The 72,089-nt window shown below is 35.5% G+C and overlaps 2 protein-coding genes and 1 pseudogene across 2 annotated transcripts; 2 read left to right on the forward strand and 1 right to left on the reverse strand.

Annotated features, from left to right (window-relative positions):
* Positions 1–19,347: 19,347 nt before the first annotated feature.
* On the forward strand, positions 19,348–20,326 carry LOC120171241 (histidine-containing phosphotransfer protein 1-like). The gene is made up of 5 exons (XM_039178978.1): positions 19,348–19,436; positions 19,657–19,787; positions 19,870–19,938; positions 20,039–20,110; positions 20,212–20,326. The coding sequence occupies exons 1-5, from the start codon at positions 19,368–19,370 to the stop codon at positions 20,324–20,326; spliced, it is 456 nt and encodes a 151-aa protein (XP_039034909.1). The 5' UTR covers positions 19,348–19,367.
* Positions 20,327–43,120: 22,794 nt separating this feature from the next.
* On the forward strand, positions 43,121–43,971 carry LOC120171242 (60S acidic ribosomal protein P2A-like). Its single transcript, XM_039178979.1, has 3 exons — positions 43,121–43,288; positions 43,586–43,796; positions 43,914–43,971. Exons 1-3 carry the CDS (start codon positions 43,121–43,123, stop codon positions 43,937–43,939), a joined length of 405 nt encoding a protein of 134 aa, XP_039034910.1. The 3' UTR covers positions 43,940–43,971.
* Positions 43,972–44,161: 190 nt separating this feature from the next.
* On the reverse strand, positions 44,162–45,337 carry LOC120171243 (annotated as a pseudogene).
* Between the last annotated feature and the right edge of the window lie 26,752 nt (positions 45,338–72,089).

Genomic DNA, 72,089 nt, shown 5'->3' on the forward strand with positions numbered 1-72,089 from the left:
ACTGCTAAGTTAAGCAACCACCATCATTCTTTAAAGGCGCTTGTGAATCGAGTATAATTCATCCTGAAGTTGAAACTTGACTCTATAAACTGCAAAAAATCATGTATGCTAAAATGATGAATGTGATGCACCTAAGTATGTCTAATATGAATGCAACATGAATGAGCTTCGTTTTATATCTTGGACGGAGTCTCGTGCTTTGTCTGCCAATTTGGTCCTTGAAATTGTTCTACAGACCCTTCATATCTAAGACTGTTCTATTTGAAAATGTTTTTTTCTTGTTTTAGGAAGGAAAATGATAAAAATGTTGTAAAATATTGTTCTCAATTGAATCAAATCGTAAACGTGAGTTCAAAGAATATCAAAGGAATCAAGAGCTCTTTTAACGCTTTCAGAGTTACAGCTCTTTGACAATTGTTCAAATGGATTAGTTGACTTTAGGTTGGCCTCCTTTCTAAGGTTTCGGTAACCAAAAATGTCATTTTTTGAAACATCGCAACATGCTTTGGTATTTTAATTGGGTGCGGACAAAATGACGCAACTAGCATGATCAATCATTAGACCCTTTATTTCGGTCCTCTGAAATCTTCCATTTGTTCAAGTTTTGTAAGTTCCTCTAACTAATGTAGTATAAAAAATATCGGCCTAAAAATGAAATTTTTTGAGTGTTCGTGTGTAGTTGACTATAACAGGTGTTCCTTAACTCCCTTAGTCCATCATTACCGAAAATTGCTTGCTTAGATAAATTTGATTTAATTTACCGTTATCTGGCTAGCTGAATCCATAAAGCCGGGGCGTTTAACCAATTGCTTTAGAGGGACAACTTAACATTATAATCAATTTTATCAAATTCACTGAAGGATCACAAAGTCTTCGGTCAGACAATAGCAGTAGAGCAAACACCGAATTGCCAAGTGTTCGAGCAATGTCATGGTTTGAACGTAATCTATTCATAAGGCCAGGGCTTTCAAGTTTCCTCTATAACCAATTGCCTTAGTGGAATAGCTCAGCTTACGGATTTAATTTCTTAAGATTGTCAAGAAGAACCTGTTATAGTCTAGGTGTTGTTGAAAGTTAAAAATTTCATCTTTAGAGTTCAATTTTCAAGCAACTGACCTAAACTAGATTCACTTACTCGACTATTTCATCTGTAAAGATAATCATCATCATTGAACGTCTTAAACGAAAAGCATAGTAATTGTCATATGCAAATGATGCCCCATGGTGTCTGCACCTTATGAAAGGAAAATGTTATATGGTTGATTGCAAGAGCAGGGTACGGTGTTTGAGGGTATATTCTGTGTAAGGTCAAAAGTCCTTATTTTAAATCATGTTACTTTGTCAAAGATTTGTAACTTCGAACCATTTACAGAGTTTCTTAATTCAAATGATATTCAAAGAATTGCAAATTTGCAAATATATTCATTGCTTAACATTTTTAAAGTAACATAAATTGATTCAAATGTTTTTACAAAAAATTGAGAAAAAGTGGAAAAAAAAACAAGTTCAAATAGAATGCCTTAAATAATGAAATGATATTCCTCACTTGGATGCCCCCAAGTTGTTGAAGTCGATCCAGTTCTGGTTACACATCTTCTGTACGACTCTTTTGAATGCGTAACAGTTCTCAATTGTGTGACCTGAGACACCGTCGTGATATTCACAATGTGTATTCTCATCATACCATTTAGGGTATGGGGGCTTCATGGGTTCCACCGGGTATGGTGACACTACATGGGTGTCAAGAAGTTGATGGTAAAGCTCTTTGTAGGTCATGAGAATAGGGTCGAAATGTTCCCTTTCCCTCATTGGTTTTCTGGAATCTTGTTTAGAAGTACCTAACGGTACAGCTGCAGTTGATTTCGGTTTGGAGATCGTAACACCTTTACTAGCATGGTTGATGTTGTTAATCTCTCCATCCCGCTCTCGTATAGGAGGTTTCCTACTGGCCTCCCCATCCTTAATTTTGCCTTGCTTTATGGCCTACTCAATCATTTCTCCGGCCATAACCAAGTTTGACAAACTTCCTGATGTGATCGTAACCAGGTGCCCGAAGTATGGAGCCATCAGGGTCTGTACGAAGAGCTTTCGGGTTTCTTTTACATCCAACGGTGGATGAACTTGCACACCAAATCCCTCCATTTTTGTGCGTATTGCCTGAAACTCTCGTTATGCTTCTTTTCCATGCTTTGTAGCATAACTTGATCTGGCCTTATGTCATTGATATGCTTGTATTATTCCATAAATGACTTGGCCAAGTATTTCCAGGTCTTGATATTTTATCGGCTTAACTGGTTGTACCACCGAATGGCTGAGCCCGACAGACTCTCCTAGAAGAAGTGGATCAGAAGTTGGTCGTTTTCTCCATATCCTGTCATCTTTCGGCAGAACATGATGATGTAAGCGGATGGACAACTGCTCCCGTCAAACTTCTCGAATTCCGGTGTCGCAACCGTCTTTCGGTTGGGCCCCAGAATTGGGTTTTGACTTGAAAAATGTGGATTGGGAGTCGCCACCGATCATTTACTTTACGAAAAGTGGGTTGATCGGATACCTTATTTCTTACCTAATCTGCGTCATACCAGTGATATGTCGGATCCAAGAGTCGATTACGATTAAGGAAGGATTAGCACCCTTGAACTGCCCTTTCGGTACTATGTAATTTCCAGTTGTCTTTAATTAAGAATGTTGAAAGTTTAAATTGAAAGGTAAAATAACGATCCAAAACTTACATTTGATTAATTGAAAATGTACCCTTAAGAAAGTAAAAAAGCCATGTTAGATAAAATGGTAATAAATTAATTAATTAAATTAATTAATTAAATTAAAATGAAAAGAAAACAAATTAAGTGAAATGATAAAATGAAGAAAGCAAAGATAAAATAGTAAGTAAAAAAACAAATAATAAAATATATAAAAAAAAAAGGAAATAAATAAAACAAATAAACAAAATAATAATAACAAAGTACGAATAATATATAAAATAAATAAAAAAGTATATATATAAATTAATAAATTAAATGACGAAAAGAACATATACACATATAATGGTAAAAACCAAATAAAGATAATTACAATATATATATATATATAGTAACAATACTAATAATGATAATAAGTAGTTAAAAAAGACAATCACACCGAAAAGGGAAGAAAAGAAAGTAAGGTTTGGTGAAGTATAATTGACAGGAAGAAAAAATGATGAGGGGGGGGACAAAGTAGGTAGATATAATTAACTTGTGTAGAATATATATATATATATATATATATATATATATATAGTAAATGTATATATAACAACAATAATATCAATAAAAAAATAAAATAAATATAATATAATGATAATAAAAAATATAGAAAATTAATAGAAAAATATATGTATAATATTATAAAATATAGCACTTAAAATAAAAAAATCAAATATTTATTAATAATAGGTATAAAAACTAAAATATTTAAAAAGAACATACGCATATATATATATATATATATATATACAAAATAAATAATATAAAAATAAATAATAATACAAGAATAATAAAAAGAAAGAGAAAGTAAAAAAATATAATAATAATAAAATATAAAAAATATACATATATAATATAAATAAGTAAAATAAAATGAAAATATAATAGTAAAAATAATAATAAATATAATAGTAATAATAAAAATGCAAAGAAAATAAATATATATATATGGGTAATAACGTATATAAATAGAGAAAAATTAAAAAAGTGATAAATTAAAAATAGAATTAGCAAGTATGTATATATATATATATATAAAACTAATTAAGGGATTAAAATGAAAGGAATATAAATTAAGTGGGTAAATGTCAAAGAACATCGAAGATTAAAACCGGCAAAAATAAAAAAGTTTTCATTTTTGATAGATTTTCGTACTCTCATTCCAAAAATGTAATTTGTTTTTGCGAAATAGCCTCTAGGGAGCGTAGATCTGAAATCAAAGTTTCGAAAAAACTCCCTCTGGGTCATCGGCTAAAACATTTGTCTTTGGGGTTCTCCAAAGAAAACACGATTAACAACGCATGCAAGTGAAGAGTAAAGAGAAACAAACGAATGATAAAAAAAGCTTTCACCTTTATTACTTCGAATCGTTTACAATAGCTTTGCCTTTGTATTTTCCATGTTTTCCTTTGTATTTTGTCTGTAAATCGTGTGTTACAATAGTGAGTTACAATGGTTATTTATAGTGCTTGTGGATCCTATCTTTAGGAGTTTAAATAATAGTAGAACTCTATCCTATTTTCAGGAGTTTAAATCCTAGCAAAATTCTATCCTATTTTTAGGAGTTTGAATCCTAGTAGGACGAAAAGGTGTGTTGACAGCTGCCCCTCTTTGCCCATAGTCGTGTAACGGGGATAGGGCAAAGATTAAAAGACACACTTTTCGTTTGGTGGAGTTGAAAATTGACTCTGATGTTTCAATAACTCCCTGTCGAATTGAGTTACAGATGACTCCTACGTCGTGAAGCCGAGTTCATCTTGAAATGATATGAAATTGAAGCCGTAGTTCGGAATTTGAATCAGCACGTGGCTTCTCGTTGCCCTTCGGTCTTCTTCTCGGTTTAAAGACCTTGGATCGGAATCGAACTCAGAAATCTTCATTGACAGATAGCTTTTGCTTGAAAATGGTTGCTTGTCACTAAAGCACAGTTAACCCAGGTCCTCTTCTCGACTTGAAAACCTCGACTGCAACTGGAAAGTAGTGCAATTGATGTGTCATCGAGCTGAATGGAATCGAACTCGACAATTTTGATGGCAGATAACCCTTCTAGCCTTGGGTTATGCTGTAAATGATGTGCCTTGAGCTGAGCGTAGTCGAACTCGAAGGTCTTTGTTGACAGATACTTCTTCTTTGAGTTGGATATCCTTCGTCGTAAGTTGAAATCCAAGTAAAGTAGCATTGTTTTGAGTCCAATTCCTCGTCGTGAAGTTGAAATTGGCTCTGGAACTGGGAAGTTGTGACAACCAACCGTCCTTCGTTGTGAAGTTGAACTTGTGTTGTTTTGAGTCCAATATCCTTGTTGTGAAGTTGAAATTGGCTCCGAAATTGGGAAATTGTTTGTTGACAACCAGCGGTCCCTTCGTCGTGAAGTTGAGCTTGTGTTGTCTTGGTCCAAGATCCTTTGAGAAGTTGAAATTGGCTCTGAAATTGGGAAGTTGTTTTTGACAACCAGCGGTCCCTTCGTCGTGAAGTTGAACTTGCGTTGTCTTGGTCCAATATCCTACGAGAAGTTGAAATTGGCTCTGAAATTGGGAAATTGTTTATTGACAACCAGCGTCCCTTCGTCGTGAAGTTGAACTTGCGTTGTCTGGAGTCCAATATCCTTCGTTGTGAAGTTGAATTTGGCTCTAAATTGAGAAGTTATTGACAACCAGCGGTCCCTTCGTCATGAAGTTGAACTTGCGTTGTCTGGAGTCCAATATCCTTCACTGTGAAGTTGAAATTGGCTCTGAAATTGGAAGTTGTTTATTGACAACCAGCGGTCCCTTCATCGTGAAGTTGAACTTGCGTTGTCTTGAGTCCAATATCCTTCGCTGTGAAGTTGAAATTGGCTCTGAAATTGGGAAATTGTTTGTTGACAACCAGCGGTCCCTTGATCGTGAAGTTGAACTTGCGTTGTCTGGAGTCCAATATCCTTCGTTGTGAAGTTGAAATTGGCTCTAAAATTGAGAAGTTGTTTGTTGACAACCAGCGGTCCCTTCGTCGTGAAGTTGAACTTGCGTTGTCTGGAGTCCAATATCCTTCGCTGTGAAGTTAAAATTGGCTCTGAAATTGGGAAGTTGTTTGTTGACAACCAGCGGTCCCTTCGTCGTGAAGTTGAACTTGCATTGTCTGGAGTCCAATATCCTTCGCTGTGAAGTTGAAATTGGCTCTGAAATTGGGAAGTTATTTATTGACAACCAGCGGTCCCTTCGTCGTGAAGTTGAACTTGTGTTGTCTAGTCCAATATCCTACGTGTGAAGTTGAAATTGGCTCTGAAATTGGAAAATTATTTATTGACAACCAGCGGTCCTTCGTCGTGAAGTTGAACTTGTGTTGTCTGGAGTCCAATATCCTTCGTTGTAAAGTTGAAATTGGCTCTGAAATTGAGATGTTGTTTGACAACCAGCGTCCCTTCGTCGTAAAGTTGAACTTGCGTTGTCTGGAGTCCAATATCCTTCGCTGTGAAGTTGAAATTGGCTCTGAAATTGGGAAGTTGTTTATTGACAACCAGCGGTCCCTTCGTCGTGAAGTTGAACTTGCGTTGTCTTGAGTCCAATATCCTTCGCTGTGAAGTTGAAATTGGCTCTGAAATTGGGAAATAGTTTATTGACAACCAGCGGTCCCTTCGTCGTGAAGTTGAACTTGCGTTGTCTGGAGTCCAATATCCTTCGTTGTGAAGTTGAAATTGGCTCTGAAATTGAGAAGTCGTTTGTTGACAATCAGCGGTCCCTTCGTTGTGAAGTTGAACTTGCGTTGTCTGGAGTCCAATATTCTTCGCTGTAAAGTTGAAATTGGCTCTGAAATTGAGAAATTGTTTATTGACAACCAGTGGTTCCTTCGTCGTGAAGTTAAACTTGCGTTATCTGGAGTCCAATTCTTAGTTGTGAAGTTGAAATTGGCTCTGAAATTGAGAAGTTGTTTGTTGACAACCAGCGGTCCTTCATTGTGAAGTTGAACTTGTGTTGTCTTGAGTTGGCACGATATCCTCCGTCGTGGATTTTAAATCGTGGATGTTTGACTTTGAGCAAGATATCCTTCGTTGTGAAGTTGAAATCTACTCTCGAGCAAATTGTGAGTTCGAGAGAAACTTTCAATCTGTCGAGTTGGTCGAAGTGTAGCTTCTTGTTGCTGAGTTAAGCAACCAACATGAATCTTTAAAGGTGCTTTTGAATCGAGTATCCTTCGTCTTGAAGTCGAAACTTGACTCTAAAAGCTGTAAAAAATTATGTATGTGGAAAATGATAAATATGATGCTCTAAAATGTATGCATAAGATGCATTTAACATGAATTGGTTATATTTTATCTCCTGAAAAAGGTCTGATAATTTGCATTAGGATGTTGAATCCAAAAATACCCCAATATTTGATGTTGAATCTTCAAAGATACCCCAAATGTTCCTCATTTCTTGCTTCAGTATTGATTCTGAGCATGAGTTTTGTGTCTAAAAGTCACATGTCATTTACCAAGATCCACTCTAGAGAGACTGTCTTGTTTGAAAAAAATGTTTTTCTTTCTCTTTTATTTTCAAAGTTATGAAAATATCAATTAAAAGAGTTTTGAAAAATGTTTGATCCAAAGTTTTGAAAATATTATCACTTTCACGGTTTTACAATTGAGACGAATCATAAACTAGAGTTCATCGGATATCAAAGAATTAATTATATTGTTAATCCTTCAATGAATTATAGCTATTTGACAAGTGCCAAGATCAAAGCTATTTTTTGGAAGTGGTTAAGTAAGGAAAGGATAAAAAAAAATCTCAGGTTATTATGTTTGGTCAAAGGTTTGGCATTTGATGCTCAAAGGTTTGGCATTTGATGCTCATAGGTTTGGCATTTGATGCTCAACGGTTTGATGGGGTAGCTTGCATGCTCCTCTACTGGAAGTGTTCTCTGACTCCCAACCTTCGTGGTCACACTCGGGTTGTGTGATGTCATATCAAGGAATTTGTGTGATCGCCTCAGTTGCACAATTTTTATATTCGAGCCGCCTTTTCAGGTTTTCAACTCGAACCCTCCTTTGGTTTCAAGACGTTATTCAGGATTTACGTTTGAACCCCCCTTTGTTATTTTTCTCTACCATGCATTAATTACATTGTTTTTTGCAAACAAATATTAATCCTGATGGGCGGGATGAAATCTGAAGATAATCTCTTATGTTTAGAAATCCATGTATGATTAGAAGGGACTTTTAAGGCACGTAATGTAGGTCAAGGTTCATGGTTATGAAAAAAAGGATAAATAGGCCCAAACAAGTGTTTCAGGGTGTTGAACAAATGATCAATTCATTCTGATGCCTTCAATCATGTCCTGCTCAAAATTTCTCTCTCTTGATGCTCTATTATCTTCGAGTGAAGTGATTCAGTGATTTGGGAATGATTGTGCTTTATCAATCTCATAGTTTGAAGCTTGATGTGCCATTTTTTTTAGGGAATCTTTGCATGTGTTTTTTGTCCCTTTTTCTTTTTGATTTTTGTTCTTGTTTCTCTTCTTTCTTTGTTTTTTTTTTGTTTTTTTGCTTTTTTTCTTTTTTGTTCTTGATTGGATCTTCGCACTTGCCATTTGGTCCACCTTTTGGTATCTCATCTGAATCAATGTCTTCGCTCATGTGAGCATATTTCTTCCACCTTGCCCCCCAGTGTGGAGGGTGATCCTTGGTTAGGGTTGAATCAGAAGAAAAATACTACAGGCTCAAAAGGGGACACAAGGGATATATTTTTTCTCCTGTTGTGAAGGGATAAAGAAAGAAAGCCGTTCATCATTTCATACATGTAAATCTTCATAGAAGAGGTATCCCCAGGGGGATAGATTTTCAAGATTAATTCTATTCACATAAAAACAGTGTAATTAATGCATGATAGAATTATTTCGAATGAATTTTTTCTTTTTTTTTCCAGATGTCTCAATGTTCAGGCTCCCCGCGAGATACCCCAAGTTGGTTCTTTAGAAGAATGCTCATGTTAAAATGAACTCAATGCCTTGGGTTTTAATGGTAAGAAAGGTTATTTTTGAGTCTAAAAAAGATAGTGATGTGATCTTATTGACTCAAAGAAAGGTGTGGGTGTATCAAAAAGATAAAGGTAATGTTCAAGAATTTCAAAGGGAGGTAATGTCAAAATTTGGTCTTTTTGGTAATGACCATTAGTTATTTTGGGTAAAGAATCAAGGTATTTGTTTTGGGGTTTGAGACAGGATAAGAAAAGTCTAACCTTGCCATATGTCAAAAATATATAATTCTTGAAGAATTAAAAGAATCATTAATTCATTTAATATTCGAAGAACTAAAGATTAGAATTTGTTCAGTTGCTCCACCTTAGAAAGTAGCATAAATTCAATCCTTTAAAACATTAAGCAAACGATGAAAGATTAGAGACGTGTTTAAACAAAACAATCCTCTAAGTGCAAATGGTATATGTCATGCCCCCTTCTTCGACCGTTTATGCCCCTGAATCCATCAGGTTTTGGATCTTGCGCTTCAGCGTCTTATAGTTCTTAGAGGAATATTTGGGGCTTCTTATGTGGTAACACCTAACAGCTTCAACATCGTAGTCCTTAGGATATGAGAATTCTTTTCTTAGATCATCCTGGCCGGCTTTGTCCTACCATCAGCTGATTAGGCTCTTTAATGTTACAATCTTGCTTCCATATGGTTAAATCCACTTCATCGAGTCCTTCATGACTTAATTTCATGTTTGTGAAAATGCTTGAAAATGTAGATGAAGATGCAAAAAGGCAAAAATGCAAAATGCATGAAATGTTCGAGGCATTGATCCAGAAAATTGTCCATTATTATAAATAATCTTTACTTAGACAAAAATGTTTTATCTTGTAAGAGACATAAAAACGATCAAAGGTACATTCGGACTAAATCCTCTAAAACTCGAACAGCTTCTAGTAGATTGACAAGTCTTCTGTCTTCATCTATCATTGGTTGTATGCCTTGTCAGACCATTCCAGCTTCCCTTGCCAGGCCGTGTAGATAGATGACGAGCTGCCTTTTGTACTTGATCCAGGAAGTCTCGGATGACTGCGTCTCTGGCCTTCACCCTTTGTTGTGCTTGCTCCCAACGGAAACGCCACTGTAAACCTCCGTCGAAGAGAACTATCTGAAGCTCGCTCACTTTCTTCTTGAACCCATCTATAATAGCTTCTAACTCGGCTATTGTTTTTTCATCTCTCTCATGTTGTTTCTCCAGATTAGCCATCTGGATTCTCAAGCATTGGTTTTGATGCTGACTGTCTGCTAAGCGCCTCTGGGCAGTCTTCATCTGTTCCTTCCAAGCTCTCTCATCAGGCCCTTCGAACTTTCTTTTCACGCTATGAGCTTCGTCTTTCCAGTATTCAGAAGCCACTTTCAACTTGGAGTTATCCTTGACTTTATCTTGATACCCATTTCTCAAGTCTTCGAGCTCAAAACAGACTTTTTTCTGTTCTTTTTCAAGTTTATCTGCTCGATCTTTTTGAGAGTCGACATCTAGCTTCCACTGATAGCGCTCAGCTTCAAGCTCCTTTACCCTATGCTTCAGCTCGTTATTCACAGCTTCAAACTCTATCTTGGCTATCTCAAGTTTAGAAAAGACGGGTCTGAGATGTTCTTCTAGGGTTCAGGTGTCCTCACAGTCTGGTACCGGGATATTGTCATTTTTTCTCAATCTTCGCCACTCCACATAGGCCGGAGTAAGCATGTTTCTGGCAGCTGCAACATCTATCCGGAATACTTTCTTCCAAGAATCAATTGCTTCCTTGATCATCTTCTTATAGTTGTCACCGTGATACTCAAACTCCGATTTAGCTAGTCCGCATGTTGCTGGGACAAACTGACGTGCCCCATAATGTCTAAGTGCTAACAATAGAGCATACCCAACTGCATCCCAAAGTTCAGGTAAGGTCATAGTGTCAGAGTCCCCACATTGGAAAAGAACGACACTGAGGAACAACCAGAGGGCTCTCCAAGTAATATCTCGGTCTTGATAGATGAGTGAAGACTTTCATCCACTTCTCTTTTGAAGTTCCTTCATGCCATTTCATGGTGATGAACTCTCTCAAAGGTGAATACGTAGTGCTAAATCGATGGTAGGCAACCCAATTAGTCTTTCAGAAGTGGTTGTGAATCCAGACTTGAAGGAGCTGAACACATCCAATGAATCTACCTCTGCCAGCTCTTCGGCAATGGTTGAGAGACCGAAAGGTCTCGGCTAAGATGGTTGGTGCTGGGTTGACTTGTTTCGGAAGTTGCTCAAACAGTTCCACCACGGCTACGTCAATGCATCCTAAAATCTTCGGAAAGATGATCAAGCCATACAGACCTAGTGCAAAAAAGGTCTATAGTCCTCCATTCATCATGGTGGTCATTCATTAGTTTCCTTATATGGATCCACTGAATTCCTTACCCGTTACCTTTGTTTCGGAGTTGGTCAGTCACCTACTTTTCATTAACTCTTGCAATCTTAGCCAGTCTGTTCTTGAAAGGCTGACTCTTGATGTGTTTGATGTAGGCTCGCTCCAGTTTAATGCTTTCACAGTGCAATAGTGTAGTATACTCCTCGATGGTAGGTACCATGTCCTCTTGGTTAAAAATGAAGTAATTGTATCATGGGTTCCAGAATTGAACCAAGGCTCTAATTAAGGGCTCACCGGTCTTAACATTAAGCAAAAGTGCAATGTCACCATACCGCTGACTGAACTTCTGTTTTCGATCATTCTTCCAACTGTCCCAGATGTCTTGAAGTTCTTGCACATTATTCTGTTTTAGGCTGATAGAGGCATAGCTAACAAGCTCTGACACATAACTTCCTTGAAGATTGTCTCCCTTTTCTTTCTGAGTCTTCTCGGACCATAGTCGTACCTCGGGGTTTTTAATCTCCTGTATTACAACACCTTTGTCCATTAATGCAGATTATTTATGGTTAACGAACACGTTTTTTTGGTGGATCAACACATCTTTTAAATGATGCAAATGATGGAAATAAAATAAAAGAGAGGGAAAAAATGAAAAGAGTTAGTAAGGTAAAGATAATAATCAAAGCAATCATGAAAATAAAAGTCCTACCCCACATGATATCTACCCCACATGCTTATTATTCATACCCGTACATGATCTCTATCCCGCAAGTTGATTTTGAACAAGTCCTAACCACATAAATTTCTAGTTCACATGTTTTGAACAGAAAGTAAAGCAGAAAATAATTTTGGCATCCTAGGGTTTAAAACGAGGTTTTTGGGTGGGCCCTAACTTCTTGTAGTCTCCGGGTTTAGGTTCTAAAAAAAGGTACTCGAGTTCTCCTTGCCGGTGCCCTATTAGGCTTACCAGACCCTTAGTCCTAAACCCATCACAGGCTTGTGTGGACTAAGTTAAACTCGAGAGGAAACATTCCCTTATGCCCATACGGAGAATAAATTCACACGAAGGCATAAGGTATATGAATCCCGAAGGTTACTTGCTAGGCCCATACGATGAATAAATTCACACGAAGGCGTCGCTTTCACCCCCACTTAAAAAGGGTTCGAAGCTCGGGTATAGAGCCTTTGGATGAAAAATATTTAAGGGCTGAAATCATTAAAAACGGTCAGTACAACTATTTACTCGAAAATATAATCAAAAGTAAGTAATAAGGATCGAAATGTTACCTTAAAATTTAAACTTACCCTTTTCATTAAAAAGACAACTGGAAATTACCTTAGCCTGACTCACTTACCTGTGTCCCCAGCGGAGTCGCCAAGCTGTCGCAACCGTCTTTCGGTTGGGCCCCGAAATTAGGTTTCGACTTGAAAAATGTGGATTGGGAGTCGCCATCGATCATTTACTTTACGAAAAGTGGGTTGATCGGATACCTTATTTCTTACCTGATCTGCGTCTTACCAGTGATACGTCGGATCCGGGAGTCGATTACGGTCAAAGAAGAATTAGCACCCTTGAACCGCCCTTTCGGTACTATGTAATTTCCAGTTGTCTTAATTAAGAATGTTGAAAGTTTAAATTGAAAGGTAAAATAACGATCCAAAACTTACATTTGATTGATTGAAAATGTACCCTTAAGAAAGTAAAAAAGCCATGTTAGATAAAATGTTAATAAATTAATTAATTAAATTAAAATGAAAAGAAAAGAAAAAAATTAAGTAAAATGATAAAATGAAGAAAGCAAAGATAAAATAGTAGTAAAAAAAATAAATAATAAAATATATAAAAAAAAAAGAAAAAGGAAATAAATAAAACAAATAAACAAAATAATAATAACAAAATACGAATAATATATATAAAATAAATAAAAAAGTAAATATATAAATTAATAAATTAAATGACGAAAAGAACATATACACATATAATGGTAAAAAAACCAAATAAAGATAATTACAATATATATATATATATATAGTAACAATACTAAATGATAATAAGTAGTTAAAAAGACAATCACACCGAAAAGGAAGAAAAGAAAGTAAGGTTTGGTGAAGTATAATTGACAGGAAGAAAAAATGATGAGGGATGGGGACAAAGTAGGTAGATATAATTAACTTGTGTAGAATATATATAGATGATAATAGTAAAATGTATATATAACAACAACAATATCAATAAAAAAATAAAATAATATAATATAATGATAATAAAAAATAGAAAATTAATAGAAAAATATATGTATAATATTATAAAATAGCACTTAAAATAAAAAAATCAAATATTTATTAATAATAGGTATAAAAACTAAAATATTTAAAAAGAACACACACATATATATATATATATATAACAAAATAAATAATATAAAAATAATACAAGTAATAATACAAGAATAATAAAAAGAAAGAGAAAGTAAAAAAATATAATAATAATAAAATATAAAAAATACACATATATATATAAATAAGTAGAATAAAAGGAAATATAATAGTAAAAATATAATAAATATAATAGTAATAATAAAAATGCAAAGAAAATAAATATATATATATATATGGGAAATAACGTATATAAATAGAGAAAAATTAAAAAAGTGATAAATTAAAAAAAAATTAGCAAGTATGTATATATATAAAAAAACTAATTAAGGGATTAAAATGAAAGGAATGTAAATTAAGTGGGTAAATGTCAAAGAACATCGAAGATTAAAACCGGCAAAAATAAAAAAGTTTTCATTTTTTGATAGATTTTCGTACTCTCATTCCAAAAATGTAATTTGTTTTTGCGAAATAGCCTCTAGGGAGCGTAGATCTGAAATCAAAGTTTCGAAAAAACTCCCTCTGGGTCATCGGCTAAAACATTTGTCTTTGGGGTTCTCCAAAGAAAACACGATTAACAACGCATGCAAGTGAAGAGTAAAGAGAAACAAACGAATGATAAAAAAAGCTTTCACCTTTATTACTTCGAATCGTTTACAATAGCTTTGCCTTTGTATTTTCGTCTTTTCCTCTGTATTTGTCTGTAAATCGTGTGTTACAATAGTGAGTTACAATGGCTATTTATAGTGCTTGCGGATCCTATCTTTAGGAGTTTAAATAATAGTAAAACTCTATCTTATTTTTAGGAGTTTAAATCCTAGCAAAATTCTATCCTATTTTTAGGAGTTTGAATCCTAGTAGGACGAAAAGGTGTGTTGACACCGGGGACTTAAATTTCGGAGGAAGAACTAAGTCCGGGACTAGACTGAGTTCTGCGACATCGATTTCATGGTAGTCATGGTCTCCTTTAACTACTTTCATTTGGTCCTCCAATTGTTTGATTTTTTCCTCCATCTTCTTCGCTTTGTCCTCTTCATCCAAATCCGGTACATGGTAATAACCCAGATTGTTCTTAGGGTTAAATACAGAGGACGAGGGCTTCTCTTTTCAGCAGTTGAGATCCCTCGAAGTTCTGGTAAGATTTCAGGTGAGATAACCACTTGCGAGGTAGGTTGTATAGTTACCCCTTCCGGTGAACCTGCCCCAGGCGCACTGGTCTGTTGTAGGCCAACTAACTTGGCAACGATCTGATCAACCAAGGACTCTTGGTTCTTTATGATTATTTCCAGAGTATTTCGACTGCTCTGGTTTATCTTGTCTTCTAACTCTTTCTGTAGTTTCAACATATTCTCCTCGATTTGTGTAATTCTGGCTTCCATCATCTTCTTCTTCAAACGGGTGTTATGCGGATGGGGTGTGTCCAATGCTTGAGGAGGTGTATCCAGTATTTGCTCCTTCTGATGAGACATATATATATTAGTTAATGCGAATGTAAAAAAATAACAAAATGCAAAATGTCTAGATGCATAATGCATGCAATGTTCGAGGCATTAATCCAAAAATGTGTATGTTATTAGAAATAATCCTTATTGGGGACAAAAGTGTTTTATCTTTTAAGAGACAAAAATATTCTGGCAGCTTCTGACATTGACTAGTCTTCCGCCTTCGTCCGTCACCGATTGAATAACCTGTCGAACCGCTCTAGCTTCTCTAGAAGGACCGTGCAAATGATGAGTTGTTTGCCCCAAAAAAGTCTCGAAGGACTGCACCTCCGGCTTCCACTCCCTGCTGAATCTGTTCCTAACGAAAGCGGCATTGGAGCCCTCCATCTGAAGTTTATCGGCTTGTTTCTTGAATCCGTCAATAATGGTCTCCAACTTAGCTAAAGTTTCGCCATCTTATTCTCATAGTTTTTGAAAGGAGCGTCCGAGTCTGTAACCTTATCCTCATTTTGCTTTGCAACTTTTGCCAGTCAGTTCTTTTAAAGATAGACTTTCATTGTGCTTGATGTAGACTCGGTTCATCCTGAGTCCTTTATAATGCTACAGAGTGATATACTCTTCAATTGTGGGCACCACGTCTTCTGGATTGAATGTGACACATAGTCGCCTTGTAGATTGTCCCCTGCATCTTCATCTCTTGTATTACAACCCCTTTGTCCATTAATGTAAATTATTCATGTTTAACAAACACGTTTTTGGTGGATCAACACCTCGTTTTAAATGATGCGAATGATGAAAACAAAATAAAGGAAAATAAAAAGAGTTAGTGAGGTAAATCAAAACAATAATAAAAATGAAAAATCCTACCCCACATGATATCTACCTTACATGCTTTAATTCCTACCCGGACATGATCTCTATCGCGCATGCTAATTTCAAACAAATCCTAACCGCATATTTGTCTAGTTCGCATGCTTTGAACAGAAAGTAAAGCAGGAAATAAAATCAAAGCAGCCTAGGGTTTGGAATGAGATTTTAGGGTGGGCTCTAATTCCCTGTACTCTCCCGGTTTAGATTCTAAAAAGGTACATGAGTTCTCCTTAGTGGTGCCCCCTTGGGTTTGCCAGACCCTTAGTCTTAAACCCATCACAGGCTTGTGTGGACTAAGTTAAACTCGAGAGGATACATTCCCTTATGTCCATACGGAGAATAAATTCACACGAAGATATAAGGTATATGAACCCCTAAGGTTACTTGCTAGGCCCATACGGAGAATAAATTCCCACGAAGGCGTCGCTTTCGCCCCCACTTAAAAGGGTTCAGAGCTCGGGTATAGAGCTAGAGATGATAATTTTGAAAAATATGAAATCATTAAAAAACTTTAGTACAACTATTTATTTGAAAAAAATAATCAAAGATAAATAATAAGAATCATAAAATAAATTAAAATTAAACTTGTAATTTTCACTAAAAAGACAATCGGAAATTAATTTCGGCCTGACTTACTTACCTGTCCCCAGCAGAGTCGCCAAGCTGTCGGAACCGTCTTTCGGTTGGGCCCGGAATTGGGCTTCGACTTGAATAAATGGGTTAGAGTCGCCACCGACCACTTTAAAACAAATTAGGTGGGTCGGACACCATTTTGCCTGATCTGTGTTGTACCAAAAACATGTCGGGTTCGGTGTCGGTTACGTCAAGGAAGGATTAGCACCCTTGAACCGCCCTTCGGTACCAATTAATTTGCCGGTTGCCTTTATTTGCAAAAATTAAAATTAAAATTTAAAAGTATTCGATTCGAATTGTTTACCTTCGATTGGTTGAAAATCTAAAAAAATCGAAAATGTTAAAATATAATAACAATAAATGAAAATTAAATACATCCAAAATAATATAATAATAATAATAATAATAATAATAATAATAATATAATAATATAATAATAATAGTGAGTAAATAAATAAGATACCAAGAGATAAATCAAAAAGAAAGAGGGAATAAAATAAAAAAGGAAAAAGGAAAAAGGAAAAAGGAAAAAAATAAAATAAAAGAAATAATAATATAATAATAAAATAACTAAATAGATATAAAATGATAATGAAAATACGATAAAACAAACCAAGTGAAATTGAAATAAAAAATAAAATGAAATAAAACATTAAATATTGTAAATCGAAAAAAAAATTAACCAAAAAGAAACCAAAAAGTATATACATATATATATAAATGAATAAATAATTAAATAAATAAATAAATAAAAAGGACCAAAATGAAAAAAATAATAAATCCGAAATCCAAATTAAAACATTAAATTCAATGGCCGAAATGAAGAAGATACAGCTTATAGGGACCGCGGCTATAGTTTACCCGCATGAAAAATACGGAAATACCCCCCAACTGAAACTACGTCGTTTCACCAGTCGTATAAAAGACCCGTATGAGAGGGAGATAACACCCAACCCTCTCATTTTTTCCCTTTTCACTCTCTCTACTAAAGAGAGAAAAGCTTTCTCTCTGGCTTCTCTCTAGAGCCCGACTGTCGGCCAAGATCGACCACCGCTCCGTGGCCCTTCCGTCATGCCAGCCATCGCCGGCTGTGGTTGAGAAAAACCACTTAGCCCGAAACACTCGCCTTGTCACTCTAAACCCGATCGAAGGACCCCAAACGACATAGATCTACACCTAAAGTTCGGGTCTTTTTACCTTAAAATCGACGCCCTTTGGTTTTCCGATAATTCTCTAAGGCCTTTGGTTGATGCTTCGATTTTGTGTGTTTGGTTGTGTTCGACATTTGTTGTTGGCGATTTGTTTACTGTTTTGTGGGTTCTCGGTTGTTGGTATTTTAGTGGTTTTGTGTTGATGATGGTCTTTGTGATGTTATGGGTTCTCGGTTTCCCGTGGCCGATGTTCTCTCGGTTCTGTTAGATGGCTTATGTGTTTCTGTTGGTTCTTCCTGCGTTCCCCTGATATGTGTTGGCGTGGGTTCTTATAACCCCACCGACCGTTGTGAATCCCAAAAAGGTTGGGATTTGTTGGCCGTTCGTGCATTTGTGGCCGGTTATCCGGGATGGGTCAGTCCCGGGATGTTGGCCTGTCGTTTCGCGTTTGGCTCCTGATTTCCCGGTCGTGCGACGCCTTGACTGAAAATCACATGAGAACCTAACTCTCCCTTGGGCTGGGTCAGGCCCAACTGTTGGACTCCTGTTAGACCAAAACGATGGACCCTAAAAAATAAAACAAAAACAATAATAAATAAAACGGGTGAATTAATAATAAATAAAAATAAATCATAAATAAAAACTATATAATATATATATAAATATTTTAAAAATATTGTTTTAAAACTATATATATATATTTCAAAAAAAATTTCCAAAACAATATTATATAATTTTAAAAAATATTTTCGAACTGTGTTATATAGTTTTCAAAAACGTTTTAAAACTATATTATAGTTTTTAAAAATATTTTTTCAAAAATTATATATTATATATATTTTCAAAATTATTTTCAAAATTATATATATTTTCTAAAATGTTTTAAAAATCTATATTATATAATTTTTAAAAATATTTTAAAAACTATATAATATACATTTTCAAAACTATTTTAAAAACTATATATTATACCCATATTTTTAAAAACTATTTACAAACTATATAATATAGATATATATAAAAAATGACGAAAATTAATGTCAATATAAGAACACTAAAACACTAAACGTTAAAGGTCAACTGGTGTACATGATGTTAGTTAAATGGGAATGAAAAGTGATTTGACAAATTGCCAGTTGACAAAAGTGAGGAGAAAAGCAATGATGAAGCACGAGAGAGGGAAGGTGGGCAACTGCACTCACCAAATCTTTCTGGAGAAACTAAATAATAGAAAAATGCTTAATAAAAAATAAGTGGTCGGACTATACACTTTTCGAATTTGGGTGCTTGAATTATTTTTTTGTCAATCTAGATGTCTAATGTTTCTAACGTTATAATTTTAGGTGTCTAGATCGTCACCGTTGTTAAAATCTACCGTTAAATGACACATGTCGTTTTATAAAATTTTATATTTTATAATTTTTTAAAAATAATTTTTTTAAAACTATTTGAGTTTGACACGTTACTTAACGGCGGAATTTAACGTTTGATAGGTCGAGACACCTAAAAGTGTAACATTGAAAACGTTAGACACCTAGATTGACCGAAAAAATAGTTTAGACACCTAAACGGGGAAATCATATAGTTTGAGCACCTATTTTTATATTAAGCCTAAAAAAGCCAAAGTCACTGAAAAAGAGAGAAAAACAGATTAATCTAATTCCACCCTTCTTTCTAGGCTTGGAAACAGGCATGTTTGTTTTCCTGTTTTCCTGCATTATTTAAACCAACTAGTTTCTGTTGTCTTGCACTCCTTCATTATATAAATCAAAGTAGTTTCAGTTTTTGAGTCATTTCAAGTAGGGGTTTGGTGTTAAATCTTCATAATGAATCAAATGGCTATAGCCGCTCTCAAAAATCAATACAAGAGTTTTGTTCAATCTATGTTCGATGAGGTACCATGCTAATTCTTTCTTATGTTCCTTCCGCTGTCACAAAGCATTATTTTAATGGTTCTTTCATGGAAGGTTTAAGATTCCAGTTGTAACAAAGAAAAAAAGTAATTATTGATCTCATTTCTTGGAAAAGGACCTTGTGCTCCTGAAAGGTTTAAAACTTGTGAGGGTTTTGCCAATTTTCTGAAGATGGGTTGGAAATTTTCATTTCTTTTTGCAGGGAGTTCTTGACAACCAATTTAGTCAACTTCAAGATTTACAGGATTCCAGTAATCCCAACTTTGTGGATGAAGTGATCACTTTGTTTTGCAATGATGCAGAGAGGATCATAACTGAAATGAACAGATATTTGTAGTCTCTCTGATGTTATCATTTTAACTTTATGTTAGAAAGTTGATCTTTGTAATCCTAAAACTAATTCATATTGCTGCAGGAATTATCAGAACGTTGATTTTAGCAAACTGGATTCTAATGTTCATCAACTTAAAGGAAGCAGCTCAAGGTAATATAGATGTTCACCTATTTGCTTAAATGTTCTGTTTTATGCTATTTTCAAAACTTGGTCTTTTTTTTAAATGATTTTTCTGTGTTCGGTCTCTCAGCATCGGTGCGCATCGCATGAAACTCGCTTGTGTTAACCTCCAGCAAGCTTCGTATGACCGGAACAAGGAAGAGTGAGAGTTTGTGAATTCGGAACCATGCGTTCACTTTAATTTTATTAGGCCATATAGTTGATAAATATGTATATGTATATGTATATGTATATGTATGGCAGGTGTGTTGAAGCGTTCAATTCGATCAGACATGAATACTGCCTTTTGCGCAGCAAATTTCAATTCCTGATGCAGATACAGAGGCGCATTGTGGCCCTTGAGAACAACCAACAATGAATAGAAGATAGCAGCAACAATGGAGGAACAGTTTGCCTTGAATAGGATCACTTTGTTGATCTGCATTTTACAATAAGCCATTAGGAAATCAGTCACTGCCTTGTATTATAAGAATGTTTGCATGACAATGAAAATCTGGTCCTTTTTTTTAACTTTATTGGATCATTTTCTGCATAATTTGGTTCTTCCTTCTTATCTTTAATCCCATCAAGAGTAAAAGGCAAAGATTTATTCTGAAAGTTGAGTAACACAATCTCATCTCTATCCAAAAGATGGATATACAAATAATTGTTTTTTCAAACAATCAACTTGTAAATGAGGCATCTTTGGACTTAATTGTGCTAAACTACTTGCACTAACCCATTAACATCATTTTTTGGGTAAACTACATACTTAGTACTTAAACTATTACTTTTGTTTTATTTGGGTACCCAAACTTTATTTTCTTTCAAAATCATATTTAACGTTTATTTTAGGTTTTGTTACGATACCCACTGTTAAAATTTAACGATGAAATTGACATGTCATCATAATATAATGTCATGAAGTTTGGGTACTAAAACAAATCAAAAATAATAGTTTAAGTACTAAATATGTAATAATTAATTGGACTGAAAAAAAACTATTTGAATTTGATATGATGTTATTATAATAAAATTTAATACTATTTGATTTTTGTTTAAAATATCTTTATTTATTTTTAATTTGATCTGAAATTTGATTTTGATCCTATCAGACTTGTTTAAATATAAATTGTAAAATTTTTATATTATCTTTTATTAAAATAAAAAATAATTAAATAAATATCATTGAGAATGAGAAACTGCCGAAGAAAGATGACAGACTCAAATTTTTGAAAACTGTGAAGAAAAGATGATAGACTTAAACTGTTGAGAAACTATCTAATGAAGATATTTGAAAATTTTGAATTTTTTTACTTTTTATAACATTTAATATTTTTTTAAACTTTTATAATTTTAAAATAACAATTATTTAAAATATCCTAAAAACTTCTAAATAATATAATTTTATATATTATTATTAAATAATATTTAATTGATAATATAATAATTTTTGTTAGAATTCATGAAAAGTACTTGTTCTTTTTACTTTGAATTTATTTAAATGAAAATTTAACAAAATTCTAGTAAGAAAATTTAAATTATTAATTAAGTATTATTTAATGATATAAGAAAAATATGTTATGTAAAATGTTAATTTTAAATTTTGCTAAATTATTTAAAGATGTTAGTATAAGTGAATTGTTTTATTAATAATATTTTTTGCTAAAATAATTTGATTAAATAACAAGTTTGTGACCTAAGTGAAAATTGAAGTTAAATTCAGTGATCTAGAACGTAAATTACCCTAGAATTCTACCAGCAAAATTAATAGCTTATTGGTTCATATCATACAGTAAAACTAATTTAACATTGGGCTTGAAAGCCCAAACACTTGTGATATTAAAAAAAGAAAAGACTCCCATTTATCCAATTAAAACCCTAATTTTGCATAAACATATAACAGTTGGCTTAAGGTTCAGGTCATCTCACATTTCTGTATCCATTTTGGTGCAAGCAAATGAAGGTTGTTGGTGCATATTGTTAGATCTCTTTGGAGGAAAACACCTCTCCTTCAGCTGATGATATCAACGACATTCTTGCCTCCGGTAACTTCATATTTCTGTTACAGTGGAGGAGATGAGCGGGGAGAGCGTAGAAAAGAAGAAGAAAGTGGGAAACAATTGGGGAAAATAATGGTCAAGGGTTAGGGATTACAGAAGGAGAATTGGGAATGGGGTAAGAGAGGAAGAATTGGGAATCGGGGTAAGAGAGGGGATGGAATTTGGGAAATTAGGGATTAAAACAAATGGAGAGAGGAGAGATGTTTACCTGGTGAGCAGATAGAGCACGTGGGTCAAGAGGAGGTGGACCAGCAAGCATTTCCAGCCCAGGAAGAGATGCCTTAGCCCAGTTCGTGGCCCAATACCTGAGAAGAAGATAACATCGGTTTGTTATATCTGTATGCAGTACAACAGCTGGCATATTTAATTTACTATTTTAACCCTATAACTAAATAAAACATTGGCTGAGAGGTTTTGATTCCTCAAGTAATGAATGAAGCATTTATTCTAAATTCTCTATTTCATTCTCGATTCTATTTTTATTTCTAAATTCTACTTCTATTTCTCTTGACTATAACAATTGGTATCGAGAGCCTCAGTTTCTGGCAAGTTGGTGGCATGCCCAAGAAAAATCAGAATATGGCAGAAGACTTAGCGGGGTTGCAGAAACAGATGGAAGAATTGACAGCACTGTAAAACAAGGAAAGGATGAGTCTAATCCTCCTAAATGGTGGGAAACTCAGGAAAACAGGATTTCTGCATTGGAGTCTAGGATGACTACGAATCAAGGATACGTTGAGCAAATCTTGAAGATTTGACTAGGAAGGAGGACCAAAACGAGTCTGTTGAGGATCAGGTACAGAATCCTAACTCATCTGATATGAGTAATAAACAGCCTGTTAAGGTGACAGTGATTAATGATAAGACTCGGTTACTTATAACCCTGAGGAGCCTGAAATTCTCTAAACCAGGGGATTTGCATGTCCAAGTGACTAGCTTAAAAAATGGCAATCTAATAGGGGAGAATAGTGCTGTTAGAAATCAGTTAATGGCAGTAGATTTGGATAACCGAGGTAAGGGGGGTCTTCAACATGTCAGGGGTAATGTGGCATAGACCAAAAATTGAGCTGCCAATTTTGAAGGAATTAATCCAAGTGGATGGTTACAAAAATGTCTTAAATATTTTTCTCTTTGTAATATTGCTTATGAGCAAAGAGTTCAGGTGGCTACAATGTATTTAGCGGGAAAGGCTGAAGTATGGTTTGATGGTTACATTATGCAAAACATCATGTTACTTGGCATGAGTTTGAGGCAGACCTATGTCATAGGTTCAATGACAAATTTTTTGATGATATAGTGGAGGAGTTTACTGAGCTAGTGCAAAAAGGGACTGTAGAAGAATATCAGGACAAATTTGAAGAATTACAACCACATATGTTATTACAAAACCCTACATTAGGGGAAGAATTTTTTTATTTCTCTGTTTGTTAGTGGGTTGAGGGAAGATATTAAAAACAGAGTTAAGGCTTTGGAACCTAAGTCACTCTCTGAGGCATGTAGGCAAGCTAAGTTTATGAGTTATCTATGGAGTTTGAGAGCAAAAGATTGAGATCAATTCAGAAGTTCAACTTATCCAAATCCTATATCTACTTCAAAGCCAAACCAACTACCAGTACAGCAGAGAAATTCAGCTAATCCATCAACAAAGCAGAATTTAATAGATTACAGAAGACAAAACAGTTTATGCTTTAAATGTAGAGATAAATTTATTCCAGGTCTTCAATGCAAAATGAAGCAATTAAACATGATAATGGAGGATGACACTGTTTTACCCCCAGAAAATTCACCAGCAGATTCTGAGCAAGCAATTATGCCAGAAGAGGAGAGTCTAGAAATATCAATCAATGCTATTAATGGATGTATTGGTCATAATTGAGGATACAAGGAACAATTCAAGGGAGACCACTTAGTATACTGATTGACAGTGGTAGTACCCACAATTTTTTAACACCTAAGTGGGCTGAAGCTGGTAAAACTGATTAATACTCCTATCTTTGGCTATTACAGTAGCTAATGGACAGTAACTTTACAGTTCGAGGTGTAATAAGGTGGAATGGAAGATGCAAGGGCACTCTTTATACATGATTTTAGACTACTTCAGCTGGGGGGCAGTGATGGTATTAGGTGTGGATTAGATGAAACTGTTCAGTCCAATTTTGATGGACTTCAATATACAATGAGTTTGAGCATAAAGGGGAGAAGATTATTATAAAAGTTCAGCAACAATATAATTTTCTACAGCAAATTTCAGGAGCTACCCTATTGAAGATGACAGCTTCTGACTCTATTTTGGGACATGTAGTATTATTCAATATGTTGGAGGATTCCAAGACTACTCCTACAACTATCCAGCCCCTTTTGGACCAGTATCACTCTGTTTTTGCTGAACCTACAGGATTGCCTCCTACAAGGAATCATGACCATGCTATTCCCCTTAAACCTGAGGCTACCCCTATCAATTTAAGGCCCTATAGATTTCCATATATTCAAAAAGTGAGGTAGAAAAGCAGATTGCTAATATGCTTTCCTTATCTGTTATTCAACCAAGCAAAAGTCCTTTTGCTTCTCCATGTCTCTTAATAAAAAAAAAGGATGGTACTTGGAGGTTTTGTGTAGATTATAGGAAGCTGAACAATATGACAATGAAGAATAAATTTCCTATTCTTGTGGTAGAGGATCTACTGGATGAATTACATGGAGCAATCTATTTTTCTAAAATTGACTTAAGGTCTGGTATTAGCAGATCAGAATTAAGCTTGAGGATATACAAGACAGCTTTCAGAACTCATCAGGGCCATTATGAGTTCAAGGTAATGCCTTTTGGGCTGACTAATGCCCTTGCTACATTTCAAGCCTTAATGAATGAATTGTTTAGTTCATTCTTAAGGAAATTTGTCTTGGTATTTTTTGATGATATTCTAGTTTATAGTACTTCTATGGCTGATCATATTTATTTAAAATTAGTTCTGGAAGTTTTGGAGACTAATCAATTATTTGCCAAGATGTCTAAATGCTTCTTTAGACAAACTCAAGTTGAGCACTTGGGACATATTATTTCAGCCTCTGGGGTTTCTACTGATCCTACTAAAGTGGCAGCTATGAAGAATTGGCATGTGCCAAAATCTTTAAATCTTTGAGAGGTTTTTTGGGATTGACAGGTTATTACAGAAGGTTTATAAAGAATTATGGTACCATCAGCAAGCCTTTGACTCAAATGCTCAATAAAGACAGTTTTAAATGGACTACTGAGGCTAACTGCTTTTGAAAACTTGAAGCATGCTATGTGTAGTGCCCCTGTGCTAGCATTACCAGATTTTGCCAAGAGTTTTTATTTAGAAACAGATGCAAGTTCAGGAGGAATTGGAGTTGTATTATCACATGATGGTAGACCTATTGCCTACCTTAGTAAGGCTCTTAGCACTAGACATGTTGTCCTATCTATATATGAGAGGGAATACCTTGCTATTCTTATGGCAATATGTAAATGGAGGCATTATTTAGAGGGCAATCCTTTATCATCAAAACTGACCATGAACCCTTAAATATTTATTGGAGTAAAATTAACTACTGCTATTCAGAAGAAAGGATTGACTAAATTATTGGGCCTAAATTATATATTCAGTATAGAAAGGGTAAGTCCAATGTGGTTGCTGATGCCCTTCTAGACAGTGGGAAGATCAAGGTCATTATATGGCTATGGGTACTACCTTAATTATCCCTAGTTGGGTACAGGAAGTGGGCAGCTCAAAAGAGATAAGATGGCAACTGATTGGCTATATATATTACCAGTAAATCCTAATGCTGCCCTAAATGGACATATTTTAAGGGTATTCTTAGATTCAAGGGCAAAGTCTATATTGGAGCTAATGGATCATTAAGATTACAAATTCTTCAAATCCTACATGATTCACCTCATAGGGATGAAGACACTAGTTTTTACATTTGGGTTTTTTTTATATTATTATTATTATTATTTTTATTATTATTATTTATTATTATTATTATTTATTATATTACAGGCCCAAATTACAACCCAAACAGGAGCCCGATTCTGGCCCAACTGAGCAAACCCATCAGAAACCCTAAAACCCAACTAGGGTTTTCTATCCTAGTGCTGCCGCCGCTTTGCTTCTCCACCGTTGGATCTAGCATTGATCCAACGGTTCAGATGGTCCAGCAGAAACCTTAGGGTTATGATACCTTAGGGCCACATGGCCGCCGTTCGTCAGCCAGCCGACACCTTCAATGCCAGGTGACCCAACCAGCAGCTGCCGACGCCTTCCTACCTTGACACCACTCACCAGAATGCTCCAGAAGCATCCCGAGGTCATACACGTCGCTACTCTAGAGGTGAGTCACCACTGGAAGTTTGGTGACTCACCAAAGCTTCCTCTTGACTGGTACGAGAGGCTCTTCGAGACTATATGACCACACCTGCAAAAAGAAAAAAAAAGAGACAGAGAGCAACGGAGACAGCAACCAACAGACCAGAGAGAGAGCAACGAGAGATACCGAACAGACAACAGAAAACAGAAAAAAAATAATAACAACCCTTAGCAACAATCAAAACAAAAAGAAAGAAAGGAGAGAAAGAACTTACCAAAAAAACCACGCGGTGACCAGAGACGGTACGTGCGACGAAACATTCGAAATACCGAAGGTATTTTCATAGATTTACTCCGATCAGGAGCTTTTAAGAAAAACGGTCACCGGACGTCATTAGACGGTCCGATCTACGTGTGGTATAAAAATAAAATTTTCCGGCCACCGGATGCGATGGCCGGCAGTGAGAATTACGGCGGAAGACGGCTGCCGCCGGTAGCCGCTTCCCTCTGATGAGGGAAGCTAGAGAGAGACAAGAGAGAGTTTAAACTCTCTCTGTTAAGAGAGATGAGAGAAATTGAGAAATGAGAGAGCTGGCCCGAAGGGCCAGCCGTTTCGGGCTTAAATAGCCCTTCCCGAACGACGTCGTTTTGGGGAGGGCTATTTGTGTAATTTTTAAATGTTAAAACCCTTTCCGTAGTCCTCTGTTTTATATATTTTACATTTTAGTCACTGAATCAAATTTATGATCCTTTTAATTTGGTCTCTAAATTTTATTTATTTATTTTAGCCTTAAACCGTAATATTAAATATTTTAGATAAACACGTATTTAGTCCTTTAGTTTTTATAATTAATATTTTAATCCCGTACATATTTTAATTTATTTTAATCTGATATTCAAATTTAATATAATTTATTTTAGTCACCAAATTAATAAATGAGTAAAATAACATGTTTAATTCCTGTAATTTTAAATAATTAATTATGAATTAGGTTTTTAATTCTATTAGGTTCTAATTTAGTCACTAATTTCAATTTTTATTTATTTTTACAAGTTTTATATAGTTTTAATTTTATTTATTGTTTATTTTATTGTTTACTTTAATTATTATTACTATTATTATTATTATTATTTAACCATAAATATATATATTTATATAATAATAATATGTATTGTATTTTTAAAATCTAGTTAATTATTTTTAATTTATTTTAATCCTATTTTAATATTTACTTATTTTCCAATATTAAGAAAGGCAGTCTAAAATAACTGGATGTCCATTTTCTGATATTTTTAAATAAATAAATATCTTATTTATAAATTATATATTAATTGTTTAATTATTTATTTGTGTTTTGTTTATATCAAAGAAAAGAGCTGTCTAAGGCACCTAGAAGTCTTTTTCTGATATTTCTAAATAAATAAATATTTTATTATATAATATATATAAATTAATATATATTTTTCATAATTATAATTTTAAAATAATAGGATTATAATTAAATATATATTGAATTTTAATTTCTAATAATAGAGACAATTATAATTAAAAGTATCAATTTTTGGCGTTGTAGGGGTGCTAATCCTTCCTAAACGTAACCGACCACGAATCCCTTTTTTATTATTAAAAAGAACGAATTTTTGGTTAAAACGCATCATTTTTATTTTTAATCGAGATTTTCTTAAAAACTCTTTTAAAGGATAATTTTTAGGTATTCGACCTACCTGCCCCAAAAGGCCGATGGCGACTCCCAAATATTTTAAAACCATTTATTCACATCACTTTTCCCGCAAGTGTAAAAATTTCGTGCCCGGACGAAAACCGGTTACGACAGATTGGCGACTCGCTGGGGACCGTCAAACTTTAAAACCAATTATTAATGTCTCTATCAATTAGGAAATTAAAAATTCATATATTTAATTTTAATTCTTTTCTTTCAAATTTTTATTTTTTTATTTTTTATTTTTTTTCGGTATTTTTTTTATTTTTTATTTTTTGTTAGAGGTTTGAGCATTTCTCCACACACACACCTGCATTGCATAACATAAAGCTCTATAACTGAGTTTTTATTTTTCTGTTAGAGGTTTGCATTTCTCCTCACACACAACACCTGCATTGCATAACATAAAGCTCTATAACTGAGTTTGTCCCTTTAAGTGGGAGTGAAAGCGACGTCTTCGTGAGAATTTATTCTCCGTGTCAGACCTAGCAAGTAGCTTTTGGGGTTCATATGCTCTATGTCTTCGTGAGAATTTATTCTCCGTATCAGGCATAAAGAAATGTATTCCTCGAATTGAACTCGATCCGCTTAAGTCTGTGATGGCTAGGATTGAGGGTTGACAGCCCAAGGGGGCATCAACAAGGACAATTCGAGTACCTTTACTCCTAGAACTAAAAACCTACATATAATAAACCCTAGAAACTCTCCCGATCTGAAACCATGCCAGTAGGTATACACAAAGGAAAATAAGCTCTAGCTTTTAATTTTTTTTTTCCTTTTCTTTTTCCTAAATAAATGCATGCGAACTAGAAATCATACGGTTAGGTTAAATTTTCCAAACAAAGCATGGAACTAGAAAGCATGAGATTAAGATTTATACCTTGATATATAATTTTTCTTCATTAATTGGCACTAATTATTCTATTTTTGTTTTCTTATTTTTCCATGCATGTTACATTGTTCTAATTTGTTTATATTCTTTGTCTGCATTAAATAATCATGACATAATCAAAAGTTGTTGACTTGAAAGACTATTCATCAAATTGGAAAGAAATCGTAAATGGACAAAAAGTTTATGATCAAACAAAATATGATGCGGCTAAGGAAAAACATCCTGAAGAAACTACGAGGATCGAGGGAAGTTTTGTACATAGAAAACTGGTTTATTAATACCAAAAGTATTACACAAGGATCCTACCAGATTGATACCAAAAGTAATCTATGGTAAGAGTATCAGTCAGGGTTTCAAAGTATTGGAGGTTTTTATGAAGCTCAAGCATGTTATTTGAAGGACTTGAACGACCAAAACAAGAAATTGAGCATAGAAATGAAAACCATGCATGAAGATTTTCAGAAGATCAGTCAAACCTTTCAAAATGCTGGCCTAGGAAGTACCCAGAAGAGTGGATAACAGGGGTCACCAAGCTGAAAAAGAACTGCAACATATATGAAAGATCTTGTTCAAAAACTTTGGACAGAAAGGTTCTCTTACAAGGGAAAATGAGCAACTCCGAGAAGTGACACAGAAGATGAAAGAGAATGTCATGGAAGAAGTTGCAGTCCAGACAAGCAATATGTCCCTTAAGTTGATAGACTAATTTGGCTTTGAGAAGTTAGGAATGAAATATATCCTATATGTAAAGTTTTGTTTGATGTACTGAAACTTTTGCGTTCAATGAAATCTGTTCTAAGATGATCACTCTTGACACCTTTTCATACATGCATTTGTTTTGCATTTGTACATTTTTACGTTTGTATTTACATTACATTTTTAAATTTACATCATGAATTAAAACATATTTAATTAAATAATAATGTTTATTTATTTTCAATATCAAAGAAAAGGGCAGTCTTAATATAACTGGATGTCTTATTCTGGTATTTTAAATAATTTACATTTACATTTTACATTTGTATATTTACATTTGGCATCTTTGCATTTGTATTTTTATGTATGCTTTTGCACAATTGTATTCTTATTATTACATTCACATATTTACATTTACATTTGGCATCTTTGCAATTTTATAATACATTAAAACATTCATTCATTAAAATAAGGATTTCAAATGAAGTGATCTTGGTTTTTCCTTGAAGCAAGAACGCTCAGCACGACAAGAAAAATGTCTAAAGAAACTGAAGATAGGCTAGCCAAATTTGAGATAAAGCAGAAAGAAATACAAGAGGAATTGAGGAGCAAGTTGGCACAAATTGAAGTTAATATCACAAATTCTCATATCGATACTGAACAATATGAAAGAAATGATTGAGAAGCACCAGACCGCTGGAAGAGTCTTGTTGAAACCCCATAAATTCTTTGGGTCTTACACCTGTTCATATTCCTGAGTTCACCTCTGTACCCCTTACTTCGCTGTTAAGAACTCACCATATCAAGCTGGAGCATCGTTCCCCACTGATTGTCCTACTACTTCTGAGTTAAAGCCTGATGAATTTTGTATTAGTAATGAGGTCCTTGACCTAAACAAATCAGTTGAGAAGGAAAAATTCACTCAACAACTGGAAAATATAGAAAAGGTGAAAAATCTATAGAGACAGTTGAGTCATTTATGGGTTTGATGCCAAAGAACCACCAAAGTTCAAGGTTCCAGATTTTGAGAAGTTAATGGGACCACATGCCCTTCATATCATATCACTGTATTGTCATCGTATGCCCTTCAAGGTTCCAAATGTCTCCACCTGTTTTTGAGACACCTAATCCAGATGTTTACCTTTTCGGGTAGAGTTGATTGATGATACTACATTCCACCATACATGACTTCAAAGTCACACATTTGTCTTTCCGAACACAAAACCATCATAAACCAAAAGACCTCAAAAGAACCAAACTTTCAATTATCCGTAAATCTTACTACAAGAAGAGACGAGATGAGGCATCATGGACCAACTCATTGAAGATGATTTCGAGTGATTAGGGCATACTCAAGAAGAAGGAAAAAGTGATTAATTGAAATAATATATCATGCATTAATTACATTTTTCATGTAAGTAAAATTAATCTTGAATATTCATTCCCCTGGAGATACCACTTTTTACAAAGACTTCTATGTATGAGATGACTAATTTCACGCCCAGATCAAGCACGCCAACTCATTGTCTATCACCCAAAGATGAATGGGGCATTTCCAGGAGCAAAAGAACATTAAGAGGATCATTACAAAGACCACTGAAGCTTACAAGGATTGGCACGAGAAGCTACCTTTTGCCTTATATGCATATTGAATTACTGTGAGAACATTTACTGGGGAAACATCTTATTGTTTAGTCTATGGGATGGAAGCAATATTACCAATTGAAGTTGAGATCCCATTATTTGTATCCTAAAAGGAGGAAAAATGGGAGAAGACTGAATGTATCCAATTTTGATTTGATCAATTAAACCTTATTGATGAGAACCAATTGAAAGCTATCTATCATGGGCAGATGTATCAGAAATGGATGATGAAACGGACAAAAATATACATCCAAGAGAATTCCAAGAGGATGATCTAGTGCTGAAAAAGATTTTGCCTATACATAAAGATTTCCGGGGGAAATGGATGCCTAATTGGGAAGGGCCATACGTTGTAAAAAAAAACCTTTTCCGGAGAAGCGTTGATCTTGGCAGAAATGGATGGGAAAGTTCTGAGAAACCAAATAAAACTTAGATTCTGTCAAGAAATATTATACTTGAAGTAGGGAAAAGGACAAAAGGAAAAAGGTATTCAAAACAGTTGAAGTCTTATACTCATCCAGCAAAGAAAGAAAAAAGAAAATCCAGCAAAGAAAGAAAAAAAAAAGAAAAAAATGAAAAGGAAAATGAGAAAAAAGAAAAAAAAAAGGAAAAAAAAAAAGGGGAGAAATTGAATCAAGATGGGTGACTCAGGGAGCCTCAAGTTACAAGATGGATCAAATACAATTAATTCAGATATTCATATTCAACAAGAAGAGAAAGAAATGATGAAGATATGAGAAAATGGAAATGAATCCAAAATTTGGTAGTCTAGAGGGATCCAGATGATAGAAAAAATTCCCAACAAAGCAGATCCAAGTCAAGCAAAGCAAAATTGAAGGCATCCAATTAAGAGAGAATACTTCAGAATTCATTCCGCCTCAAGATTGTTTTTTATTTGCAAAAATTGGTTTTTAAAATCTTTAATGCTGATATAAAAAATGATAAAAGGGGGATTCAAGATGTAAATTTTTAAATAACATCTTGAAACCAAAGGAGGATTCGTGTTGAAAACTTGAAAAGGCGGCTCGAATATTGAATGGTGCAACAACGGCATAAGAGACGATTTTAAGCTCTTAAATGAAGTACCGCACATCCCAAAGACGTTCTTGAGATTTTGGAAATGAGAAGCATCTTTACAGATGAGCATAACAACCATTTCTTCAAGTTAGTGGAAGCCCGAAGCGACATATTGAACCAACTTGAAAGAACCTACTTTACCAAAATCAACCTACACTCAAATCAGTCAAAATTTTGACACTTGCCATAGGACTATGATTTTTGAATGATTTAAAAAGTGTAGTTGATTTATTTGATATTCATTAAATTCATGTTTTGATTTGATTATCTTGTGAACATGTGATAGGCAACACTTTACAAAATTCTTTCATTCTTCAATAAAGAAATGAGAAAAAACATTTTCAAACAGGACAGTCTTAAATGAAGAAGGTCCTTGAAGCAATTGTGCTTATCTACCTCTGTAGAAAAAGAATGAACGAGGCCAGAATAATGAAGCACTTCACATTTTTGAAGGCAAGTGGTCCAAGAAGCCAGAAAGTCTGGAGAATTGAACTTGTGACACTCTCCGATGACATTATTAGTAGATCATCAAGAAAGATTATCGTTATCTCATGCTGAGGGCGATAAGCATCACCAGACAGATTATTTTCCCCAACCATCAATTCATGTTCTCTAGAAGATTACACCATAGAGCCATGAACAACTACCTGCACTCTGGTTATACCGTGATGCTGGCTCAAGTCTTGATACATCATTGTACTTCTTCTATGCCGATCACTTTCTTTGTCAATATGATATTCATTATGTCCATCAGAAGATTGCTGAATTTGAATTTGAGGACTTATGGCATAGAATAAGACATTGGAACATAATCTACCCTATAGGCCTTTTATATAGGATAACATTGGTTACAGGATTCCAAAAAACTTGAAGATGACCAGTTTTACTATTAACTAAACTGTTCCATGATTCGAAAAGAGTGGGATATATTGAAACAGCAGAAGAGACAGTCACTGTAGCAATCATTGCAAGGAAATGCACCAACAAAAATCATCTAGCTCATCCTGATGATGTTTATTTCTTCCAGTAAGGTTGTTACGCTGGATGCCACCGACAACAAGGTCGAATTCGACAAATCTACTCATCAATTGCTCCAATCAATCACCATTCAGTTCTTGCACATCTATTTTCAAAAAATGCCAAGACATGTAGAAGGCAACCTCTACACCACTGATCCCAGAGAAAAGAGACAGGACATTGATATCACTGGGGAACTCGTCTCTAGCAACTCCGTGTATGGTTTTTAGGGAAACCTAGAAGCATTTCCACCTTATCAGGTTCAATTGGAGTAACTTTATTCTTCCAATCCATACTAGATTCCATTTTCAGCACTCATCAGAACATACTTCTGGACACTCGAAGGTGGCTCATCGTCATAAGCTCAAGAGCCTTACAGATCCTTTCTGTCAATTTGGCACTTCCTGTAAATGTTTATAAAAGTTCAACATTGTTCTTGGATCCCTGGAAGGCCATCATTTCTTTGTCAATGGAAAATATCATGTATAGTGCATGGAGAAAACAAGATAAGAGGAAATCTGTTCTCAATTGGCAGATTATGAATAAGCCCTTTCCAGTGTAGCAGCATGAAAATGTTTTGAATCTACAATTCTGGCTCTACATCGAATAAGTACGTGTGATATTCCAGTCCAACATTAACTGGAGCAAGTGCCACGTTCTCATAGTAGAAATAAGGAGACCCAATAGCATCTTCTGGAAGTGTTCTTTGAGTTATCTGATCTGGTTCGGTAGGAACCCCAGAACCAATCATTGGAATTGAAAGATGACTGCATGATCGTCTTCATTAAGAAGCTTTTTCAAGCTTCCTCTGCTTCTTCCTTTTCAAAAATCATAGCCCAAGTTTCACCTTTGCTTATAATTGGGATCATGCATAATGGCTTCCTATCTTCTACCATAAGAAGTGCGTCAGTAGCCTTAGCCATTGAGAGCACAATAAAATCTGTCAACTCTGCAATTGATAAATCCAGTCCATATCTCTCCATGGTTATGGAAGCCTCAACCTCTGAATATCCTGTTTTTGTCAAGTATAACAGTTATTCTCCTCATCAGAATCAGAATTCAGGATTCCTCGGTATCAGAAAGAACTAGCAATATCTGTGAAATCATCCTGAAAGATCGCTTCATAATCAGATGAGTTATTATCAGAATCAACATGTTGCATGGGTATAGATTTTCAAGAGCCTGTACCACTGTATATGTAGTCTTGCTATTACATCAGATTACTGTTTGTATAAATTGGTTTCTCTCCCACAGAAAAGTATATTTCAGAGATGGCTTTCACTGAAAGATGATAAGCCACTGTGTCAGCCTGGAACGGATTACCAAGCTATTTTTACTACTCTGTCTGACTAGGACCCCTCCAGATATAGGAAATGGTCACCTCATTTCAGACGTTTTTGTCAGAATGATTGAGTAATTCTTAATTTTGTGACAACATGAAGAGAATTTCTCCAATTACTGACAACACTGCTGTTCAGTGACACTAGAATGAGTACTTAAGATACAACAGATTGGGGCATGAAGAAGAAAGCTACAAGCACCACAGTGCATTGTCAAAATTAGACCTCATGAGGATCATGATATTCCAGTTAAACATACATTGAGAGTTGAATCAGAAGCAAAATTGGGGCATCTCGAAAGCTCACTTCAGAAGATACATGTGGGGCAGTTCTTGCAAATCTATTTTCAAAAATATGCCAAACATGTAGAAGGCAACCTCTACACCACTGATCCCAGAGAAAAGAGACAGGACATTGATATCATGGGGAACTCGTCTCTAGCAACTCTCGTGTATGGTTTTTTAGGGAAACCTAGAAGCATTTCCACCTTATCAGGTTCAAGTGAGTAACTTTATTCCTTCCAATCCATACTAGATTCCATTTTCAGCACTCATCAAGAACATACTTCTGGACACTCGAAGGTGGCTCATCGTCATAAGCTTCAAGAGCCTTACAGATCCTTTCTGTCAATTTGGCACTTCCTGTACATGTTTATAAATAGTTCAACATTGTTCTTGGATCCCTGGAAGGCCATCATTCTTTGTCAATGGAAAAAATATCATGTATAGTGCATGGAGAAACAAGATAAGAGGAAATCTTCTCAATTGGCAGATTATGAATATAGCCCCTTTCCAGTGTAGCAGCATGAAAATGTTTTGAATCTACAAATTCTGGCTCTACATCAATAAGTACTGTGATATCCAGTCCAAACATTAACTGGAGCAAGTGCCACGTTCTCATAGTAAATAAGGAGACCCAATAGCATCTTCTGGAAGTGTTCTTTGAGTTATCTGATCTGGTTCGGTAGGAACCCAGAACCAATCATTGGAATTGAAAGATGAACTGCTGATCGTCTTCATTAAGAAGCTTCTTTTCAAGCTTCCTCTGCTTCTTCCTTTTCAAAAATCATAGCCCAAGTTTCACCTTTGCTTGTGGGATCATTGCATAATGGCTTCCTATCTTCTACCATAAGAAGTGCGTCAGTAGCCTTAGCCATTTGAGCAGCACATATAAAATCTGTCAACTCTGCAATTGATAAATCCAGTCCATATCTCTCCATGGTTATGGAAGCTCAACCTCTGAATATCCTTTTTGTCAAGTATAACAGTTATTCCCTCATCAGAATCAGAATTCAGGATTTCCTTGGTATCAAAGAACTAGCAATATCTGTGAAATCATCCTGAAAGATCGCTTCATAATCAGATGAGTTATTATCAGAATCAACATGTTGCATGGGTATAGATTTTTCAAGAGCCTGTACCACTGTATATGTAGTCTTGCTATTGCATCAGATTGTTTGTATAAATTGGTTTCTCTCCCACAGAAAAGTATATTTCAGAGATGGCTTTCACTGAAAGATGATAAGCCACTGTGTCAGCTGGAACGGATTACCAAGCTATTTTTACTACTCTGTCTGACTAGACCCCTCCAGATATAGGAAATGGTCACCTCATTTCAGACGTTTTTGTCAGAATGATTGAGTACTTCTTAATTTTGTGACAACATGAAGAGAATTTCTCCAATTACTTGACAACACTGCTGTTCAGTGACACTAGAATGAGAGTACTTAAGATAAACAGATTTGGGGCATGAAGAAAGCTACAAGCACCACAGTGCATTGTCAAAATTAGGGAGGATCATGATATTCCAGTTAAACATACATTGAGAGTTGAATCAGAAGCAAAATATTGGGGCATCTCGAAAGCTCACTTCAGACAGATACATGTGGGGCATTTTGAAGGCTCAGATTAACAAGAAGCAAATGTTGGGGCATGCTGAAAACCCTTTTCAATCCGAATCAGAAATGTTGAAATATTCTGAATATTTATCAGCAAAATGCTGGGGCATGCTGAAAGCCCATTTCAATCAGAATCATAACTGTTGATGCATTTTGAACACTTGTATTAGCCAATGTTGGGGCATGCTGAAGGCCCACAACATCCTGTGTCAAGATCATTGACTTGAAAAAATATTTCCAATGAGACAGAAAGGTGTGAAGAATGAAAATGGTGAAACAGTGATAGTCGAGCTGACTATACATAATTGCTTCGTTCATCAAGCAGTTATATTATGATCATGTTGTTGAACAAATATCTACTCAGCAAGTATAGTTTCAAATACCCAATCTTCTTAAACCATGAGTCACATAACAATGTGTTCTTTGATAAACTACATCATGATTGTATGAATAAAGATGGTCCCCAGGCAGACTACTCGATCCAGAGTTCAGTTCCTCAAAATCTCGGCTTTGAATTTTGTATTCTGTGTGTCGGTGATGATTGGAAATATTTCTTTGAGATTCCTGGCAGTTAGTTTCAACCATACTGTTAGAATTACGAAGCTGTTTTTCACATCAGTTTTTGCTTACTTGATGACATTGAAAAGGGAGACTCGACTCTCACTTATATTACTGTTATTCCCGTTGTTATTGGAATCATCATTGCTAGCCAGGGTGAACTGAGTTTTCATCTATTTTGGTTTTATCATTTGTGTTTCATCCCCAGCTGTAAAAATTCCACGGATATCTTTATATACATTGATCCTATAACTGAAGTGTTTCTACTTTCTACAATGCTCATTATGAAAGAAAGCATGATCAGTATCACATTTGCCTTTTCCAGAGATGATATCAAGATTTGTTGGTATCTCTTGTGAATTTAACCAACTTTTTGGTCATACCAATATCACACTTGAATCCCCATTGAGTTTTGTTCTCAAATGGTCTTGTGACATCATACAAAAACTTTGAACACCATGCAAAGAGATTCAATGATTGAGAAATCTTGGCATAAGCCATAAAAAATGATGAATGTGTTGTCAAACGCTTTACGAACTTCTGAGCAGAAACCACAAGAAAGGATGAATGTGTTGTCAAATGTTTTACGAACATCTTAGCAGAAGCCACAGGAAAGGATGAATTCGCTGTCAAATGTTTTACGAACTTGCTATTCTGATGCTGAACCAATGTTACGATCATATGGTTTCCATTTATTGATCCAAGATGAAATTTGTCTTCTTCAACCCCAAGATTAGAAGTGAGATATAATGAAGATTTCTTTCCACAGAAGGGAAGCAGAAATTTTAACAATAAGAAACTAGTGGAGCCAACTATGATTGAACGACAGGTTGTTGTTAAGCATCTCTACATGATATGGTCCAAGTTGCCGTATTCGAGATTGGATTAGATGTGGAGACATAAAAGGAATTGGAATAAATCTTCCTTGTGATGTGTTTCAAGAGTCAAATCAGAACAAACTCTACTCTCCTAATTAATCCCTGCTGAGTCATGCATATCTACATCTACACTCTTCAAAGATGATAGATTCCCTTTTTAAATATGACAGATTCTCTTTTCAAAGATGAAAGCTTTATCGGATTTCTGCACAACTCCAAGCAAAGAAAATTGGTTTTATCAGACAAAATGGGGCATCAAGGTCATAGTTCTGACTACGATAAGAGTTCCACAAATGAAACAATTCTTCTGAGACTTTCATGAAGCAAAGAAGACATAAAGATACAAGTTGATCAGATGGTTCTTCAGAAATGCAAGCTTGATAGCATAAGTTGCTACACTGATATCCAGAGGTGACCCTGGCAATAAATGATGAAGTGGAGGAAAACCAAGTTCACCATTTTGAAGTCAAATGAAGATTGCATCAAAATTCATGCATCATATTTAGACATTTGCAAAATAGGAGCATTTTCATTCATTTTATCCATGTTGAATATTTGACAGGAATTTCAAAGATTTTAGCAAAGTTCAAATCCATCATTCAATGGATCAACTTTTCCAGAGAGAGTTCATAATGAGAAGAACTCATCTGAAGAAAGAAGAAGAAGTTCATAATGAGAATAACTTGTTCAACTTTTCGCTTGAATTCATCATTTGATGGATCATCATTACCAGGTCAAGTTCATAATGAGAAGAACTCATCTGAAGAAAGAAGAAGAAGTTCATAATGAGAAGAACTTGTTCAACTTTTCGCTTGAATTCATCATTTGATGGATCAGCATTACCAGGTCAAGTTCATAATGAGAACAACTCATCTGAAGAAAGAAGAAGAAGTTCATAATGAGAAGAACTTGTTCAACTTTTCGCTTGAATTCATCATTTGATGGATCAACATTACCAGGTCAAGTTCATAATGAGAAGAACTCATCTGAAGATAGAATAAGAAGTTCATAATGAGAAGAATTTGTTCAATTTTTTGCTCGAATTCATCACTCGATGGATCAACTTTTCCAGAGAGAGTTCATAATGAGAAGAACTCATCTGAAGAAGGAAGAAAAAGTTCATAATGAGAAGAACTTGTTCAATCTTTTGCATGGTTCTATCACAGAAAAAGATAGATTAGCATCAACATTTCTAGATTACATCACAAAAGGAGACAAATTATCATCCCCAGTGGAAAAGTTCATAATGAGAAGAACTAATCCCAAAGAAGATTTTGTTCAACATTACCATCATAATCAAATGAAGTCAAATGAAAAAAACTTATTGTCTTTTGTCTTTGCCCTATTCTTGTTAATACAAGAATGAGTAAAGAGGGGCAGCTGAAGACACTAGTTTTTTACATTTGGTTTTTTTTATATTTATTATTATTATTATTATTTTTATTATTATTATTTATTATTATTATTATTAATATTATTATTTATTATATATTACAGGCCCAAATTACAACCCAAACAGTAGCCCAATTCTGGCCCAACTGAGTAAATCCATCAAAAACCCTAAAACCCAACTAGGGTTTTCTATCCTAGTGCTGCCGCCACTTTGCTTCTCCACCGTTGGATCTAGCATTGATCCAACGGTTCAGATGGTCCCAGCAGAAACCCTAGGGTTATGATACCCTAGGGCCACATGGCTGTTGTTCGTCAGCCAGCCGACACCTTCAATGCCAGGTGACCCAACCAGCAGCTGCCGACGCCTTGCTACCTTGACACCACCTCACCAGAATGCTCCAGAAGCATCCCGAGGTCATACACGTCGCTGCTCTAGAGGTGAGTCACCACTGGAAGTTTGGTGACTCACCAAAGCTTCCTCTATTGACTGGTCCGACGAGAGCCTCTTCGAGACTATATGACCACACCTGCAAAAAGAAAAAAAAGAGAGACAGAGAGCAACGGAGACAGCAACCAACATACCAGAGAGAGCAATGAAGAGATACCGAACAGACAATAGAAACAGGAAAAAAATAATAACAACTCTTAGCAGCAATCAAAACAGAAAGAAAGAAAGGAGAAAGAACTTACCAAAAAACCACGCGTGACCGGAGACGCTATGCCGACGAAACATTCGAAATACCCGAAGGTATTTTCATAGATTTGCTCCGATCAGGAGCTTTTTAAGAAAACGGTCACCGGAACTGTCATTAGGACGGTCTGATCTACGTTGTGGTATAAAAATAAAATTTTTCGGCCACCGGATGCGGTGGCCGGCGGTGAGAATTACGGCGGCAGACGACTGCCGCCCGGTAGCTGGCTTCCCTCTGATGAGGGAAGCTAGAGAGAGACGAGAGAGAGTTTAAACTCTCTCTGTTTAGAGAGAGGAGAGAAATTGAGAAATGAGAAAGCTGGCCCGAAGGGCCAGCCGTTTCGGGCTTAAATAGCCCTTCCCGAACGACGTCGTTTTGGGGAGGGCTATTTGTGTAATTTTTAAATGTCCCTTTCCGTAGTCCCTATGTTTTATATATTTTACATTTTAGTCACTGAATCAAATTTATGATCCTTTTAATTTGGTCTCTAAATTTTATTTATTTATATTTTAGCCCTTAACCGTATTATTAAATATTTAGATAAAATACGTATTTAGTCCTTTAGTTTTTATAATTAATATTTTAATCCCGAGTACATATTTTAATTATTTAATCTGATATTCAATTTAATATAATTTTATTTAGTCACCAAATTAATAAATGAGTAAAATAACATTTTAATTCCTGTAATTTTAAATAATTAATTATGAATTAGGTTTTTAATTCTATTAGGTTCTAATTTAGTCACTAATTTCAATTTTTATTTATTTTTTTTACAAGTTTTATATATAGTTTTAATTTTATTTATTGTTTATTTATATGTTTACTTTTAATTATTATTACTATTATTATTATTATTATTTAACCATAAATATATATTTATATAATAAATAATATGTATTGTATTTATTAAAATCTTAGTTAATTATTTTTAATTTATTTTAATCCTATTTTAATATTTATTTATTTTCCAATATTAAGAAATGGCAGTCTTAAAATAACTGGATGTCCATTTTCTGATATTTTTAAATAAATAAATATCTTATTTTATAAATTATATATTAATTGTTTTAATTATTTATTTGTTTTTTTATATCAAAGAAAAGAGCTGTATTAAGGCACCTAGAAGTCCTTTTATGATATTTCTAAATAAATAAATATTTTGTTTATAAATATATATAAATTAATATATATTTTTCATAATTATAATTTTAAAATAATAGGATTATAAATTAAATATATATTGAATTTTTAATTTCTAATAATAGAGACAATTTATAATTAAAAAGTACCAATTTTGGGCGTTGTAGGGGTGTTAATCCTTCCCTAAACGTAACCGACCACGAATCCCTTTTTTATTATTAAAAAGAACGAATTTTTGGTTAAAACGCAGATCAATTTATCTTTTAATCGAGGTTTTCTTAAAAACTCTTTTAAAGGATGATTTTTAGGTATTCAACCTACCTAACCCAAAAGGCCGATGGCGACTCCCAAATTATTTTAAAAACCATTTATTCACATCACTTTTCCCGCCAAGTATAAATATTTCGTGCCCGGACGAAAACCGGTTACGACAAGGGACATTCTGGAACACATGCAACTTACCAAAGGATTAAGGCTAATTTTATTGGCCTAAATTGAAGGCTATGGTGGCAAATTATATTAGAAGTTGTACAGTTTTTCAGCAGATTAAAGTAGAACATGTTGCTAAGCCTGGGCTCCTACAACCATTGCCTATTCCTCAACAGGCTTGGGAAATTATAACTATGGATTTCATAGAGGGTTTGCCTACATCTCAGAAGAATAATTGCATTTTGGTGATAGTTGATAAGTTTACGAAGTACAGTCACTTCCTAGCCTTATCACATCCTTATACAGCTGTTGATGTAGCTAAATTGTATTTGGATACTGTTTATAAACTTCATGGCCAGCCTAAAATGGCCATTTCTGATAGAGACAAGACATTCACCAGTCTCTTTTGGAGAGAACTGATGAAGCAACTAGGTACTAAAACTCTTTTTAGTATTGCTTACCATCCAGAGATTGATGGTCAGATAGAAATGGTAAATCAGTGTGTGGAACAGTATTTAAGGGGCTTATGTTTCTTTCAGCCAAAGCAGTGGGCTAAATGGCTACCACATGCAGAATGGTGGTATAATACAACCTACCACACTTCCCTAAAGCTTACACCATTTGAGGCATTGTATGGCTACAAGCCTCCTACTATGGTTTGGCAAGAAGATACTAATGTGCAGTCTGTGGGTGACTTAATGAGACGTAGGGAGAATATCAAACAATTACTAAAGCTACAACTTGAGTATGCAAGTAACAGAATGAAACAATACACAGACAAGAAAGAATAGAAAGAATTTTTGCAGTGGGAGATACTGTTTACCTGAAATTGCAACCTTACCGTCAGACTTCCTTGGCCCTGAGCAAGAATTTAAAGTTAGCAGCGAAGTACTACGGACCTTATAAAATTATTGAGAAGATAGGTGAGGTTGCGTACAAGTTAGACTCACCAATTTCTTCAAGGTTACATCCTGTGTTCCATATAAGCCATTTGAAGAAGCACGTCGGGGATTCAACTGTATCTTCAAAGGATCCTCCTGACATAGACGGTGACGATCGGATTAAAATTGAGCCATATAAGATTGTGGGTAGAAGAATCATCAATCGATAGAACAAACCTGTAACGCAGTTGTTGGTGCGTTTGAAGAATCTCGATGACACCAGTGATATATGGGAGGATTACAAGGTTCTTCGAGGCCAGTTTCCTGAATTTGATCCTTGGGGACAAGGATCCTTTCCAGCGACGGGTATTGTTACAGTTGGAGGAGATGAGCGGGGAGAGAACGTAGAAGAGAGAAGAAAGTGAGGAAACAATTGGGGAAAATAATGGTCAAGGGTTAGGGATTACAGAAGGAGAATTGAGAATCGAGGTAAGAGAGGAAGAATTGGGAATCAGGGTAAGAGAGGGGATGGAATTTGGGAAATTAGGGATTAAAACAAATGGAGAGGGGGAGATGTATTTACCTGGTGAGGATAGAGCACGTGGGTCAATAGGAGGTGGACCAGCAAGCATTTCCAGCCCAGGAAGAGATGCCTTACCAGTTCGTGGCCCAATACCTGAGAAGAGGATAACATCAGTTTGTTATATCTGTTATGCAGTACAACATCTGGCATATTTAATTTACTATTTTAGCCCTGTAACTAAATAAAACATTGGCGGAGAGGTTTTGATTCCTCAAGTAATGAATGAAGCATTTCTTCTGAATTCTCTAAATTCTCTATTTCATCTTCTCGATTCTATTTCTATTTCTAAATTCTACTTCTATTTCTCTTGACTATAACAATTTCCTCTATCTAAACCTGAATTGTTAATATGTTGTGAGGAGATGATTGTTTCATATAATGGTGTATATAGTTGGGGCGGAAGCTGAGAGGAGAGGCTTCAACTTCTTTTATCTGAGGTGAAGGGCAAAGATATAACTGAGCTTATTGCATCTGGGAAGGAAAAGCTTGCCTCTGTTCCTTGTGGTGGTGGTGGTGTTGTTGTTGCAGCTGCTGCACCAGGAGCTGCCGTTAGCGCCGCTCCAGCTGCAGCTGAGACTAAGAAGGAAGAGAAAGCTGAGGAGAAAGAGGAATCCGATGATGTAATAACTCTAACACACTACTTCACTTCCATTTGTTGTGGCCCAAAATTATTAGTATGATGCGCAGGTAGATGTGTTTCAACTAATCAACTTCCATTTTTATTCACTGTGTTGCACGATGTGGGTTTCAGTCTCTTTGACTAAGAATAACCCCACATTGAGCAATCCACGAAGAGAGATTTTCTTTTGAATTTAAGGCTGTTCAGATTTTTCAAGTTTTGTTATTCGGTGTTATATACTTTATGCCCAATGCTATATTGAACAAATCCATAATCAAAATGTTAAATTTTTATGTGGTTTGTTGTCATTTACCCTTTTTCCAATGAAATGATTTGTTAACTTGAGTATTTTGAGCCGACATATATATATAATGAAGAAGGCATTTTAGGTTATGTTATAGATCGAACCAACCTTTATTCTACCTTTCTCCTCTTCAACCTGCCCTTTGAATAATGTTGCAAGAGGCCTTCCATCAACACCAACAACAACAATGTCTGCTTCAAGAACTCTGTCATCCTTAAGTTGAACTTCCTTTACCTGAAAGGAGGGTGAAAGTGTCGGCATTAAAACGATTTCATCTCGTAAAAGATTACTAAATTATCATCCTTAAGATGACCACTTACCTCTCCATTTGAGTTAGAGGTGAATCCAACTGCAACTGTGCCCTTTTTAATTTTGATCCCTTTATTAGCACAATAACCCTCGTAGAAAGCAGCTATGTCAGAAGAGAAAAGCCGGGGCACTACAAGACAAGCTTCAAGTTAGAATAACAAGAGCCACTACAAATCAATTTATTCATTTATTCCTTGTCCTAAAGTTATATTTCGACGGTTGAAATCTACGTACTGCAACACGGTTCGGGGTAATCATGCTGACATCAAGATAACAGCCTTGCCATTCTTCTTTGTTTTGATTGCTTCTTCCAACTTATCGGCGTCATCATTTTCTCTCAACTAGAAGATGTTTTTTACTTCAGTTACTTGCACTCCAAAATATGTCAACCTTATTACCTGCAGGAATGGTGTGTTAAACCATTCACAGTAGGCAAAGCCATTAATTTTTCAGTTGAGATCCCTAGAAACTGTATGTAACTCACTGTGGAACCAGTTGCAATGATCAAAATTTGATACTGGAATCTTTTTCCAGCTTCGCTTACTAGAGTATTGGCATTTGGCAGGAAGATCTGCCTTCACTATTTCTGTGCTAAGGATCAATTCAATCCCTGCAGACGTGTACACCAGAAGTGCATCAATGAGTTTGAGATTAGTAAAGAAAAATGACAATTAGTTAAATTCAATTTTAGCAGATCCATTATTTATTTATTTCGACAATTCATTCTCAATTTTCACGTTGAACAAATCCACAAACATGTTGCTAACCTTTTTCCTTGTACCACTCAGGAAGCAGCCTCTCTACACCACTTCCAACACAAACATGGAAACGTGGAAGCCTTGCAGCTCCTGTAAAGGACAAATCACCAAATTGATGCAGTAAACAAACCAATAAGATGGCCAGAAAAACCAGTGTTGCAACTAAAAGCATAGTTACCGTTGCATTTTTGCGATTTTAGAGTTTGTTTGAACTTTCCAAATAAGTATAGAAAAAATGTATTGGGGATTACAGCTTAACCTCAGGGAAGAGATGTCCCTTTTCTCAGGGCTGGACGTTCATATGGAGCCACCTAAATGTATAAGAAAGAGAAAATCAGGTAATAGGCAAACAAATTTAACCATTCCGGGCATCAATAAATTACTACAGTGCCAAATTATGTTGTGTCATGTACTGTAAATGACACTGGCACAGGCCTCTATCACAGATAGAAGGTAAAAAGAGCATCCCGAGGAAAAAAAGTTCCCTTAAAGACGGTAGCACGAGAGAACAAATTAATGCTACACTTTACACTTTGAAACGAAATCATGCAATAGCTCTTACGCATTTTCTAAGAACTAATAATCAAAACAACAATTGTAAGTGATATGAATAGAATGATGCATACGGTGATCTAAAATGTCAGAATGCAAGATACACTCTGCTTAATAGAACAAAAAATTCCATTATCATGAAATGATTAAAATAGTTATAAAAGATTAGAAATTTGGCCTCACATCGCTGCAGAGCCTAAGCCCCAAGCCCCAAGCCCTCCTGAGTCACTATCTACCCAGTAGGGCTTTGTATAGGATGGAAATGGTATGTCCTTAAAACGACACGTAAAAAAATTAAAATTATAAAAATATATAAAAAAATAAAAATGTTAAAATATTTTACTTTTTTGAAAATTTTTAAATTATTTAAAAATAATAAAAATATTAATTATTATTAAAATTATAAAAGTTGATTAAAATTTATAAAAAAAAAATCTAAAATATAACATTATTATATTTAAAATATAAAAATATTAAAGACTTATATACAATATTAAATAATTATTAATAAAATTTAAAATACATAGAAAAATCTTAAATTCAAAACAAGAAATTTGTTCGCTCCCTAGTCACCTTCCCAATTCCCACGGCCAAGGCAACTTTGTTGGCGAACTCACTTCGAGGTTTTACGACGTCACACCCAAAGGAGTATGCCTCACATGCTAAAGGGATTCCCGAAAGAAACTGACGCCAAAAGTACGATAACTATAAAACAAAAAATTAATTATTTAGCAATGTACCATATCGAGTTATAATTGCAGGTTTATATCACTAAAATGAGTAAAGATTTCTTCGACAACTTGAAATGATTTATTTTTTAATATAAATGGTATAGTATTAAAAAATCAAACTCTTTAATAATACAAATGATAACCTTATTGAAATTTATCTTAGTACTGTTAATCAATGATAGAGTAACAAAAATTTGGCCTCGCATTCCTTCAATCTCTTTCTTTCTTCAAATGGTGATCCAAAAAAGGTTGAAAATCAGAAGGAACTTTCTTCAATGAGCTAAATCCTGATCACTCATGTAATCAGTTTAGGTTTCATAAAGCTATAATTAGCAAAAAAATTCATACCGCCTCCTTGGAAATAATAGCTAGCTCCCTAGGCTGTACACTTACACGGGTCGTAACTGTCAAATAAAATATTTCTAATTCTCAAAATAAATAACTGAAAAGAAGTATAGAGAAGTAAGATCGATCCGCATGGACTAAAAAGTTTCCAATGCTGAATTGTCTTGATCTTGATTCAAGGATTAAAATAAAGAAAGCGGTTTTGAAATAAAAAATGAAAATCTGAAAATGATGAAAATAAAACAAGAGTAAATTTTTGAAAAGAAATTAATGAGATGAAAATAGCCTCAAGCTTCACTTTGCCTCAATTCCAATTGATCATCGAATGAAATTTTACTTCGGGAAACATGTCGATTACAATTTACAAGGCTCAATTCTTGTAACTTACATTTCTCTCCAGTAAACTGATATTCCCAAGTCTATCTTTGGATTCACTCTTTGCTGGACTAACCACAACTATCGTCGTTAGTACCAATACTGCTTTAAGCACTGGAAAAGCCCAACTAGGGCTATGATGTCTCGATGAGAATCGAACCCGATCTCAATTCACCTTAGTGGATTGCCGCTAAGTTTGTTCTTAGGAAGTCGAATTTCGACCAATTGATTCTTTCTCCCAACAATAAATCAAAACAACATTCAAACCAATGCCAACTTTTTGAAATGAAAGTATCGCAAATTTCAAGAAAGTCAATAATCATGTCATCCACGATCATGAATCCTAATTCAAACAAAAGCGTATTCTCAACAAGCATACCATTATAAGTTATTCAGAAAAACAAATGATGTTCAATGAAAAATCATCATACCCAACTGATGCATACTAAATTTCAACCACATGAATATTCAAGGGAAAATTCGATTCAATTCTCTACCCCCTCACTTAAAGTGTATTATCCCAATACGAAAATTTAAAGTATCAGAGAAGGGATATATATACTCCCTGTGTCTATCGATGATGGATTATTTGATGTAATGAGTTCTTGGTCATATCACTATTGTGGAGTATAATTTCCAATCAAGAATCCATCGGAAGATGTATTAATATTGAAATTTTCTACAAAAAATGAAGGTGGTACATTAGTAGCAGTGTAATTGTAACACCCTAAATTCTGGGCTAGTAGTTTCGAGTTTACTCGAGAGGTAAGTAGACCTCGTGGAACTCATAAGTAAAGTCATTGGGTCAATTGTGGGCTTAATTGGGTTGGAATTAGGCCCAATTAGCCATAAAAAGGGAATTTTTGAATAGTAAAAAGATGAGGAATGACCAAATGGCCATTTTTACCTTTAAAAAAACAAAAGCTTTTTATCTCTTTCATATTTTTCTCTTCATTTCTTCTTTCCTTCTCATTTTTCCTTCTCATTTTTCCTCTCATTCTTCCTCTCCAAGTTCCATAGCACAAAGATAAGTTCTTGATCTTCTCTCATACTTTAATTTCATTCCTAATCCTCTAATAACATATTTTTAATGATTCAAAGCCTTGGGTTATTTGTTTGCAAGAAAATTGAGGGTTTTATCATCCAACTCTTGGTGAAGAGTAATTGCTAGCCAAAGGAGCTTCATTTTGGGATTCTTTAACCAAATTAGTGTATTTTTAATCGTTTGGAGTGTTAAGGTTTTCATAAATATGAAGAATTGCTAAGATTTGTGTAGTTGAGCATTTTTAGGGTTTATAATTGATTTCATGATTAAATGACATTTTAGATGTAAAGAATGTGTTTTTATGCCACTTTAAGAGCATAAGTAACTTCCTAAAGCTTTAGTCCATGATTAGGAGCCAAACTAAGACCTTTATGATGATTTTTAGGTGTCTCTCTAGCTTAAATAAGACTTTTTTGGGATACTGGATTAATTGATATGAAATTTGGGGATTTTAACTTGGAGTATCGATACTGCCCCTATAATACCAATATTCAGGGTAACAATATCGATATTGGGCCTAATTTTTAGCAATATAAGCCATTTTGGGTAACGATACTCATAAGGGTATCGATACTGCAAGTAGAGTATTGATACTACCCACCTGTGATGGTTAGTTATGGCAGCTTTAAGGCTCATAAGAGCAAAGGATAATCCATAATGGTAGATCTTTGTCTATGAGGGACGTAAATGGCTAAAGGGGCTCAAAAACACTCGTAGGAGTGAGTTACAACTGAAGTAATCATAGTAGGTGTAATACATTCAAGTACCTTTAGCCGAGCACATAGCGAGTATCTAAGAATAAAGGATCGTTATATAAGATCTATTGACAAACAATATAATGAATTAATCAGATTACGAAATAGTATAGTTGTATACTGCAGGAATGTCAGCAAATGGTGAACGTACAGTTTTCCCTCAAATTCAAGGGTGAATTAAGGAAAAGCGTAGTAAGAGAGACTAAAGTATCACTACTCAGTATTGAAAGCGAGTCAAATATCAAGCCAGTAAATAATACAACAAGTAAACAATATAATCAATATCGTCATAAAATCATGAAACACATAGAGACAAAATAACTAAAATACCCTTAAGCACTAACAACCAAAATAGAGTCACTTAATAAACCAATAGTAACATACTAATAAACCTCCACATAACATTATTCTTTCGATGAAACACATAAAGACAAAATAACTAAAATAGAGTTACTTCTTCTTTCGATGGAAACTCCAATTCGATATATAACTCACCATCATTAACTGAATAGTTAAATCCATAGTCACAAACATTAGGAATATCTGTAAATTATGGCACGTACATTACACCATAGTCAGCCGCATACATGTGTGTTGGAGGTTCAGTGTGTACCATAGTTGTGGGAACTTCATCTACATCATCATCATCGGAGTTCGTATTGAACTGCGATGATTCTGGCTCAACAAATTGTCTAGTCTCAGCACCATCTGCACTTGGCTAAGAGGTTCTTCTGGTGGAGATGTGGGTTCCTCTACGATTTTGATATTTAGTTCAAATAAGCTGGTAGTTGAATGCCTTCTGATAAATCCATAAAAAGACTATATTTCTAGTCTTTTTACTTAAGTTATTGCTCGTCTAAACAATGTGGTCATAGAATATTAATTGCATTTAGTTGCATTTAGGTTATAATTTCATTTGGTGGATAAGTTTTGCCTAGGCAAGATTTATTTGGTTTGACTGATGTTGCGGAGGAGAAAGGGCTTGTGTGGATTGTGTGTGTGCAGGAATTAACTTAGGAGGCAAGGAAGAAGAAAACTTACCTGAGGCGTGGAGTGAGAAGCTACAGTGCTTTACCTTCCACTGTTCTCCAACCTAACCATTCTTGGTATCTTCAACAGCCAGGCTATAGCAGAGCGATAGTGAGGCATCGAGAAAGGCTGGCCGCCAGAGCAGACGAGGTGCTGGTCAGAGCTGTCACGACAGAGCCCCCTGTTTGGGATTTGTTCTTCCTTTGTTATTAATTTCTTTAATTTATTTTGGGGTTTGTATTAAATGATGATACTCTTGGATGACTATGTGGCAACACCATAAACTGCTTTACTTGGTGTTGGTTTTTGTTTTGTCGAGACAATTATTTTATGGTTTATGAATGACACATTATGATTTTGCTTATATATGTTTTGTTCATTGCTTTAATATTTTGCCTTGACACTGTAAGAGCTTTCGAGAGATTACTTAGAGCCTAGGTAAAACACATCTGGACATTGTAAGAGCTTCGAGAGATTATCGTTTGTCTAGAAATTGATTCTTAGATTTGAGAGAATTAAGATAGATCTATGTGAACAATGGAATGGATCCGGGATAGTGATGTTCTAGCATGCATACCTTAGAGATAAGGAGAGGGTTTCAATCGAATAAAAGGGATAGATGCTTGAGTAGGATAGACAACGATTATAGTTCATGCTGAGGGGTATTTCTACAACAGTCTGATAAACCAAGGGTTGTAGTTAACGCTGAGTAGTATTGCCATGACAACCGCCTAGGAATACTCGATAATCCTATCGGGCAACCTAAGCATATCATAAAAAATCCCTCTAGACTTCGAATAATTTTTTGTCATAACAAAAGACTAACCAGAGTGCTCTATGAAAAGTTTGAATATGTGAGGTTATTTTGAATATATTTGAACTAACACTTTTCTTTGCCTTGCATATTTTAAATTGTTACTTTTGAATAATTACTTTGCCTCGACCAAACTTTTCTACAACCATACTTTATAATATTTTCTTGCTTTGATACCTGTTCATATAATTTGTTGCTAATTGTTTTTCTATTTTGACAAGAATTCAGGAACTAGCTCATGACACCTAATTCTAGTTGTGGTGAAACATCAAAATCCCTACCAATCCCTGAGGAGACGATAACTCACTTACCCTTTATTACTTGATTCGACTGTGTATACTTGCACAGATTTGTTTTCCTTAGCATATACATTTACAAGCGATCAAGTTTTTTGCGTCATTTCCAAGGATTGGCAACTGACGAAATTTTTGAAAATTTTTGCCATAACCAATTTTTATTTCTTGTCACACTTTACTTCGTTAGCTTAACTTATTTAATTTTTTTATTTTCCCTTGAAGGTTTTTATCATTGCATGACCCTGAGATCTGTTGGTAAACCATTAGAACCATTTGACCATGAAATTGAACAGTCGTTCAAACAAAGGTGATGTAACCAACGAGCCAGAGAGTATATGAACCAACTACAGTATCAAGGTAATAGCAATATGGGAGATCAGGCAGATACTAACGTAGTGGTAAATAATTTCCCTAGAGAAGTTGCAAGACCACGAGCAATACGAGACCACTTGAATCCAATTCTTGATGATCTCAATCCATGCATTGTGGCACCTAAAATACAGGCAACCCATTTTGAACTTAAACCAGTGATGTTTAACATACTAAACTCCATCGATCAATTTGGTGGCTCGCCTAACGAGGATGCTAGACAGCATGTTCGTGCCTTTCTCAAAGTATACGATTCATTTAGGTAACAAGGAGTGCATGAAGATGTGACGAAGCTTAAACTTTTCCCTTATTCCCTACGCGATTGAGCGGGAGCTTGCCTCAGTGGAGTCCTTTCGGACTCAATAGAATCTTGGGAAGATTTATATAAAAGCTTCATACTTCGATACAATCCACCCAATATGTAAAATCTTCCTACTACGATGAATCCATATAAGAATGTTGGGACATATACAAAAGTCTTCTGCGCAAATGTGTAAACCATAAATTTCATGACTGGACTCAAGTCGTGATGTTTTATAATGGAGTCAACACACCTACTTGAATTATGTTGGATGCCTCAGCGAATGGCACGTTACTTGATAAATCACTCGAGGAAGCCTTCAATATCCTTGATAGGATAGCAAATAAAGACTATCAATTCCCGAAGACAAGACTGGGAACCGGTAAAAAAGTATCTGGAGCATATGCAATTGAGGGTAGGGATTCAGTCTCTGCTCAACTTTTTGCCATAACGAACATGTTGAAAAATTTGCAGTGTCCTAATGAGGTGAGAGAAGTCAAGGCAACTAGTGTTGTATGCATTTTCTGTCGCGGTAACCACCATGAGAGTGAATGTCCAGAAAACCAGGAGTCCATCAATTTTGTAGGCAACTAAAATCGAAGCAATAACAACCCCTACTCGAATACATATAATCTGGATGGCGACAACATCCAAATTTTTTATGGGGTAGTCAAGGGACCTACAACAATAATCAGGCAGTCAATTATAATAGGCCACAGTAAAATAATTCGAAAAATCAAAATTTTCAGTATCAACATCAGTAGATGCCTGGAAACACACTAAAGGTATAACTTCTTCCTCTAATAAAAACTCTAATTCTAACTCCTTAGAGGCTTCACTGCAGGAATTCATGGCCTCGACAAAAGATTTCATGGCTTCAATAAAGACTTTAATGCATGAACACTCAAAAACAATTAAAAACAAAGGTAATTTGTTACAAAGTCAAGCAACTCTTTTGCAAAGCCATAGTTCATCCTTGATAGCATTGGAAAACCAAGTGGGTCAAATCGCCACGGTATTACACTCTTACCCATAAAGAAATCTCCCTAGTGATACAAAGGTCATTAAACATCATGAAAAGGAGTAGTGTAGTGTACTTACACTGAGAAGTGATACTCAAATTAATCAGAATGACAAGTGTGGGGGGAAGCAAACAAAAAATTCTAGCCAAGACATTACACAACTTGTGGATCAACCTGAAATTGTTGAATTGGAGGGATTACCTGAGGAGAAGGAAAATGATGAAGGTTCAGAAGTTCGTCAAACAGATAGTGGGAAATTATGGCCAAGGCAAAAGTTTCCTTACCACCTATAGTAGATGAAGTCAAACCTCCACCACCCTTTCCTCAACAATTGAAGAAACACAATAACAAAATCTAGTTCAATAAATTTCTTGAATTTCTGGATCAGTTGTATATTAATGTGTCTTTGCTTGAAGCCATTGAACAGATGCCTTCTTATGCTAAATTTCTAAAAGACATTGTCACAAAAAAGATGAAGGTGGAAAATGTTGCCATGGAAAAAGAATTCTACTATGGAGTAAGCAAACTCCCACCAAAGCAAAAAAATCTTGGCAGTTTCGTGATACCATGTTCAATCGGTGACAACTTTGTAGGATGAGCTCTTGTTGACCTAGGGTCAAGCATAAATTTGATGCCCAAGTCCATATTTTTAAAACTATAAATGTGTAATGCTTGCCCAGCCATAATTATCTTACAGTTAGCTGACTGATCTTATGTTCGTTCTGAGGGTAGAATTGAAGATGTCTGTAAAAGTGGACAAATTTGTGTTTCCAGTTGACTTCCTCATATTAGACTGTGAGGCCGATGAAAATGCACCCATCATTCTTGGGCGACCCTTCTTGGCCATTGGACGAATCTTAATAGATTGCGAGAAGGGACAGTTCATGATGAGGGTAGGAGATCAAAGTGTTACTATCAATTCTATGAAATATGTTGATGATTCAAAGGAATGCCAATGCATTAGAGACATGGAATTACTGGAGGAAGAGAGCGCAAAAAATCTTAGCCTAGACGACTTTTTACATATCAATGAATACGACACTTTGTGCCAAGACTTGATTTTTCTAACGCATGAACACGAAAATTTTGGCTCGGGTAAAAAATTGTTAGAAGAGGATTTTGATAAATTGTGCCTTGACAACAATCTTTTGAATAAAATAATTGACGAATTCCCCGACAATGATATCAAAGCAGACTATGAAGGTAAATTAGAGAAACAATCTAACTTCCTTCATGGACACGTTCTCCCCTCAAAGGATTGTTTCAAGTACCTAGGGTCTATGATACGTAAAGATGGGGGTGTAGATGAAGAAGTTTCACACCGTATAAAAGCGGGATGGCTAAAGTGGAGGGCTGCTACTGGAGTTTTGTGTGACAAGAAGATACCTATAAAACTTAAGGGAAAATTTTATAGAATGGCAATAAGACCAGCGCTGCTGTATGGATCAGAATGTTGGGCTATCAAGAAGGATCACGTAAGGAAGATGGAGGCCGCAGAAATGAGAATGCTTCGATGGGTGTGTGGTAGGACTCTATGGGACATGACACCAAACTCTGCTATTAGGATGTCCTTGGGGGTGGTGCCTGTATCCGAAAAATTGAGGGAAGGAAGACTACGGTGGTTTGGGCATGTCCAAAGATGACAACCATCAGATGCGGTTAGGAGGGTAGAGTCGATTACAGTTGACGGTACCAGAAGGAGAGGTCGACCAAGGAGGAAATGGGAAGACTGCTTGAGATCTGATTTAAAGGATTTAGCCCTTACTGAGGACATGACCTCTGATAGGAAATTATGGCGACTTAAGACCAGGGTAGCCGAGTAGGGTGAGTCACATCCATTGGGTGTATCATCTTTGTCTTCTTTTAATGCCTTTGTAGTATTTTCATTACTTATACTTTTTATACGTTTCTGTCATTAGAATTAATGAAGGCCTAGAAATAAGGTAGCGGAGTAGTGTTGCCTTAGTTTTAGGTTTTAACCCATTTGACTTTATCCATTCTTGAAGCCTGCTATCGTTGAATTCCTTGTATATTGTTCTTCATGTTTCCTCTTTATAATTTTGGACGGGTCTTACTTTTTTGTCTATATGCAGATATTTTTACGCAGGGGTGTATTTGCAGGGATTACTTCCCATTACAGACGTGCATATGAAGACTGCATATGAAGATTTTCCAACTACGTATTTTATTTATTTATTTAAACATGCATTGTATTTTATCTTTATTTTTGATTTTTTGACTGCCGGAGGTCTTCCACGGAAGCTGCTCTCAACCTGGCATTTAGGGACAGCCTACTACCCTACCTCCCCCTTACCCCATTACATATGGGAATAGGGTTTTGTTGTTGTTGTTGTTATAATCTAACTTCCTTCATGCCAGACCAGGTATGAAATTCGAACCATTTGATTTCAATGAAGTTAGTCCTCCAAAATCATCATTACATCATGCACCCATATTGAAACTTAAAACTTTTCCATCACATTTTAAATATGCTTATTTAGGTAGTAATGATACTTTACCAGTGATAATTTATGCTAGTCTAACCTCCGAACAAGAGAACAAATTGTTAAATGTTTTGTCGTATCACAAAAAAGCTCTCGGGTGGACCATGGCAGATTTGAAGGGAATCAACCCTACCATATACATGCACAATATCAACTTAGAAGACGGTCATAGCAATTCTATAGAACCACAAAGAAGACTTAACCCAATCATAAGAAAGTAGCAATGAAGAAATCATAAAATGGTTGGATGCTGGAGTAATTTATCCAATATCCGATAGCTCATGGGTCAGTCTTGTGCAGTATGTGCCAAATAAAGGCGGTTTGACTGTGGTTAAGAATGCAAATGATGAGCTTCTAACTATGAGAATAGTCATGGGCTGGTGAATATGTATGGATTACAGGAAGCTAAATAAAGCGACAAAGAAATATCACTTTCCCCTCCCTTCATTGACCAAATGCTTGATAGGTTAGCAAGAAAAACATTTTAATACTTCCTTATGGATATTCTAGATACAATCAGATAGCCATAATAGTGGAGGATCAAGAGAAGACTATTTTCACATGCCCATATGGTACATATGCGTTTAGGAGAATGACGTTTGGACTATGTAATGCTCCAGCAACCTTTCAGAGGTGTATGATGGTCATTTGTTCAGATATGGTGGAAGATTGCATGGAAATATTTATGGATGACTTTTTTGTCTCGGGTGATGACTTCAACCGATGCCTCAGCAACTTATCTAAAGCACTGAAGTGATGTGAAGAAGCCAACCTAGTGCTGAACTGGGAAAAATGCCATTTTATAGTAACCGAAGGAATTGTGTTGGGACACAAGATTTCTTGTCAAAACATTGAAGTAGATAGAGCCAAGGTGGAAGTAATCGAGAATCTACCACCACCTACTAATGTAAAAGGCATACGCAGTTTCCTTGGACATGCAGGATCTTATAGGCGGTTCATAAAGGATTTTTCTCAAATCTAAAAGCCTTTTGTCTTTTGCTTCAATAAAATCAACCGTTTATGTTTAATGATGACTGTTTAAATGCTTTTACATATTTGAATTTATCTAGCCAGGGCCGAAAAAAATTCAGACATGATGTGCGACGCTATTACTGGGATGAACCATTCCTATTCAAGCAATGTGGCGACCAAATAATTAGGAGATGTGTCCCAGAAGAAGAACACAAAGAAATTCTACTTCATTGCCACTTATCCCCATACAGAGGACATTTTTATGGACAAGGACGGTATCAAAGGTTATTCAATATGGTTTCTATTGGCCCACATTGTTCAAAGATGCACAAGAATTCTATAAGTCATGTGATAGAATCCAACACACAGGGAACATATCCAAGAGACATGAAATGCCATGGAAAAACATTTTGGAAGTCGAACTTTTTGATGTGTGGGGGATAGATTTTATGGGATCCTTCCCCTCATCCTTTGGTGAGCTATATATTCTCTTGGCTATGGAATATGTGTACAAGTGGGTAGAAGCCATTGCAACACCTAAGAATGACTCTAAAACCGTGCTAAAATCTTGCATAAGAATATATTTACGCATTTTGGAACACCACGAGCTATTATCAGAGATGAAGGCACACACTTTGACAACTAATTAATTGCGAAGGCACTGAAAAGATACGGGGTGCGTCATCGAATTGCCATGGCATATCATCCCCAGTCCAATGGGCAGGCTGAAGTCTCTAACCGGGAAATCAAACAGATCCTCGAGAAAGTGGTTAACCTAAGCCACAAAGACCGGTCGCCAAAGCTAGATGAAGCACTATGGGTCTATCGCACAACATTCAAGACACTGCTAGGAATGTCCTCATTCAAGCTAGCCTACGGCAAGGAGTGCCACTTACCTGTGGAACTTGAACATAAAGCCTAATGGGCCATCAAGAAATTAAACTTGGATGCCTAACTTGCTGGAGAAAGCAGACTTCTAGAACTGAATGACATGGATGAGTTTAGAGCTTACGCTTACAAAACTGCCCACCTATATAAAAAAAATGAAACGATGGCATGATAGAAAAATTTTGCCAAGGTAATTTTATTTTGGACAACAAGTATTGCTCTACAATTCATGACTCAAATTGTTTCCAGAAATCTAAAATCTAGATGGTCAGGATCGTTCATCGTACAGTAAGTCCATAACAATGGAGCAATAGAAATAAAAAACCGACATGACAGATCCATCTTCAAGGTGAATGGTCAGAGACTGAAGGAATAAAAAGGAGTACCAGTCATGCGCGATAAACCGACATCGATAACACATGATGTCCAAGAGTTTTCTTTACTTTCTTAAACAATTTTGGTTGCCTAGGCAACAAAAATATGAATTATGTACATAAATAAATTAAGTTATTTTATTATGCACGAGTTATTTAGTTTTATTTTGTTTTTGTTTCTTTGTGGCATGTAAGGTACACGTGACAGCACGGGGTTAAAGCTCACGTATGAGAGGAAGAGAAACCCTAATCTAAGTAGTTTTGGCGTCAATTGTGAAAAGGGAAAGACATATCTTCCTTACTTTACGTCAAAATATTTTGTCATTAATATCAGATCTTTTTCCCTCCTCATTTTGACTGTTTGCCCCAAGTAAACCACCCATTACCTTTCCTAAAAAACCAACCATCACTCATTCTTCCTTATCGTTCCCATATTTTCTCTTCCTTCAACCTTTTCCCTGAACTCTTTCTTCAAGATTGTCGCTATAATACACCCTGTTACAGTAAAAACCATGTCCAGATCCAAGAAAAATCCTACCCTATCCTTCAGATTTGAGCATTTTCAAACTGTTGTAGCCAAAGCAAGGTTCAAAAACCTACAAAAGAGGCAAGACTATTTGGAGGACGGCTTTATTTTTCCCCGCAGAAAGTGACGAACCATTTGGATCAAAGGTAATGGACGTAGTAAGAAAGCATAAGTGGGAGAAATTTGCTCGGCATCCTAATGCAGTGGCACCGATGATGGTCCACAAATTTTATGCCCATCTAGGAGACCCATCGCAATATAATATCTATGTAAGAGGAAAATTCATTCAGTTCTCGCCATTACCCCTCAACCGCTATTTTAAGCTCGGTAAAGTAGAGGACCAACACAAGAAACTCCTGGCTGAGGCAGATCAAGAAACCTACGATGGAGTCCTGGAAGACATATGCTTTGGATGAGCCAAGTTTAAAGAAAACACGCCAATGCATAAGCGGGTAGATTGTCGAGCCCTTAAGCCAGTTGTAAAGCTGTGAAATCACTTTTTAAAGGGCATACTGATGCCAACCTTCCACAAAACAACTGTATTAGTGAGGAGATTGATGTTGCTGCATTCGATTATTTATGGGTGAGCAATTGATCTGGGAGAGATAATCTTCGAGAAAATTGATGAATGTGCAAAGAGAAACCGAGGTAACCTTATTTTTCCTAACCTGATAACTTCTCTGTGTAGGAAGAAAAAAGTCCCCAAGGAATCGTTCGAGGACTTTATCAAGTCAAAGGAAGGAATAACCAAAAAGAAGGTGTCAGAACTCATGAGCTTCAATGATAATGCTCCGCATGAGGGCTTGGAGAGAGGAGCCAAATTATTTTTCACGACAAGAATGGCAGCCTTTGTCACATCTAAGAGAGAGACGCGCGAGAGGATCGAGGGCCTAGAAAGTCACATGCATACTTTCTTTGGCTATGTCAAGGCGAGGGATGCACAACTCAATTCCTTCTTCAAGGAGATACTTCCAATTACCAATGAAGAACTGTCGCCCTTTCCTAATGAAATTATGAAACACATAGAAGGCGACAGTACATTTCATGCCTCGACACAAACTGTTCCCCCCGAGTTCCCTGCATATGTCCCACCACTTGCCACGCATATCTCGCCTGTACATAAACAAGGCCATAGTGAGACAAATGAATATCTGAGCTCCTCATTCTTTTCCTCCGAGAACAACCAGGAAATCCCGCCTGATTTTTTTTATAGATGATGATTTCATTCTGGTCCCCGATCAACCCACAATTGAACAAGCAACTAAACAGTCCTCGGATCATCACACAACACCAATTCTTGAACCTGACCAAAGCCAATCTCAAGCAACACCTGCACAGCCCACACACACTAAGAAAAAGCAATCACCAGCAAGTGCCCCAAGCACGACGCGTCGCATTAAGTGAACAACATGTCATGTCCTTCAGCCATCTCCCTCTCTGATTTCATCGGAAGCTACAGGATCCGAGAGCCCCCTCCTCAAAACGACGTAGAACATGCACGTCTAGTCAAGCTGCCCCACCACAGTATGTTCACATTTTGCCTTTTGTATTTGCATTTAGTTTCATGAAGTTTGTTTTATTTTTCATGCATTGAGGATAATGCATCCCTCAAGTTTGGGGGAGGTATTGTGTCTCACAATTAGTTAATAGCAATTGATGATAATTGGTTGAAAATTTTGGTTGTCATGGTATGAGTATGTTGAGTCTATTGTGTGGAATAAATTAAGGATGCCCGATGATGAAAGCATAATTTTATTGCCTAGGCCAGACTTATTTTATAAGACTGTCGAAAGATAGAACCGATGTTAGGCTTTTTCTTTGTAAAGTTATAAACATGATGGTATGATGTCTCTGCTTAAGGTGCTTAGTAAATTTTTAGGAAAGAACTTTCTGCATGTCGCGACATCGAATAATTGTAAAGCTTAAGTGGAACTTCTTAGTGCTTAAACTTTGTGGAATAAAAGGGACACTCCTCTATGTAATAGAATAACTGGGAAACTCCATAAAAATAAAAGGTTGCCTAGGCATATGAGTGAATGAAAGTAGTCACAGGATGACTCTACCTGACTAGCTCGGGGGTTGAAGGTATGCTCCCTTTCACTTAGATGTGGAAGGGTAGGTGTGATGAGCTGACTCCCCATTCAAAAAAATAAATAAATAGAAGTGGAAACTGTGCTTGAAAAATAATTTGATGCCTTGGCAAAACAGAAGTACATACTTGAAGTTTTCTAATTACGTTAATGCATAGACTGATTTCAATCACGCACACACACTAGAAAAAAATCCTGACTCATGAAGGTACTTGAATTCTATGACAGTCTAGCATGCTGAGGCTAAACGTTTTGCTGAGGGCTGAAATTTTAAAACCACATGATTGTCTTAATATCACTTTTCCATGACAAATTTAATTTTCGTACTAATTATTATCCATTGCTTGAGGACAAGTAATAACTTAAGTTTGGGTGTATGATAACTCCATAAAAAGACTTTATTTCTAGTTTTTTACTTAAGTTATTGCTCTTCTAAACAATGTGGTCATAGCATATTAGTTGTATTTAGGTTATAATTGCATGTGGTGGATAAGTTTTTCCTAGGCAAGATTTATTTGGTTTGACTGATACTGCTGAGAAGAAAGGGCTTGTGTGGATTGTGTGTGTGCAGGAATTAACTTAGGAGGAAAGGAAGAAGAAAACTTACCTGAGGCGTGGAGTGAGCAGCTGCAGTGCTTTACCTTCCACTGTTCTCCAACTCGACCGTTCTTGGTGTCCTCCATAGCCAGGCTATAGTAGAGCGACGGTCAGGCCTCGAGAGAGGCTGGCCGCCAGAGCAGACGCGATATTGGTCAGAGCTATCATGGTAGAGGCCCCTATTTAGGAGTCGTTCTTCCTTTGTTCTTAATTTCTTTAATTTGTTTTACGGGTTTGTATTAAACGATGATATTCTTGGATGACTCTTTGGCAATACCATGAACTGTTTTACTTAGTGTTGGTTTTTGTTTTGTCGAGACAATTATTTTATGGTTTATGAATGACACATTATGATTTTACTTATGTATGTTTTGTTCATTGTTTTAATATTTTACCTTGACACTGTAAGATCTTTCGAGTGATTGTCTGGGGCCTAGGTAAAACACGTATGGACATTGTAAGAGCTTCGAGAGATTGTCGTTTGTATAGAAATTGATTCTTAGATTCGAGAGAATTAAGATAAATATACGTGAACAATGGAATTGATCCAGGATGGTGATGTTCTAACCTGCCTACCTTAGAGATAAGGATAGGGTTTCAATCAACTAAAAGGGATAGATGCTTGAGTAGGGTAGACAACGATTATAGTTCACGCTGAGGGGTATTGCTACAACAACAGTCTGACAAACCAAGGGTTGGAGTTAATGCTGAGTAGTATTGCCATAACAACCGTCTAGGAATACTCGGTAATCCTTTAGGGCAACCTAAGCATATCATAACAAATCCTTCTAGACTTAGAATAGCTTCTTGTCATAACAAAAGACTAACCTGAGTGCTTTATGAAAAGACTGAATATGTGAGGTTATTTTGAATATATTTGAATCAGCGCTTTTCTTTGCCATGCCTATTTTAAATTATTACTTTTGCATATTTAATTTACCTCGACCAAACTTTTCTACAACCATACTTTATAATATTTTCTTGCTTTGATACATATTCATATAATCTATTGCTAATTATTTTTCTATTTTGACAAGAATTCAGGAACTAGCTCGTGACACCTAGTTCTAGTTGTGGTGAAATATCAAAATCCCTACCAATCCCTAAGGAGACAATAACTCCTTTATTACTTGATTCTAATGTGTATACTTGCACATATTTTCTTGCCTTAGCACATACATTTACAAGTGATCACCTTCCCATTGACTTGAAGGCATCGTGTCATACGGGTTTTGGACTGAGTGTTGTGTTGCAGGAATCTCGACATTGAGGTCGAAGAAACTCACAGTTGAATGTCTCCCCATAGAACTTGAAGGCATCGTGTCAAATGGGTACTGGACAGATTGTTGTGTCGATGGCATCCCCATATTCAAGTCAAATAAATTACCAGATGAATTCTTTCCCCTTGAACTATAAGCGAATTTGCATATGAATTGTTCGTGAAGCCACTTCGATAGACATCATAACAAGTTACTGATGAATGTTTACCCATTGAACATGATGGGATGGTACCATGATGTGGATTTCCCATTATGGCATTAAAGTCATTACACATTACTGTTGTTGGGCAGTCAACTTGATTAGCTTGTTGATCAAGTCCATAGTAAGAGCATAATGACATACTACGAACCGCAGACACTTCAACAATGTCGCATAAATCTGTTTATTTGTTTCTGAATTTTGATTTTGAGAATCAACCATCATAGCAACATCATCATCATTGGAGAGTTAGAACACTGTATAAGTTAATGGAAATGCTACTATTGGAAATTTGTATTGAAGTGAGGACAGTCTTATAATACTTTCAACATGAATCTTCCTTGAACTTTTAGTGATCAACTTCTTAAGAGTGATGTTTCTTTTGAAGGATATTATGACAAAAAAGATTTGATACGAAGACAACACCTATTTCATCTTCCCTAATTACGCCATCATAGTGAACAATAGCTGAAATACGCCTCATTTTTAGAGTTTAAAAGTTTGAAAGATTGAGAGTCTTATATCTACAAAAAAATAATATATTAAATATGCCTAATTAAATAAATAATATACGAACTAAAAAATAAACTAATGTTAAAAAATTTAAAAAATTCATAGTAAATTTAATAACACAATTTAACATTGTTACCGCCTTGGGAAAATGTCTCAAGATTTGATTCCACCTTCCATTTTATATCAGTACAAAATAAAACAAAATCAATTGTACAAAATTTTTTTGTCAAATAATTAAATATAATATAATATAATAATAAATAATTTTACCTTCTAAGAACTATAATAAAATCTACTTAGCTTGATATAAAGAAAAATGTGAAATTAATTTTGGTGTGGTTTGATTCTTGCATTCAGGGGTATTTTTAGGGGAAGGGGAAATGTGAGTCGCCGAGCTTTAAGACTCGGGTAATAATGGAGTACCTAATAATTCAAGGTGAATAATGAAGGCGCGGATGGTGATATGCGCCTTCAACCACGTGTTATTTTCCCCACCAATGAGCGGATGGTGATCCACGTTTTGCCCACGGGGCGTTAGCTTGGACGAAAAACCCAGGGAAGGCATGGATGGTGATCCACGCCTTCCGTCCATGTCAGCAAATGGGTGTTAGATCAGTAAAATTTGGTCAATAGGTGCCTAACAAGTAATTATTGATTATTTGGGTCCTTTTTGGTAAAACACCTTTCATTTGACATGGTAATTCTATGTTGGATTTTCTTTTATAAAGTAGAAATTTTATAAATTAATATTTGATAAATTAATAATTTCTTTAAAATAAGAATTTTTCTTATTTCTGATTTGGCCCTAAGGTATTGATACTCCGTATAAGACTATGTTTTGGGTATTTTTACTTAGGTTATTGTTTTCCTAAAAGTCATTTGTCATAACATTTTAGTTGCATATAGTTGCATGTAATATATATTTGCCTGAGTGGATAAGTTTTGTCGAGGTAAACTTTATTTGGTTTAACTGATGCTGCTTTAGATGAAGGTTGTTGGTTAATTGTGTTGATGCAGAAAATGAAGAAGGAGGAATTTATTTTCCGAGACAAAGCAATTCTCCAAGATTAGAGGAACACAAGAAGACGACAATGAGGAACATATTTTCTTTCCAAGGCAAGATTTATCTTGCCTGTCTGACGTGGCTCAACAAAACTGCTGACGTCACTTGCCCAGCTTTATCCTCACGTGCAATCATGCCCTCATCAAGGAAATTGACCACTTTTAGCTGCTATGTCATTTATAAAATGGGTATGTCAATGAGGGTATTTAGGGAATTTCCAAGGGCGCTAAACCTTAGAAATTCCCATTATAAATACCCTATTATAACTTTTCAAAAGGTAGAGAAATCAAGGAGAAAATATACCCTAGGCTTGCAGTAAGCGGCTGCAACACTCTACTTTCAACCGTTCCCACTCAACCTTCCTTGGTACCCTCCATAGTCGGGCTTCATCGGAGCAGTGGCCAGGCCCTCGAGAGAGGTCGGCTTCTGGAACAGGTGTGGTGGTGGTCAGAATGTAACGACATAGCTTTTATTTTATGAGTGTTTCTTCCTTTGTTCTCCATCTTCATATCCTGTTAAGAGTTGTACTTAAAAGAATGATTTGTCTATGATATTCACCACACCATAAATTGTTTTACTTGGTGTTGGTTATTGTTTTGTTGAACGCTATTTGCTTGTTAATGATGATACAGTTTGTTTATGCTAAGTGTTGTTTTGTTCACTATTTAAATATTTTGCCTTGACACTGTAAGAGCTTTGAGAGATTGCCTAGTGCCTTGGTAAAACATTCCTAGACTTTGTAAGAGCTTTCGAGAGATTTCCATTTTTCTAGGAATAAATACCTAATATTGAAAGAGTTAGGGTAGATCTACATGAACAACGAAACTAATCCGGGATGGTGAAGTTCTAATCCACCTTAGAGATAAGGAAAGGGTTTTATTTAACTAAAAGGGGTAAATACTCGAGTATGATAAGAAAAGACTACAGTTTACGCGGAGGGGTATTGCCACAGCAACAGTTTGACGAACCAAGGGTTGTAGCTAACGCCGAGTAGTATTCCCGTAACAACCGTCCTATAATACTCTGGTAATATTATCGGACAACCTAAGCAGAGCGTACTAAATCATTCTTAGTGTGAAATAACTTATTGCCATAGAAAAACCAACCTAAGTGCTCCGTAAGAAGTCTGACTGTGTGAGGTTTTTATTTGCTTCGACAACTTTTATTTGTTTACTTTTGCATAATTTTCTTGTCTCAACCAAACTTTTCTACACACCATACTTTACAATATTTCTTACCTCGGTAATACTTTTCCATTTGTTTATACCATTTGTTCTCGTTTACTTTCCTCTTTGACAAGAATTATATGATTAGCTTGTGACACCTAGTTCTAGCTATAGCAAAATATCAAAAATTCACACCAATCCCTATGGAGACGATAATCAACTTACTACTATATTACTTGCATTGATTGTGTAAACTTGCATAGATATGCTTGCTTTATCATATACATTTACAAGTGATCAAATTTTTGGCGCTGTTATTAGAGATTGGCAACTGGAGGAATTTTGATAATTTCTGCCATAGCAAATTTTTATTTTCTTGTCACATTTTTTTATTTAGTTTAACTTTTTTTTGTAGGTTTTTCTCATTGCATGGCCAGGAGATTTGTTTATGAACCATTAATACCATTCGACCCTGAGATCAAACAGTCATTGTAATATCCCAAATATTAGACCAGGGACTATATCGAAAAGATTAGAAATTTTTAGATTTAAATTAAATAAGTGATAAAAGATAAGAAAAATGATTTGGAATAGTGTTTAGACTAAATTGTATCAATATATAATTAAGAGGGTATTTTAGTCTTTTAAGAGGAAATGAAATTAAAAATAGATAGGGATTTTAAATAGGAAGAAAGAGGAAGTAAGGTATTTTTCTACCCTTCTTCTTCTTATTCACGTGAGTGTTATCTCCTCCTAGCATAAGGTAAATTCTTTTTTTCTACTGTTTTCTTTAAATTATGGTTACTTTGGTAACATTAAGTGATGTATGTGCATAACGAATGATTAGATGGGATTAAAATGAAGAGATAAGGGAAATAATGTGGATTTTATAAAATTGGTTTTGAAAGGATATGCTAATATAGGAGTGTTTATGGATATTTTATGGTAAAATTGACTTGTCATACAGGCAAATGAGAGATTAGAAGCATTGGATAGGATTAAAAACACATTAGAAAAAGTGGTGTGATTTTTAGAACTTAATGTTCTTGGTAGATGTTAGATGTTTTATGAAACAAGATGAAGGAAAACTTATATGGATAAGTAGAGAAGAGTTAAATAGCATTGTTGGGTGTAATTATGAAGAAATTTGGCTTCATTTGGCTAATAATCAAGTTAAAGACTGTAAAATTTGGGTAAGGGTATCAGTACCGATAGAACAGTACCGATACTATAGGCTAAAAAGGATGAAATTACTGGATAGTATTGATATTGATTCAATCAGTATCGATACCGTTGAGGTAGTATCGATACCATGGTAGGGGTATCGATACCAAGCAAACATCGAATCTAATTTTGGTATCGATATCGTAAGGGGGTATCGGTACCATAATAGGGTAGTATCGATACCATGGTAAGGGTATCGATACCAGGAACATCGAGCCTAATTTTGGTATCGATACCCGGAGGAAGTATCGGTACCATAGTATTGAAGTATCGGTACTAGGGTAGTAGTATCGATACTACTGAGTTTGGAACGACCAATTAGGTTGTAATTGTTATAGAAATTGAGATAATGATATTTTGAATAATTTTAAGGAACAAGATTAAATAGTTTACTAACATTGGTATGTTATGTGTACTTAACGGATAATGGTGTAGATCGAAATCAAGCTGCTGAATCAAGTAAAGTAAAATTAAAAGGCCAAGTTCTGGAGTAGTAGTTGGTGAGTTTAGGATATCAAAGCAAGGCAAGCCAGGTGAGTACATTTATTGTATGCAATCTAGATGAAAATGATTAGAAATTATTCAATATGTAATATTTAAATGTTAATGTATGTTTTACCGTAATTACTATGTTTTATTGAATACATGGAAATGATAATGTGAATGAGTTTAGAGTATGAATTTCTCTAAAACGAATGAAAATAATAATGCATATGGGTGCATTATCGGAATGAAAGGATGCCATAGTTAAAATGTATATGGGTACATTATCAACAGAAAAATATACTATAATTGAATGAATATGGGTGCATTATCAACATAAAAGTATACTATAGTTGAAATGCATATGGATGCATTATCAACAGAAAAGTATGCTATAGTTGAAATGTATATGGGTACATTATCAATAGAAAAGTATACTATAGTTGAAATGCATATGGGTGAATTATCAACAGAAAAGTATACTATAGTTGAAATGCATATGGGTGCATTATCAACAGAAAAGTATGATATAGTTGAAAATGCATAATGGTGCATTATAAATGAATGGAGGTTGCAAATGAAAAAAAGGATCATGACAAATGATTGTGGTAATTGTGAATAAAATATTTATGTATACATAAGGGTTTATTTACAATATTATGACTCACTGAGCTATACTTAACGTGTGTATTTCCATGCGTAGGTAACAGTAGAGAATAATCAGTAAGGAGTACAACCGCAGCAGCAAATATCATCCACTAAGGTTGACTCACCAGTAACATTAGGACAATAGAAATCATTTTGGAAACTTGTTTGGCATGTAATTAAATATAACAAAATATTTTGTAATATGTCATAATGAATACTTATTTATTATGTTTATTTATGGGTGTTACAGTCATTCAAACAAAGGCGACGTACTCAGCATGCCAGAGACTATATGAATCGATTGTAGTATCAAGTTGATAATAATATGGAAGACTAGGAAGATCCCGATGTTGCAGTAAATACTATTCCCCAAAATTTGCAATACCACGAGCTATACGAGATCATTTAAATCATATTCTTGATGATCTCAATCCCAAAATCGTGGCACTAAAAATACAGGCAGCTCACTTCGAACTCAAGTCGATGATGTTTAACGTGTTCATTATATCGGTTAGTTTGGTGGCTTGCCTAATGAAGATACTAGACAACATGTGCGTGCTTTCCTTGAAGTGTGCGACTCGTTTAGACTACAAGGACTTGCTGAAACTAAAATTATTTCCATACTCTTTGTGCGACCGAGCAAGAGCATGGTTAAGTGGAGTCCCATCAGGCTCAATGGAATCTTAGGCTGACTTATGCAAATATTTCCTGCTTAGATACAACCCGCCCAATATGCACACCCAGCTCCGCAATAACATTGTAAGTTTTCATTAAAGCGGTGATGAATCTGTGTATAAGTGCTGGGACATATACAAAAGTTTGATTTGCAAGTGCATTAATCATGGATTCCATGGCTAGACTCAAGTCATCTTGTTTTATAACGGTGTCAAATCACCCAAGGAAGCCTTTGATATCCTCGATCGGATAGCCAATAATGATTATCAATTCCGATCTACAAGGCTTGGAACTAGTAGGAAAATATGGATGTATGAACTTGATAGAAAGGATTCAGTTTCTTCCCAACTTTTTGCCATAACTAACATGTTGAAAAATTTGTAGCGTTCCAGTAAGGTGAAAAAAGTCAAGGCAACTAACTCAACATTCATTTTCAATCGTGGCAACCATCATGAGAGTGAATGCCCAGAAAACCTAGAGTCCATCAATCGTGGGCAACTTCACCAGAAGCAAACAACAACCCCTACTCTAATACATACAATCCTAGATGGAAACAACATCCAAATTTTTCGTGGGGTAATCAAGGGAACAATAATAACAATTATGCAGACAATTTTAACAAGCCACAGTAAAACATTTATGAACACTCAAGTTCGCAGCATCAACAGATGCCCTGACAAGGTAACAATAAAAATAATGCATCTTTGACAAATTTTAACTCCCTTGAAGCTTCACTGCATGAATTTATGGCCTCGACCAAAGATTTCATGGCTTCAACAAAGACCTTGATACACGAGCACTCATCGACAATCAAGAATCAAGGTGCTTTATTACTAATCCAAAGAGTTCTATTACAAAGCCATAGTTCATCATTATGAGCGTTAGAGAATCAAGTGGGCCAAATAGCCACATTAGTAATTCTCGGCCGCAAGGAACCCTCCCTAGTGATACTCAGGTCACTAAGCCTCATGGGAATGAGCAATGCAATGTTCTTTCACTTAGGAGTGGTGCCCGAATTAATCTTGATGATAAGTTTGGGGGAGAGAAGCAAGAAATTTCTCGCCAAGGCACTACATATCAAGAATCTAAGGTCAAGAAAAAAATGTTGAACAAGAAAAATTGCCTAATGAGAAGGAAAAGGACGTGGCTTCAACAAGTCATCACACTGATGGTGAAAAGTTATTTACCAAGGAAAAAGTTTCATCACCACTTGCAGCAGATAAAGCTAGACCTCCACCACCCTTCCCTCGGGAGTTGAAGAAGCATAATGAAGATATCCAGTTCAGAAAGTTTGTTGATGTCCTTGACCAGTTGCATATCAATGTTCCACTACTTGAAGCCATTGAGCAAATGCCTTCCTTTGCCAAATTCTTGAAGGACATTGTCAAAAAAAGAGAAAGATGGAAAGAGTATAAACTGTTGCTACGGTGACAGAATATTGTTCAGTATTGAGTAAACTTCCATCGAAGCAAAAAGATCCTGATAGCTTTGTTATACCATGTTCTATCAGTGATAAATATGTGGGAAAAGCTCTCTGTGACTTGGGGTCAAGTGTAAATCTGATGCCTAATTCCATATTTTTTAAGCTTGGACTGGGTAACGCTCGACCAACCTCTGTGATTCTACAACTAGCTGATCGATCACACGTTCGCCTCGATGGCAAGATTGAAGATGTGATTGTTAAAGTGGACAAGTTTGTCTTTCCAACAGATTTCCTCATTTTAGATTGTGAAGCCAATGAGAATGCACCTATTATTCTCGGATGCCCCTTCTTAGCTACCATGCATATTCTAATAGATTGTGAGAAGGGAGAGTTCACGATAAGGGTGGCTAATCAAAGCGTCACGATCAATGTCTTCAATACTTTCAAATATGTTGATGATTCTAAAGAATGCCATTACATTGAAGATGTTGATTTAATGGATGAAGATGGAATGGAAAAGTCTGGCAAAGGTGAATTTTATATGTTGATGAGTATGACAATATGTGCCAAGACAAAAAATTTCAGAAGGAAAGTGTAAAAAATTTTGCCACAATAATTTGTTACAACCAGAGGGACACAATAATTTTTACCCATGCAAAACTTATCTAAACGAGACATACAAAGATATTCACCTCAGTAAAAGTTTTTGATTGAAGCAGATGAAAGACAACTGAAGATAGAGCAAATACGGAGTATGAGGATAATTCATTGGAGGATGAACAATCTATTTTACTTCAAGCTAGACCAAGTATGAGATTTGACCCCTTGATTTCAAAAAATATGTTCCCCAAAACCTTCGCTGCAGCATGAACCTACCTTAGAACTTAAATCGTTGCTGGCACATTTGAAATATGTGTATCTAGATAGTGATAAGGCTTTACCAGTTATAATTTATGCTAGTCTAACCCCAAGCAAAAAAGTAGCTTGTTGAATGTTTTGTCACAACATAGAAAAGTTCTGGGTTGGACTATGGCAGACTTTAAGGGAATCAACCCTACAATATGCATGCTCAAGATCCAACTATACGATTGCCATAGCAGCTCAGTGGAACCATAAAGGAGACTTAATCCGATAATGAAAAAAGTTATGATGAAGGAGATCATCAAATGGCTTGATGATGGGGTGATCTATCCAATATTTGATAGCTCTTGGGTCAGTCCAGTTCAATGTGTACCGAAGAAAGGTGGAGTGAACATGGTAAAAAAGTAAAATGATGAGCTTTTTCCTACAAGAACCATCACGGATAGGCAGATTTGTATGGATTATATAAATCTCAACAAGGCAACAAAGAAACACTACTTTCCCTTCCTTTCATCGATAAAATGCTTGATCAGTTAGCAGGCAAGGCATTTTACTCTTCATTGACAAATATTCTGGGTATAATCAATTCTCATATATGCTCTGACAACTAGCTGACCGATCACACGTTCGTCTAGACGGAAAGATTGAAGATGTGATTGTTAAAGTGGACAAGTTTGTCTTTCCAGCAGATTTCCTCATTTTAGATTGTGAGGCCAATAAGAATGCACCTATTATTCTCGGATGCCCCTTCTTAGCTACCATGCATATTTTAATAGACTGTGAGAAGGGAGAGTTCACGATGAGGGTGGCTAATCAAAGCGTCACGATCAATGTCTTCAATACTCTCAAATATGTTGATGATTCTAAATAATACAATTACATTGAAGACGTTGATTCAATGGATGAAGCTGGAATGGAAAAGTCTGACTATGGTGAATTTTTACATATTGATGAGTATGACAATATGTGCCAAGACAAAAAATTTCAGAAGGAAAGTGTAAAAAAAATTTCCACAACAATTTGTTACAACCAGAGGGACACAATAATTTTTACCAATGCAAAACTTATCTGAACGAGACATACAAAGATATTCGCCTCAGCAAAAAATTTTGATTGAAGCAGATGAAAGACAATTGAAGATAGAGAAAATGCGGAGTATGAGGACAATTCATTGGAGGATGAACAATCTATTTTACTTCAAGCTAGACCAAGTATGAGATTTGACCCCTTGATTTCAAAGAATATGTTCCCCAAACCTTCACTGCAGCATTAACCTACCTTAGAACTTAAATTGTTGCCGTCACATTTGAAATATGTGTATCTAGATAGTGGTAAGGCTTTACTAGTTATAATTTATGCTAGTCTAACCCCAAGCAAAAAGGTAGCTTGTTGAATGTTTTGTCACAACACAGAAAAGTTATGGGTTGGACTATGGCAAACTTTAAGGGAATCAATCCTACAATATGCATGCTCAAGATCCAACTATACGATTGCCATAGCAGCTCAGTGGAACCACAAAGAGACTTAATTCGATAATGAAAAAAGTTGTGATGAAGGAAATCATCAAATGGCTTGATGATGGGGTGATCTATCCAATATTTGATAGCTCTTGGGTCAGTCCAGTTCAATGTGTACCAAAGAAAGGTGGAGTGATCGTGGTAAAAAATTAAAATGATGAGCTTTTTCCTACAAGAACCATCACGGGTCGACGATTTGTATGGATTATATAAATCTCAACAAGGCAACAAAGAAATACCACTTCCCCCTTCCTTTCATTGATAAAATGCTTGATCGGTTAGCAGGC

The sequence above is a fragment of the Hibiscus syriacus genome, unplaced genomic scaffold (genome assembly GCF_006381635.1).
Source record: "Hibiscus syriacus cultivar Baekdansim isolate YM2019G1 unplaced genomic scaffold, ASM638163v2 tig00111817_pilon, whole genome shotgun sequence".
Classification (NCBI taxonomy): Eukaryota; Viridiplantae; Streptophyta; class Magnoliopsida; order Malvales; family Malvaceae; genus Hibiscus; species Hibiscus syriacus.

Coding starts and splice junctions, on each gene's coding strand:
- LOC120171241 (XM_039178978.1), top strand. CDS start 19,368: ATGAATCAAATGGCTATAGCCGCTCTCAAAAATCAATACAAGAGTTTT. Junction 19,437..19,656: donor TTCAATCTATGTTCGATGAG/GTACCATGCTAA, acceptor TTCTTTTTGCAG/GGAGTTCTTGACAACCAATT. Junction 19,788..19,869: donor ACTGAAATGAACAGATATTT/GTAGTCTCTCTG, acceptor ATATTGCTGCAG/GAATTATCAGAACGTTGATT.
- LOC120171242 (XM_039178979.1), top strand. CDS start 43,121: ATGGAATTTGGGAAATTAGGGATTAAAACAAATGGAGAGGGGGAGATG. Junction 43,289..43,585: donor CTGAGAAGAGGATAACATCA/GTTTGTTATATC, acceptor GGAAGCTGAGAG/GAGAGGCTTCAACTTCTTTT. Junction 43,797..43,913: donor GAAAGAGGAATCCGATGATG/TAATAACTCTAA, acceptor CTGTGTTGCACG/ATGTGGGTTTCAGTCTCTTT.